Raw genomic sequence first — 72089 nt, forward strand, 5'->3', positions numbered from 1 at the left:
GCTACTAATATGTGCTATGTTGTTTATGCTATTCTTTTCGTTCTTTTTCTTTTTAAAAACAATTATTGTCATGATAAACGGCTTTACTTTTTCTGATGGTTTTTTCTTCTTCTGAATTTTACTTACATCTGCCCACGGGATAACGTAGCAATCTTAGACTTAAGTCAAAATATCAATTCACTTTATAAATGTTATTTCTTACGTAACAAGGTCAAAATATTGCTTGACGGCATAAATTCTGGGTAAGTTATTGTACAACAAATTTCAGCCAAAATTACAGAAAGAGAGATACCGAATTGAATGATTGAAATTTTGACTTGAGCCTAAGGTTGCTTCGTGATCCCGGCGCCAGGACTGTTATTTAAAATAATTGTTTAGCACGATAATGGTAGAAAACATGAAGCAGAAAAATGTATAACGCATGTTGAATTTGAAGATGAATTTTTCATTGCATTCTTTATAGCGTTCAGAACCTGTTGATTCTTTTCCAGTCTGCGGTATGCAAGTGTGTACCTAAATGTGTTATTAAATCTCATTTATTCCCATGTTGGTCTGGTACTAAACTGTTATTTTTCTTTTGTATAAAATTGCAAACCACAACTTCAATTTACTGACACAGTTCATCACCATAAGACTTGGGTTACACGATTGTCTGTTAAACATTACGCACCGCTGCATTAAGTACATCTGTACTCCATGTAGAAGTCCTAATTCTGCAAAAACAATGACAGTGTTTAGAGATAACAGTCACCAACGTTCAGTCCTCCGGTGGACCCAACCTGTATCTGTAATCCGCATTCATAAACAGACGCGCGTCAAAAAATGTCAAAGGGTATTAATATCCCGCAGGTAACCGTGGATGCACACGTAGGCAGGAAGTGCGTGAGGTAGATCCTACTAGGATTTGCGCAGTTCAAAGCCAGTACCCACGAACGTCACATGATTGGCATTGTCTCACATGCATAATGAGTGCACATAGCCATATAGCAGGTAAACAGCCTATTCTATATTTTTAGGAAGTGTTTAGGAATTTTCCGTTCCTTGAATATCCGGGTCCATATAGATACACAATATTATACCACAGCTGGAAAACCTGTACAACATAAAAAATAGAGACAATTATGATAAACAATAGAGAACTGCATATGACAACTGACACGTGCGCCGGATTTTATTAAGTCCCCAAACACTACTGTCATTGTGCACTGAAGGACTGTTTCAAAGGCAGACTTTACAAATCAGGTCATTTATTTGTTTGTTCACAAGTACTTTATTGGGGCTAAATAAATGAGGATATGTTGACAGGGCACATGCCTGCCTTTGTCCAAATAGTATGACGCAAACATTAAGTAACACGCACCTAATGCACCTTGAATTTGAAGATGGCTGATTTACCCTATACTGTACAGCTTCAACATACTTGTACCTCGTGCCTGTTCTCCAGTGCTACACGATGGCCTGATAAACATTAAGCAGCGCTGGTCTATTCAACCATTACAGCTATGAAGCTAAAATTTGGTGTCGCTATAACCAATGTGTGGTCTTACTTTTAGCGGAAAAAAACTGGTGATAAACTGAAAAGACACGGTATTTCAACAACAGCAAATTAGGTGATATCGCATGTACTTTTAATCTGTGCTTAATAGTTCGGACGCTTTTCCAGGAAGCTGCAAATTACAACTGCTATTCATTACCAAATCACATTTGTTACACAGTGAAATATAAAACTTTTACTCACCGCTGACATATTTAGCTTCCATGTTGGAGATGTAAGGGGAATTCTTCTTCGATTATTCTCCATTATCTGCTATAATTCCGGGTGGAGCACATTCTACCTGTCACACATAAGAAAACATGTAGACGTCCCATTACAAGGCAACAAATGGAAAGCCACTCAGACTTGAGAAGACTTGTATCAAAAATGCCTCTTTCATTATAGCGCTGTCTGGTGGTCGTCAGGTAACGCGATATAATACGAGGTTTTCTTGTATTTTATCATCAACACTAAGAATAACGACATCGACTACGACTATCCCTTCTTCCCCTAAATCTAGCTGTACGTGGCAGCTAAAACATCGTACCAGTTGCCAGCTATCATACCCTCGTCGCTGTTTTGGTTTTACTCCCTATGTTGTAAGTCTTTCACTGTCCTCTAAAGGTGGTCACTGACAAGATGTTCTGCTGAGAAAATATTTATTTATCTATTGGATTGTTACTTAACCAACAAAAAAAATTTACCCAGTCGATAGCGGTCATTTTGATGGGTGAAGGAAACCGCAGTGGCTGGCGTAAACCTCCGGTCTTGGTGGGTTGTCTCCCCTTGTAGTCACCATGCAAGGCTCCACAAAAAGTAAGATTTATTTATTTCTTTATATATTTGATTGCTTTACACCGTACTCAAGAACATATCACTTATTCGACGGCGGCCAGCATTATGGTGGGAGGAAATCGGGCTGAGCCCGGGAGAAACCCATGACCATCCGCAAGCCAGCATAAGCTGAACTTGAACTCACGGCGACCGCGTTGGTGAGAGGTTCCTGTGTCATCGCGCCGCTCTAGCGTGCTAGCCCCCTCGGCTTCACCCCCCCCCCCCCACCCCCAACACACACACACAATGAGAGTGGGGAAATCCACAAAAAACAAAAAATGGTCAATTTACATATACATATAAGGTCTGTTTCATTCCCCACAGTTCAGCTTTAAGAAATACTGATGTGCACCCATTCATTCACTAACGTGGAACTCAGTTTCTTCTCGTGTGCTGTTCTCAACATGTCAAAGCTGTACGCTACAGAAACATATTTCATTCAGTCCTTTGATTTCATATGAGGTGGTTATATTCGTGAATAATAAAGACTATAATGTCACCATTACAGATTAGTGAAAGTAACCATTCCAAGTGGCTCGTGTGAAAGCTGAGCTGGCAACATGGATAACGACTTTCAGAGCTACTTTACATATCGTTAATGCGTTTTGTTTACTTTCATGAGTTTTAAATGCACAACTAAACTCAGGTTGCAATTATACCTCAGTTGCAAAATTACTAAAAACTACTTCGGCCACACCACGGATTGCCTGTGTGTATTTGTGGGTCACGTGACTATAGTAACCATGCCACGTGAACATGGGAATGCCGGCATAATCACTTTCGGTGCGTCGAGTTTCTTGACACATACACGCATGCTTGAAAACTACTGCTAAGGATGTGAAAATGTTTTTGACGACAAAACCACAGGTGTGGCAATTTGCCGCCTAATGGAGGACCAGCAAACTGACTCTGTCGCAATTCGCAGCCTGATGGATAATCACATAACGGACACAGTTTACACAATGTTGTTCCCGGGTGGTATTCGTAAACAAGGGTTAGAACATAAATGGATAATAATGAATGTACAAGTTATAGAGGGGATGGAATAGCTTGGGAAAAGTATTCCTCACGTTAAACCGACGAAAATCCGCAGATTGCTGACAGATTCTCGGTCATTGCTCCGCCCTGGCACACTAACAACCTCCGCCACGGAAGCCCCAGCACAATTATTCTTCTCGTGAATAATAGCTTAGCACACGTATCCATAAACCTCTCATGAACAGAAGATTTGCTCAAGTATTCCTGTCGTTGATAGTAACTTAGCACAATTATTCCTCACGCGAATAGTAGCTATGCACACATATTCTTCCTGTGAACAGTAGCTGAGCACGTATACACGGACCTTGTAGCTTAGCTGGATAGTAGCTTAGCTCAAGCATTCCTCTCGTGAATAGTAGTTTAGCCCAATTTTTCATTTCGTGAATAGAACATATATTTCTCTCGTGAATAGTGGCTTAGCACACATAATCCTCTCGTGAATAGTAGCTTAGCACATACATTCCTCTCGTGAGCATTAGTATAGCACAATAATGACAATAGAAATAATAATATGATATGATTATGAAACAAAGTATAAAAAAACAAGTAAAATATAAGAACCTGCTATGATATCCAGCGCGGTATCAAGTGTCATAAATAGTGCAAAAGAGAATCTGGCTGCAAGCTTTCTGAAGTGCACAAAAACCTCCCTGGTATAAGATCGGTAAGCCGACCTAGATCTCTAAAATGACCGCTCAGTCTCACGTGCAACAGCAACAAGCACAACAGTGTAGTGTTGAGATTGACTGATTGATTGATGTTGAATCGTTAGACCTCATAACTGCAGCCAACTCCTCTGACGCCCCTACACTGTCGAGAATTTAAAACGCTCTTTTCTCACCATTCATATTGCCGACGACATATCGTGACCAGAAAAAATGAAAGCGATTGTTTCTTTCCCTGTGGCAGTCCTACATAAATGTAGTAGTTCATTTAACACATGAAAACTTAATAATTTCTAAAGTTGAATGTCCCAATGGCAACTTTTCTGAGCGACTTTTATTTTGATAAAGTTATAAGCTACTCTAGCTATGCACTCTAGTCTAGCTAGTGCAGGGAAAACACAGATGAAAATGTGTATGTGGAAATATACAAGCGGGTCGACACGCAACACGAGAAAGATCAAATCACTTGTGTGGACAAGACTTTGCTGTGCTTTACGCAAATACATAGAAAGATACATATAAAAAAGATGTAAAACTGACATTGCCATATTCTGAAACCGAATAGGTGCCCACAAAACCGACATTGCCATAACCTAGGTCCCAATGGTAGACCACGAAACCGACATAAAGGCCTACGTGGGCCACACATGGGTTGCTGGCAGACCTTCTCACACATGACCGTATAGGAAGACAACATGGATTGGACTTCACAGCGACAACACTGATGAAAGGCATTTGATAAATATGCTGTAAGCAGGTTCAGAGATATGGCTGTCATACGAATGGGGACAGACAGACAGACTGACGGACGGAAGGACAGACAGACAGACAGCCGGACAAGGCCATGACAATATTCCATAGCCTGATTTCAGCACACCCACTAGCGGATGATGCTCACCGACTGTCTCCGTGTGTCTTACAACGGTTTCTTCTCACGCCAACTTTAATTCAAAAGGGACAGCTTCAATTTTGAAAATGTAAACTAACGTTACTTGGGTAGCAATATACCTAAAAATCCCGAACAAGACGTGCACATATCTCGCCCTTTAACACTTGTTACATCCCTTTGTATTCGTCGTTATTACTACAATAAGCTAGTGTGTTAAGCGCATTCAGCAAATGGCTTATACACAAAGTGCCTTATTTTAAGCTTCAAAATAAGTGCAAATCTCTTGTGTACGCATGCTTCTTGTAATGCACTTGGCGTCCCGAATCTCAATCCCTCAACATCTTAACGGTGTCTATCTCCGCTAGACCCTGGGATAGGGATAACATATGCATTGTGTTGAATTTGTCATAAATTGTCTTATTTTTCCTAAGCTTAGATTTGTATTTAAACACCAGTTTTGTCACGAGCGTCTAAGACAACTCTATGCATCAAACTAAAACTTCCTAAAGTAAGAATCATGTGGTCCAGGCTGTGTTTAAATCCAAACGGTGTTCACTGTAAATGGGGAAAAACCTCCCATCAACTTAGTACAGTTGGTGTTTAAAGTTTTGCTTAACAACCTGGCGGTTATTATAATCGCCGGAATAGCTGTCAGAGTGTTATTTTTAATGCGAAAATGGAATAACTGAGCGGCCCGCATGGTAAGGAACTCGTACATTTCTGTTTCGGTCATGTTACAGACAAACGTATCTGAGAATCGACCGTGATTACTTGTATCTAGTACACGATCGAGGCGTTAACCTCAAAATATTGCGTCATTGACGTTACTTGTTCATGTTAAGACGTTCAGACTAAAAGTTTGTGTTCATTGAAACATCAGTTAAAATAGCCAGCTGGAAAGCCTATGCGTAGTACAAGACTGAGGTGGCCTAGAAAATAAGCCCAGTACTAGACTAAGTTGGTTCAGTCGATTGTGTGGACAGGCATCGGGTAACACGCACACAAAAGATGTTATTCTTCAGATATCTGCCACTTGATATTAGTTTATACATGGATGTAAGCAACTGTATTGGTGGCCTGTCTGAGGTAATACAGTGTTGCAAATCTGTGTGTAAGCTGTTTAACTGGTCTGGTGAGTACGGAGGTGCAAAGGTTGTCTGCTGGCACCGTTTCGATGAATAAACCAGTTACAGTTGGATCAGGTCTTTTCTCCATTGAGCCTGGTTCGTGTTACACTCACATTTAAGCTAGGTTAAAATGTGACTTAAGCATATTACAGTTTCGTGATCCTGGGACTTATTTATTTATTGTCTCGAGATTATAAGAAAAATTCAAACACATCTGCAATTAATATGTTTTGCTTAAAATATCTGCACTGAATCTCTTCTACCGAAGTACTGACTACAATTCAAGTTCTTTACTGTTCTGAGTTTGGCTTTTTAAGTACATGCCATTAATGACTTCAGTTTCGTGATAAATACGAGCTCTGCAGGTTATTGAGTGAGAGCTTTATTAATCCTCATATCGCATCCGGGCCCAGTATGAAGGTCACTGACACCATATATTTCCGTAACCTATCACTGAGTAACCATGTAACGAATTTATCCTGCAAAACCCCATCAATTCATTGCAGAAGACCTATGTACAGGTGAATCGATTCAGCGATGTGACAACAACGATGTGAGATAACGTACTCAGCTGACACAAATGGCGTCGTCTACAGGATTCGAAAATATTCACGTCCCACACGTGCCCCGTTGCTTTCCAATGAAAAGCGGAGTATTTTGTCTGATGCGGGATTTTGTCTGACAGCCATCTTGTAAGTATGATTGAGATCATCCCGTTAACGTTTACTAAAACTTGTTTGCCTGTGTGACAGGTCAGGTAACATTTTTGTGATTGTATGTACATGTAAATAGCATTTTGTTAATGCAAGGGGGAGCACTCCGCATATGTGCTCTAATGTTCTCAAGTTGTCCCCCTTTTCTCGTGGTTCTGTCCAACTGAACTGTAGTTCTATCCAACTGAACGATTGTTTGACACTGAATTCCCAAAGCAAACATTTAACTATTTGTGGACATACCAACTGGCTCACATGTCCATCATTTGATACATCGGCCACTTTTATTTCTTCACTGAGTGGTAAATGTTATTCTGTTAATCCCTACGTTAACTTAAGTTGTATTGCGTCCAATTGTATTTACTTGGTAACATGCAAGAAGTGTGGTCAGCAGTATGTTGGGAAGACCGCCCAGAAACTACATCTACGGGTGAACTGGCATCGTAAGTCCGTGCCCCAAAAACCATTGCTAATAGGCAAGCATTTCTCTGCCTCCGACCACGACTGGGACCATTTCAGCATTCAAATAATAGAATCGGTTAATCGATCAGCAAATGAGACAGATGTCGCATTTTAACGTAAAATCCGTGACCGGCAGCTTTTCTGGATGCTAGATATTGGTTGAATCTTCCTGCATGGGTTGAATGATAACGATATGGGAATCGGCAATGTAACATCCAGCCAACCACATGACTCCATCATAACAAATTTATTCAAATACCATAAATGTAGGCCTCGCAGTCATGGTAGGAGGAAGATCAATAAAAACATGATATATTGTACCGCCCTGTAACTACAATTCAAACTCAACACGACTGACTCTTTCTGATGATAAAGTATTTAGACAGAGGCTTTGATTTAATTAACCTACCACGCATCTTTAATGAACCTGATGGTCGTAGTGCTGTGCCTGACTTATTTTAATATCCAAGAGCCACTTTGCATATCCTATGAGTATACAAAGCCTATCGCTTCAAAAATTTTCATTTTAATTCAGGCCATCAAGAAATTCGATTTGGCGACGTATACTTCTGGCGGCTATAACTGTTGTTGTGAATCATCAGTTTTTACCTTCAACAAATGTAAACATGTCCTGACTGGTGACCTTAATATTATTAAGAATCATGAGCTATGGAGTCTCTTCTTGAGAGGTCCTTAGTATAGAGAAAAGAGAAATGTCAACATTCGATCTAACAAAAAAATATCACCTCAGCGCTTGAGGAATATGTTCAAAAAGGGTCAAAACGGAAGAAAGTGGATTCTTCGGTACTTAAGGATTGGCTTGACATTGCCAAAAAGAAGGTTAGATTATCTATACACCGTATGCTCCGCATAAAATTAAACAGGTTCTGAATTATCACGCTATGCAAGAAACACTCGCTGACCTTCATAGTAAATTTGTCATCACTGTAGCAGACAAGGCTCCTAATAATGTCATTTTATTTGCAAGAATTACTATTATCAAATTCTTGTTCAAGAGCTATGTACATCTACAAAAACATCCACCTATTCTTCTACTACATCTGGAGGAACTACGTAATAAACACAAAACCTTTCTTAAACAAAAGGCGCCTAAATATACCTACCCGTCATACAGAAATACCTCAACTTTACTGGATTCCTAAGATGCATAAATCCCTATGTAAGGCTCGACTTATTGCGGGTTCACGAAGTTCTACCACCAAACTCATTTTAACCCTTCTTAAGACAGCGTTACAAGAAGTAAAGTCATTTTGGAATAAGTATTGTTGTGCCATAACAAAAAATTCAGGTGTCAACTGCATGTGGATTCTTAACAACTCCAAACGTCTTACAGAAGAACTTGATGCTCATTATGCCTTTACCGTACAAAGACGTATCCACCTGGCATTTCTGTACTCTCTGTACTAAAATTCCTCACAAAGATCTTATTGAAAGAATATCGTCGTTAATTGTCTCGGTATTTACAGGTTACTGTTACATTAACGTCAGAAGCTATAAGGCTTTCTTTAGTTCTGCTAATTATAAAGGTTACCACTCATGGGATGTTACATTATTTAATGAATTACTTGAATTTCTTATTAATAACATCTACGTGAAATTCGGGGATACCATTTACCAACAGTGAATAGGTATTCCAATGGGTACCAATTGTGCGCCTCTTTAGGCAGACCTATACCTGTTTTCATACGAATATGACTATATGCAGAAATTACTTAAAAGTAATATCTTTAAAGCTCGATCATTTTCATTTACCAAACGGTATATTGATGATCTACTTGCGTTAAATAACCCCAGTATTGCTGAAGCGGTGTAGGAAATCTATCCGCCTTCACTGGATTTAAAAGAGACAACAGATAGTCCTTATGGTACATTTTATTTGGATCTATTTTTGTACAAAGATGAACAAGGTCTCCTTTCACGCCGCCTTTACGAGAAAAGGGATAATTTCAGTTTTGATATTGTAAATTATCCTTATTTGGATAGCAATATACCAAGGGTCGTGCATATGGCGTATACATATCTCGCCTTGTAGCATGTCAGATCTTGCGTTAATTATGATGACTTTAATCTGCGTCACAAGTTGTTAGTTCAAAAACTAGTTTGTCAAGGATACTCCATCAAACGCCTTCACTGTAAGTTTCTCAAATTTCTCAAATGCAAGTGCCCCCCCCCCCTGCATTAATTACATCTGTATGATGCCTTTATGAACAGTTGCAATCAAAGCGCGACTGAGATACCTTGTTTAATTGTCATTTGACCTGAAACTCATTCATGGACTAGGAATTTGAACTTTGATATGGAATTCATGCCTTGAATATCCACTATCTGCCCGGCATCATTGAAAACTGATGACCGCTTCTCTCTTGTGTGTTACCGGTTTATTTTCCTATTTGTATAATTTCTTACATATCTTTGTCTTTGGGAGTTAGTGTTAAACGTTGTTTTGGAAATGGATCTTGCGATTATCGACTTGGAACGCCCTTTACGGACTACGAATGGTATACGAATGTCGGATATGACGCTTATATGTTTCGGTGATCGGAGTTTCGGTGATCTTTTGTATTGGAGATAATTTTCTCTGAGGCGAAACAAACAGCGTCTGTCTGGAAAGTTGCAGATTCAGGTAACAGAAATTTCTGGTATTTTCATATGCAATTAGTGTTTTGTCTCTAGAACTTTCATGATAGTTAGTTGAATGAATATGGAAGAACCAGTATGGACAGTTAAGACGATGGATGTTTGTATTTTTTTTTCAAGTTTTGGCTGAAAGTTAATCAAACCTTGCTGACGAAATATTGTCATGTGATCATGATTTCCCGCCTTTTTTTGCTCAATGTTTTATAATGGACAGTGCAGTGGGTTGCCAATAATGTCCTGCGTTCTATTTTTGTTGCATATTCTCTGTCAGAAAGGTTGAGGATAAGAGTAATTGAAAGTTCGGATAGAATAACCGTTAGCGTTAGACCTGTTCTTGTGTAACTTTCCAAGTACTTTTCGAGTATGTCCTCTATGAGTACAAGTACAACCAGGATGGAACAGTGTAATGGAGTTAAACAGTTGAAACAAGATTCTTATACTGTTATGCTGCTCATCTTGTGAAACAGCTTCGTTGACATGTGAATGCGTCAGCAATTAGGATTGTATCTGTATTGCTCCCAGGTTATAGAATGTGACCCGTTAACACATGTTATATCATTGGTAGCATACTTATTTGAAATTTGTTCATTTTAAGGTTGTATTGTAATTTAGCGTATGCAGGGTAATTATGACCAGAGGCATATGTAAAACTTGTATGTTAAGTCTAGCGATGTTACGCTTATCTCTATGCTGTAATATCAAGGTGACTCATGCATGTAGTATAAGGGTACATTAGGTTGTATTGCTGATAAATGTTCAAATTTGGACTAAGTAAGGAACAAGAGTAATGTATCAATAACCGCTGCATGTTTGGATTTTCATATTTTTCTAGTTTTTGTATTTGTACTGAGGAAGGCTTATGCAGCTTATCTTACCATGTCACCACATGACCATTAAAGTGTGGAGCATGTTGTAGCAGCAATTATTAAGCAGATAAAGTTGTTCTAGTCGACTAGGGTATTTTGACTAGCCAGGATAGGTTACTATGTGTGGTTTTAAAGCCCTGCATTAATCCTAGTATTGTACTATATGTGTTCATGGCCAAGATATAAGAGTGCTAATGGTTACCGTTAGTGTAGGAGGTATTTATAGCCATTACAATATTGTATTGAAATTATAACAGGGATGCCACTCTCTACATACCATATCTGAATGCATTTGGAAGGACTTGTTGTAACAACATTATACGAATGTTTGAATGCTGTCAAAACTACACGTACATCAACCTATGGTTTCGTCTTAGCTCAGCTCGGTTTTCCCCACCATAATGCTTCCTGCCGTCGTAGAAATGAACTGTTCTAGAGTACAGTCTAAGTCGTTAAACTTAAATAAGGATTCTTACCATTCTAAATGAATCCTGCTCAGATACACATGTACACTTCATTGCTTAAACATGCCTGTACATTCAGAGACTGTACATAGCAGGAAAGCAATGTGCATTTAACCGAACAGAAATGAAGGTATGCGTGTTGTTAAGGAAGTTTATCTCTTGTTTGAAGCGTGACCTATTTCCTGTCCATCATTTTTCGTGGGGTCAGTGGACGATAACATAATTATTATACGTTTTTTTATTTAATTAATTGTTGTTTTACGTGGTACTCCAGAACATTTCACTTACACGATTGCTTTCATGGTAGTGACGTAATCATACGCATTCATCGTTTGAAAGTTCCAAAACTGTGAAACACAGTACATTTTCCTTTCTCTTTGTCATTACACTTTTTAGGTACAATAAAACATATAGCGCATGCCCTGAGTTGGGGTCTCACAAAAGGCCATCTTGCGAGTGGTACTGACATTACGCTCTGTGCTCGCTGAACAGCACTTGCCTGGAGCGTATACAATTCCTGATATCCCACGGTATACACTATCAAGGGAATACTATTTCCTGTAGAAGCATTAAGCGTAATATAACCCTTTCAGCAAATTTCTGCAAAACGCGAAAGGATATCATTGTAGACTATAGTTAAATATATTTTAAATGTGTTAAATTGTTGCAATCATTTATGATTTGATGAAATTCCTAGATCACACGATGTGCGTGCTCAAATTCGACCTTAAATAGGAATTTGTGCACTTACCTGGCCTGACCGTGTGTGATGCCTCACTGATTATAAACCTCTCGCTCAGTCTGACGGCCGTCAAAGGTAACTTACCTGTCGCCAATGTCCACTTTCTTCTCGACCAATGATGTTCAACTCGTGTTCTGTAGTCATTGAAGATCACGTGTCCAGATATAACAATTTTATTTTTTATTTTCATTACACCATAGTCCATGATGGGTGAAAACCACCAAGCTGAGGCAAGTTGCTGACGAACTTTCCACCTGTGACATACACTTTTATGCCTTAACAGTGATCTAACGGTACATGATACCTGCTGAATACAATGTTGAATCGTCTTCTCTATTCCTCCTGATTTTTACTTTAGTTGCAGTTACAACGTACTGTGCTTGAGATATTTTATCTTGAATAAATGGGAAAAAAGACCTTGTAATGTATTGTTTTACCGGTATGGCGTATATCTTGGCTGCTTTCGTTCATGTCTACATTCCTTTGATACATTCCATACTTAACTGAAGAGCCATACAAATTCTGTTGAATTCTAGTGAAAAAAGACTTCAAACATCGTCATTTTCCACAAAAACCACCAACCCGAGGCACATTAAAATTCCCTCCATGTTGTAGGCTTGTCCAATAAAAACCTCCCTTCCTCTTCTCGAATATTGAATATTATCACTGTGCTTATGGTTTTACTCCTACAATATGATTAACGTGCATTTCCAGTCTGAGGTAAATACGTATGTCTTCGTGATCGTCAACGTTGAGGTCTGTGAAAGCCACCTCTGAAAAGAAAAAGTTTGGAACGAGGGCCATGTCACGGCTACATGTAGGCTGCCCAAATGTGTTTGGAATGCCATGCCCTGAATAGTTACTTGACAAAGCTAAGTACGATGAAGTCTGTAATCTATTAAAATGACGACCCAAATGAGACTTCTAAACCTTCGATGTTTAACTATTAAATACTCAAATAACAAGCACTGCTTGCAGAATCTGTATTTTATTTAACCTTAACTATAGCTCTTTCATTTAAGGTATATGTTGAATAAATGTGTCCCATTCTTTTAAGTTAAACACCTTATGCAGCCTCCTTATACAGCCACTTCACTATCTCTTTTGGGTCAAATACCACAATATATAACCGGTAAACTGTAGTTCACATTTCTTTTGGAGTGGACAAAAACAAATTGTATAAATCAATATATTCTAGAAACTTAAAGTAATACCAAGAAGAGTGATGAGAAAGCTTTCCTACTTTATGGCAGGGTTAGATACTGAGTCCCGGGTAGTATCAGGAACTGAATATAAAGATGACACTCAGAAGCACAACAGTGGGAGGGCTGGATACGTTCTGCTCTATACACGGTTATATACTGAGTCCCGGGTAACATCAGGAACTGAATATGGTTCTCAGAAGCACAGCGGTGAGAAGGCCGGGCATGTTCTGCCGTATGGCACGATTATATACTGAGTCCCGGGTAACATCAGGAACTGAATATGGTTCTCAGAAGCACAGCGGTGAGAAGACTGGGTATGTTCTGCCTTATGGCACGGTTATATACTGAGACCCGGGTAGCATCAGGTACGGAATGTAAAGATGACGCTCAGAAGCACAACAGTGAGAAGGCCGGGTATGTTCTGCTCTGTACACGGTTATATACTGAGTCCCGGGTAACATCAGGTACGGAATATGAAGATTACGCTCAGAAGCACAGCGGTGAGAAGGCCGGGTATGTTCTGCTCTGTACACGGTTATATACTGAGTCCCGGGTAGTATCAGGTACGGAATATAAAGATGACACTCAGAAGCACAACAGTGAGAAGGCCGGGTATGTTCTGCTCTGTACACGGTTATATACTGAGCCCCGGGTAACATCAGGAACTGAATATGAAGATGACGCTCAGAAACACAGCGGTGAGAAGGCCGGTATGTTCTGCTCTGTACACGGTTATATACTGAGTCCCGGGTAATATCAGGAACTGAATATGAAGATGACGCTCAGAAGCACAACAGTGAGAAGGCCGGGTATGTTCTGCTCTGTACACGGTTATATACTGAGTCCCGGGTAACATCAGGAACTGAATATGAAGATGACGCTCAGAAACACAGCGGTGAGAAGGCCGGTATGTTCTGCTCTGTACACGGTTATATACTGAGTCCCGGGTAGTATCAGGTACGGAATATAAAGATGACACTCAGAAGCACAACAGTGAGAAGGCTGGGTATGTTCTGCTCTGTACACGGTTATATACTGAGTCCCGGGTAACATCAGGAACTGAATATGAAGATGACGCTCAGAAACACAGCGGTGAGAAGGCCGGTATGTTCTGCTCTGTACACGGTTATATACTGAGTCCCGGGTAATATCAGGAACTGAATATGAAGATGACGCTCAGAAGCACAACAGTGAGAAGGCCGGGTATGTTCTGCTCTGTACACGGTTATATACTGAGTCCCGGGTAACATCAGGAACTGAATATGAAGATGACGCTCAGAAACACAGCGGTGAGAAGGCCGGTATGTTCTGCTCTGTACACGGTTATATACTGAGTCCCGGGTAACATCAGGAACTGAATATGAAGATGACGCTCAGAAGCACAGCAGTGAGAAGGCCGGGTATGTTCTGCTCTGTACACGGTTATATACTGAGTCCCGGGTAACATCAGGAACTGAATATGGTTCTCAGAAGCACAGCGGTGAGAAGGCTGGGTATGTTCTGCTCTGTACACGGTTATATACTGAGTCCCGGGTAGTATCAGGCACGGAATATAAAGATGACACTCAGAAGCACAACAGTGAGAAGGCCGGGTATGTTCTGCTCTGTACACGGTTATATACTGAGTCCCGGGTAACATCAGGAACTGAATATGGTTCTCAGAAGCACAGCGGTGAGAAGGCCGGGTATGTTCTGCTCTGTACACGGTTATATACTGAGTCCCGGGTAGTATCAGGCACGGAATATAAAGATGACACTCAGAAGCACAACAGTGAGAAGGCCGGGTATGTTCTGCTCTGTACACGGTTATATACTGAGTCCCGGGTAACATCAGGAGCTGAATATGGTTCTCAGAAGCACAGCGGTGAGAAGGCTGGGTATGTTCTGCTCTGTACACGGTTATATACTGAGTCCCGGGTAACATCAGGAACTGAATATGGTTCTCAGAAGCACAGCGGTGAGAAGGCCGGGTATGTTCTGCTCTGTACACGGTTATATACTGAGTCCCGGGTAACATCAGGAACTGAATATGGTTCTCAGAAGCACAGCGGTGAGAAGGCTGGGTATGTTCTGCCGTATGGCACGGTTATATACTGAGACCCGGGTAGCATCAGGTACGGAATATAAAGATGACGTTTAGAAGCACAACAGTGAGAAGGCCGGGTATGTTCTGCCGTATGGCACGATTGTACACTGGATCCCGGATTATATCAGGTACGGAATATAAAGATAACGCTCAGAAGCACAACAGTGAGAAGGCTGGATACGTTCTGCTCTATACACGGTTATATACTGAGTCCCGGGTAACATCAGGAACTGAATATGGTTCTCAGAAGCACAGCGGTGAGAAGACTGGGTATGTTCTGCCTTATGGCAAGGTTATATACTGAGTCCCGGGTAACATCAGGTACGGAATATGAAGATTACGCTCAGAAACACAGCGGTGAGAAGGCTGGGTATGTTCTGCTCTGTACACGGTTATATACTGAGTCCCGGGTAACATCAGGAACTCAATATGGTTCTCAGAAGCACAGCGGTGAGAAGGCTGGGTATGTTCTGCCTTATGGCACGGTTATATACTGAGTCCCGGGTAGCATCAGGTACGGAATATGAAGATGACGCTCAGAAGCACAGCGGTGAGAAGGCTGGGTATGTTCTGCTCTGTACACGGTTATATACTGAGTCCCGGGTAACATCAGGAACTGAATATGGTTCTCAGAAGCACAGCGGTGAGAAGGCTGGGTATGTTCTGCCTTATGGCACGGTTATATACTGAGTCCCGGGTAGCATCAGGTACGGAATATGAAGATGACGCTCAGAAGCACAGCGGTGAGAAGGCTGGGTATGTTCTGCCTTATGGCACGGTTATATACTGAGTCCCGGGTAGCATCAGGTACGGAATATAAAGATGACGTTCAGAAGCACAGCTGTGATAAAGCTGAATAGACTTTGTTGTATGGTCACCGTTCCACACACCGGTGTTACAGTAGCGTTTTGAATGGCATCAAATATTTCCCCAATGGTGTTCCCACAATACTGTGTGTATGGATGTTGGCACCTTTTTAGTTCATCCGGGTAGGTACAGAGAGCTACCTGCACCTCTTCTTCTAGCCATTTTTGTCCTCTAGTGTTAGCTTGTTGCCCAAGTATGGACAGCTGGCATTTATATTTGCTGTGGTGAGAGACTGAACAGTCATACACGCCTGTCTGTTGTTCACCGATACAAGTCTTCTTTGCTATAAGCTGGGCTATATTCTTAGGTTCACATTCAACACTTATAGCTCCGTGCATCCCGTTAGGGTTCACAAACATGTCCAGGTGTTCTCTTATCTCCGGGCGTCGTTCTCCTACAATTATCCAGAACTCTATCCACGCACTCAACTTCTTTCAGCACTTGTAGAACAGTAATCTTTAATCGCGTCTAGGCTTTAGGAGGGTTCAGAAGCGTCCGTTACACGATTGAATTTTGGTATACACGCCTGTACCTGCCGAACACCCTGGTCAGTGGTCGATGGACAGGTGGCTCTACTCAGGTGACACACCGCCAGCGAGAGAACAATCACGACCAAAGCGAAAGGTCTTTGGTATTTCATGCTGAAATTCGTTTCAATATAGAACGTACTGAGCTTAGTTCAGCGTGTATATGGCCTATCCTAAACTGTATCAGGCACTTATGAAGGCGACCTTTACTGCCGAGATAAGGAAGGCAACGTGACATTGTAACGAGATTCGAACGAGACCCCTTCGACATTCAGTCAAGAATCTCGTGTCAATCTCGCGCATGTACCTGATTCTTGCATTACTGACTAAATCTCGGGCCCTCGTTCATATATGGCTTTTTCCTTCACTTCTCGCCTGAATCTCGATCAAATCTCCACTAAATCTCGCACAATGTTTTGACTCTCGACTTAATCTCGTCAGCATATCGCCTGTATTCTTAATCTGGAATGGTCTTGACGCCACTATGAGCCCGAGAGGGGCAACTTTGTTTTGGCATTGAACACTTTCGACGAGTACAGTAGTCACAACTGTTGCAGTATTATTTCACTTCACACTGCCAACCTATTAATTACGGAGTAATAATACTGTGAATATTACTGAGAGTCTTTTCTTGGCCAAGATGACTGGCTGTTGGGTTGTTATGAGCAGCTAAAAACACTTCAGGGACAAGACTTCTTGGAACTACTATCTGTAAGTCTCTCTTCAACTGGGAGGATTCAGTGCAGCACTTCATCCTGCACCCGCACAATATTAAGACATTTCCAATACGTTTTCAAGTCCGAAGGTGCCATTTCTATGTGAGAGACGGGAATTTTCTGCCACTAATAACCCAGACGAGGACAGTTCGGTGATAGGATTTTTTTATTGGGCCACTTCCGCAACGACATGGCTCAACGGAGCTACAAAGACAGAACTTTCTCCGGCTGACTGGCTGACGGCATAGATAACTTTCTCAGGGCAACTTGTTTCTGTAGGTGAAGGATAAGGAATTCGGGACAGAGAATCTGCGCTATTGCTGGCTTTCCCGCGGCGATATCAAATAGTGCACTGGAATTCTTCCATTTGTAGGCTCTATCTGGTAAGACGTGAGTTAAGATTTTTCTGGCTTCTAAGTTACACTAACGGTTTGTGATCCGTCAGAAAGGTAAAAGCCCAAACAATAGCCAAACCTAAGCTATATTGAAAGGTAGGGTAATTTTGTTCCGCCGAATTCAGCGCTCTGGATACGTGAGCGTTAACTTTTTCCGTCCCGTTTTAAGGTTGGGGGAGAACACTGCCCATCCCTTTCACACTGGTGTCGGTATGAAGGAAAAACCAAGATCGGCTCACTTGTCAGTGTCTCTTTTGAGCTATTGAATCCGGTATCGCAGTTGGTGGTCCACACATTTATACTTGTGCCTTTTCCGTCAACTTACACGACGGTCTGAAAATTTTGGCGAAATTTCTGATGAAGCGACGGTAGTATCCTACTAGACCTAGAGAAACTATGAACCTCACTGACGTTGCGATACTGCGATATAGCTTCTGTCTTCTTTGGGTTTGGTATGACTCCATCTTTTGATATACGATGCCTTACCTAAAGAACTTCCGAGTTGCCTTAGTAACATTTTCATGGTTTTACGCGGAGGCAGACGATTATTAAACACTTCGGACGTCTTCCAGATGGGTATCATAGTTATCGGAAAAGACAACAATGGCGTCAAGGTAGAGTAAGCATATCTCCCACTGGAAACCACGTAGAAATTCCATGTGGCGCATGAAGGTCGCTGGTGCACTTACAAGGCCAAATGGCATCTTCCGGAAGTGGTATAGTCTTCCATCAGGTGCAGCAAACGTAGTCTCCGGCTTTCAGGATTCATCTAAGGGTATTTGCCAGTATCCACTGGCTAAGTCCAGGGTAGAGAAGATGGACGATCCCGAGAGAGCATCAAGTGTTTCGTCCACTCGTCGTCATATGACTGAAAAATTGTTGAGTACGACGTTAAACCCCAAGCACTCACGCACCCCCACTGGGTATGGGGTAGCTGTCTCGTCGAGTTATTTATTTTCTCAAAGTGAATTCAGAAGCGTATCTGACCATTATTTTTCTTCACCAGTGCAATATGGAATTTCAGTGGGTTGTCGCTAGGTTCGACCACCCCTGGGTTTTCCATGCTGGAAATATGCTCTCGGACAGGGTGAGAGCTCACGGTATTCGACAGGTACTTTCTCTAATGGGATGACAATCGCCAGTGTCGATTGTGTGATAAATTAGACCTGTGCTTCCTAGATTGTGTGAGTATGAGGATAAAATGTTCGAGTACTGGTGGACGAGTTTTTCAAGTCGTTTTCGTTGTTCTGGCATTAGATCTGGAGAGCCTGTATCAGGTAAGTCACTGTTGTCGACCTTACTCTGGGTAGTTGAAGGGTTCCTATCTGATTTACGTGATATGCCTATCTAGTTTACCTTGTTCGACGTTTTGTTGCTCCATGAAGTCGACTGAGGCGTAGTTGTGACATTGTGACATCCACTCAGAGACATAGTTTATTTTCTCTGTCCGGGCGCCTTGTGTGCCTATGGGAAGGGTTACTGGCTGCTTACCAGTATTCAAGATGATCAGCTGTGCATGGTTTTTCTCTAGCCTTGTTAAGAAATGGCCAATAATAGTGTCGGTCTTTTCAGAGACCACAAATGGGATCCATGACCAATGGCATAGGAGGGATTGCGTGCTGTACTATCAAATTTCACTGGTAATAAGCTGTTCGACTGGTGCAAAGGTTAGATCCTGTTTGACTGGATACTCGGCGAACCTCAGATGCTTGAGCGTCTTTGAAAATAGAAATAGCAGATCGGCAATCACCATCACATCACTATAGTTAATGCTGATCTCATTCTTCTCTAAAAAATCCAATCGAAGAATGCACTTTTCTGCTAGGCGCCTAACAACATACATGGCATGTGTTCCTTGAGCTGGGTCAAATTTGATGTCTAAGACAGTTGCACCACACGTTTTGAACTTTGTATTGTTGACTGTGACGTAGGAAGTGCCGATGAGTTTGAACCCCCACTTTCTGGACTCAGCAAGTCTGCGATAAAATTTTTCGTCTACAATGGAAAATCCGTCATCAAGCAAACAGTTCACCCGTTGTCCACTAATGATGGAACTGACCTTAATGGGTAGAGTAGACCGTTGTTGATGTCTGACAAACTCTAGATGCTTATCAGCAGACCAGCATAGTACACTATAAGAATGTCTGCTTGGATTGCCGAGCAGTCAACAGTCCGATGCTCTGTTTGGTGACAGATGGACCAGCCTCCAAATGTGACGGTGTTTGGGGAATCAACGTACCGTCATACTTCTTTTTGGTGAATAAGACCGTCTTGGGACGTGACCATGTCGACGATCTGCAGGTGGGTCATCTGCCTGTGGGGAACTGTACGATGTTTGATTATAGCCTACCTGGGTTGACTTGGTGACACCCGTGTTAGGACGGCCCTCGAACTACCGACACGGTTTGATCAGCATCCGGTTTGATCAGCATCCGGTATTAGACTGGGAGAAGTAAGAAGCCGATCTAGTGCTGTTTTAGTGCGAGCCGTTTCCACAAGTCCTTTTACTGATACACTTTGGTGGTCTGGCGATAAGGAAGAGCCACAGCATTATGGAATTTATCCTTGACGGTCAATCTGGTTTTTTTCTGAGGGTGGTATAGTGATCAGCAGCAAGCATGTGAAGACGAGCCGAGTAAGTGATGAATGTCTCTGATGGGTCTTTCACTGCACTGTTGAACAGGATCAATCTCGTATGCTTGTGCAGGGGACCTGCATGTGAAGCTGGATTTCAGCATGGCAATAATTTCATCATAATCATTTTTTTAGCCTATGGCTTGCCAACGTGTCCGTGTCCGGGCATACAGTAACAGGAACAGTGCTTTTCCCTTACTGACTGCATAAAGGAGTGTATTCAGTACTTGTTTCACTTTGTTAAGAAACGTGGTGAGTTCCTGATTTAAATCAGGCGAGTGTTCCCCTGAAAATGTACCAGTATAGTCTTTAACTTTCAGTAAATATACATGGGGTCCTGGTGGATGGTTGGCCCTTCCTGTCTGGTTGTTAGTTTCGCCTGTGAACGTTGTACTGATTCCTGAATGACAACATTCCTGTCTAGCCCCATTTGTGCGCTCATCAAATCTTGCCTGAAGGGCGTAAAATGTCTCCTGACTGACAGCCATGATGCTTAAACGGAAAACAATAAGGTGTAAATGGTTACGAGAAAAAAATAAGACAGAGGTGAACTCATAATACGTACCAGGTGGAAAAGCACTAAAACCTGAAAATCCACTCAATAAGATATGTGCAAGTCCCTAACGTTCCCTAAAATCAAATGAGATTTATGCAAACAATTGGCTGACAGTAGAACCGGTCAATATACGATAAACAAATTAATCAAGATGTCAAGTATTCACTTGATGTAGACGTTTACCATGCAATGATAGAAACACAGACAAATTATCGAACAGTTATTCAACGGCTGAATGATATCGTGTCACCTCACTGGGATAGAAGGGTAATGTTACATATAATATACAATAGTAAACGCTTTCTACCATAAACAGAAATGATTCCTTGTAAGACAGAGAACTAATACGCAGATTCTAATTTGATGTAATATTCATTCATGAGTTTGGTGGGGATAGAAGTGACGAAATAAAAACAATGCCTATAAACCTGAAATAATGAATGGCATATATGAGGTTATTGAACTGTGTTGCAATATGGAACAGTGATTTTCCGGTAGAATGCCTGACTGAGTGGGTTAATGAGTTATACTTAATATTGACAATGTTATGTATGACTATTTAACGTTTTCATGTACTGTTAGTCTGCGGACCTTTGTGTTATATGTTATAAGCATAACAGGCCCTGTTATATATGTACAGTGCGGACCGGATGGAAACCACCGTGTTCAATGCTTTGTTTATTTCACTGGCTGTTCATTGGCTGTTAATTCTGTGTTTAAAAATAGTTGAATCCACCTGGAACGTATATAAGCCGTGTTTTCTGTGCAGAGTGGAGGTATTTTTGCTGCATCCACTAGGAGCCAGGAGAGTGTGCGACGCTCTCGTATCGAGTCCATTATATTTATATGAGCTGGTGATGCCAGTTTCGTTTGGGAGGACAGATTTTTTATGCCGGCACCGTTTGTGTACCACAGTTGTACTGATGTCTGGTTTATGTGAATTTCTGCGGAAGTCACGTTTATTGGTGTTCGGATCTTTATTATGATTATACAGTGTTGACTGTGTAATTTGTTTAACACGCTGACCTCACCTGACCGACAAGGTCGTCAAGAACTCTAAACTGAAGTTCAGTTTTGCAAAGGACGTTCGTTCTGCCACAAGGTGACTCTGAACGGCTCGTTTGTGAGTTTCTGCGGGAGCTGTGACTGTTCTAAAGTGGATTATACCTCCATGCCTGGATTTACCCTGTGTTGTGCTCTGCGGGTGTGACGTCATTCAAAGGCTTGACTATTCCAGTTCTGTGTAACCTGTGTACTGTGTTCGCGTTCGCTAACCTAGCGAAGTACCTGAGTGGGACAATTTGTGACTTGTGTGAATTGTGTGTTTATCCCATGGTCTTTACGTTGGATCTCCTGGAATACGTTCCTTGGGATGCAAAGGTGAACTGGAAACTTTTAAAGACCGGTAATACTGATGTGTATGTTTTTTTTATGTTGTTGTTGTTGAACTGTCTGTAAAACTGTACGTCTCATTTTATGTATAAAGCATTGTTTACATTGTAATATTGAGTCACTGAGTCTGTTTTCTGTTGCTGTTTCAATACCGTAACAACAAGTTTATGGAATTTCTTGAAGGTGTTGTTCACGCCTGGTCGGGTCATTGAGCACACGCCAAGTAATGTAAACAGGCTATCGCGACATATAATGCATGTCAGCATTGTATCCCGCAAGATGTAAACAAAAATCAGCTGATCGCAACACTGTTCTGTTCGCGCGTTCACTACGCGATCAAAGTTCTATGACGTCACATCTTGGCACTCGCTTGCTACTAACGCGCTCGAGTGAACCACGCTATTGAATTCAAAACAGAGCAGAATCATGAAAATCTGTTCATCAAAGAAATAAATCAGTACCTGATGCCTCAAAGTAGTGGAATTATACAGTTATCTCACAAGTTCTGAGCAGATAATCAACTTGTTAATGAATTATAACACCAACTGGTGGTTTCCAACTTATGGAACAGGATACGCGTCTGTCACCCAATGATAGCTGAAACAGGTCCGTATCGCGAAAGACTTCTTCAAACGCCCAAATTTCCCTTGAAGTGAAGAGAAATGTCCGCTGATCTCCGATCGTCACAAAGCCTCCAACAAATCACAAATTCCCTCTAAGAAAATCCGATTCCTCAGGCTCAATCACTTCCAGATTTACCTCGAAGATAAATCCCATGTAACAGGTCTACTAGCCACAGCAAAATGTCATTTCGTTAGAGGGATGAATACTTGGGCAAAGATGCTACATACTCTCACACAAATTATTTCACCCGGTGTAAATTATTCTGTTTTTATTCCACAATGTTCACGATATATATGTAATATACTTTTGCTCAGCTCTAAAGATTTAAATTACGAAGATAATAAACTTGTTTTTCAATGTGTGCATAAATTTATTAATGATACAGAAAGATTTTATGACCATGGTAATGGTAATAACGATGTTAACATTGTAAATAATAATTAATTTATTTCAACTATATCTGAAATATGTATTCTCATATATATATATATATATATATATATATATATATATATATATATATATATATATATATATATATATGTATGTACTTCGTTAGTTATTATGTTGTTAATTGTTGCTTTGAAGAGATCTCCGTAGTAGCCATTAGGCTGTGATAAATCCTCGTTAAATAAACAAGGAACTAAATTAAAATTAAAGATTACAGACTCCAGATGTACAGTCACACACTTCGCCCCGGACAGCCCTGCAGACACTTTTGTCGTGCAATCCGTACCTTTTCTTCCTGGGGGCCTCCGTGGCTCAGTTGGTTAGCGCGCTAGCGCAGCGTAATGACCCAGGAGTCTCTCACCAATGCGGTCGCTGTGAGTTCAAGTCCAGCTCATGCTGGCTTTCTCTCCGGCCGTATGTGGGAAGGTCTTTCAGCTACCTGCGGATGGTCGTGGGTTTCCCCAGGGTTCTGCCCAGTTTCCACCCACCATAATGCTGGCCGCCGTCGTATAAGTGAAATATTCTTGAGTACGGCGTAAAACACCAATCAGAAAAAAAAAAATCTTCTTCCTGCTATAACAAGTCGCTTGCAGCGCCAAATGTGACAGCCGACAACAGGTTCTCATGTCATAGCACATATGAAAGTATGGAGACAAGACATCCTAAAGTTTCCGGAACCAGTCCTGTATTGTGACAGATATACAATAAGAGTACATGTAAGGTTCCTCACACATATATGTGTAACCAGCTCACTCCGAGTCTCCCGCTCGACTTCTTTATGTCACTGCACATTGGAGTCTCTTGCCATCGTTGGATCGAGCTAGATCGAGCTATCACACCCCTGACGCCAGGTGGTGATCATAATATCGAAATATCAGTCCGTATACTTACGCTACACATTGCTATAACATATATGATCACAATTCAGAGAAATTTTTATGTCCTGTGATTGGTCAATCCGCTTCTGACAAACTACCATATTCGCTGAGTATATATTTTGGATATTGGATAATTTTTCTGCATACATACATAGTCGAGACGGCACGTGCCAGCCGGGAAAAAACATTCGTGAAAACACAGTGAGCATTGGCTGAAGTACCAATACTAATTCAAGAAAAAATGTCCGTAATGTTCTTCCTTGTGATAAATTCGAAGAATTACATTCGTAATTCCCGAAAAGCGGAATTGGCAATAGGGCCCTGATTCCAGCTGTCACAATGCTATAATCTATTTCTTTTAGAAAGTCACCTATGTAATATCAGTCATACTAGCTACCAACATTACGTCCAGTCAGTGACACGTAACAACACAAGCTCTGCACATAGATAAGTTCATATGCTTGCTGGGAAAATGAAGTTAGAACACTTTTTCTAATTCATAATCTCAAAGCCCATAAACTCAGTTTCGACCACAAGAACCAATTGCCTCGGGTGACGTCATAATTATTAAAAAAAAAAAAAAACAATGGTATTCTGGGTATTGGACCGAGTTCAAGATGTTTTGAAGGAGGGTGACACCAGTTACCTGAACTGCTGTCGACTCTACTGTAAACCCTGTTTCTGACACTGCCATGTTTGAAACCGTTCGTACGTTTTAATATAATAAATGAACCTCAATAAACGAATTTTACATCATCTCTTGTAGTATATGAGCTCACGGCAGTATAATTTTAGAGGTGGATATTAGGAAATTAAAGCAATCTAGTTATTCCCAGAGACAGTAGTGTAGGCTGTGTCATTGCATGGAGTTTGTTCTAACCGCTTGCTGGTACAGCCATTGTAAAACACATTACTCTCCACGCCTTGTCCAGCATGCTACTTGTTTTTGAATAGTTATGACGTCACCCGAGGCAATGAGTTCTTCGTGTCGAAACCAAGCTTATGAAGTTTAACATTATGAATAGGACAAAGTATTTTAACTGCAATTTCTTTGTAATAAAATGGACATTCAACGTATCAATGTGTAGAGCTTGTGCTGTTACTTGCCACTGGCTAAGAAGAAAAGAAACGGACTGTAGTACGAATACTATAAGTTATACCAGCCTGCTGCGTGAGTATACGGCCTGATATTTCGTCTCGAAGATAAATATTGATCATCTCGACGAAATATTAGGCCGTATACCTACCCAACACGCTGGTATAACTTATAGTATCCTGATAACTGGAATCAGGTACCTATTACCACTTGCCCTTTTCTGAAATTACGAACGTAATGCAGTGTATATTAGTTCGGACTGTTAGGTGTTTTACTGATGAATGTTCCAAATTCTCCGTCTAATTTGTTCGTCATCAAGTTCTTCCACTGAGAAGAATGTGAAATCAGAAAATACGTGCAGAACTAGATTCCCAACCGGTTTATCTCCATATCTTACGTCCACAAATTCTTATCAGACGAATGAATGGGCCTTGACTTATTATACTTTTGCTCTGACTTCTTCACATCTGGGCGTCATCAGCCAGTAGATAATACCGAGGTGGATGAAGTGTTATGCCAGTCGTATACCCACGTGGGTCATGTGACGGCAGAGGGTGTTCTGCGCAGGGTCGGAAGTTGAATTGTTGGAGAAGCGTTGTAATGAAGAGGAAGACACGTGACCTTCCAAAGTATTCCCCTGGACAGGCTCGTCTTCCGGTACCAAACACCAGCCAACTGCAAAAAACATCACATCATGGAGTTGTGAAACAAACGGCAATTATTTATATTATTTATATTTATAAACAGCAATTTATTTATTTTGTCGGGGTAAATCAAGAATATTTACACGGCAACGGCCAATTTATAGGTAGAGGAAACCACACAGAGCCTGGAGGAAACCACACAGAGCCTGGAAGAGATCAGACATACCTCTGCGGAAACCACCGCTGTCTACATACATGCACCTGGCATACCTCGTAACTTATAGGGTACACGAAAAGGTACTATAAAACGAGGAGTATGGTTTTAAGGGAAGTGAGGATAGGTATGCCAAAAAAATAGGGAAAAATAGTTTTTAAGACATATTTTATATTTCTTAATAGCCTCATTAGGAAATGACGTCATCAAAGAACATATTGGGAACGCAGTAACAACTTAGCGTCCCTAAATCGAGTTCTCACCATAACAAAGTTGTTTTGAAAGCTATTACCGTTGACGTCACCACAACAGTCTACTTAATTTCCGGGTTGATCGCTGGGGACTTACGAAAACTGAAGTTTAAAACCATTTTACGCCCAAGGGAGCTACGCTACAGCGGAATCATCAAGTCAGGGAGTCTAATATTACTGTGTGCTTTGTCGGGTCATAACAAAGACTTTAAAAATGGTGCCTGTTGCTGTCTCGCTTGGCACTCAGCACTGACAGGTCAGAACAAGGAAACAGGATTGGTTGGCACGGTGTCGGTATGATGTGACTGGTTGAGGTGTCACGTCTGGCACCCGTTCTGCGAAGCATTCGCAAACTGCGCCTGATGTAGTTTTCATGACAACATACAGTTAAGAGATACGTCACCATGGTAAACGTACGTGAGGCAGCGTTGCGACAGCTTTGTAGGAAGGGCCGCTGATGTCATCGGCATGATACTTCAGTGGCGGCGGTATTTTGGCGTCGTGGACTCGCCGTGCCACAAGAAGACACAACATATGTACACATACCGTAATGACTTCTTATATATGTCATATGAGTCATATGACTGAAAATATGGTTAAGTACGACGTTAAACCTCAAGCATTCACTCATTCATTAAAGGAAGCTAGGAAACAGAGACACAAAGAAACATTGTCAAAAGACAGTCAAACATGTTATACACCTGTAGCTTGACTTGAATCTGTGTTCTGTTTCGATGCATGTGTGCTGATGCGCATTCGGATCTGTTATTTCGCTTATCCTCTTACTACTACACGTGACTAAAGAACTCACTTGCGTCTGTTCTTGTGTTCCGGTGGAACTACGTTACCCTCCTCATCTAGGAATCTTTCCGGTAGAAACTCCCAGGGTTCTTCCCATATCCGGTCATCGTGGTGGACCGCCCATAGATTCGTCAACACCTATGGGAGAGGGGAAGTGAAAAATGTGGGACCTAAGGTGTCGTGATCAGAATTATATTATTTTAATTCCTAAACTTTTTCGCGTATGATAGAGCATCTTTCAGTGCAATCTGATTTTAGAACTATAACTACATTGGACGGATTGTCAAGTTTCAGGGCTTCACAAAAAGTATAATATAATTAGTCAACACAGTATAATGCCTCCGGAGTATGCTTGAATAAAAACCATGCAAACATGCCAAAAAGGCTGAAGAATGTGTATGCACAAAATAGTAGTTAATGTATACATATTTATATTGTAGAAGTAGCTCATTTTTTTCTCTCTAGTAATGTGTATAACACAGAAAAGGTAATTGAAATCATTGTTTATACCACAGGTCATCACTGTTTATACCACAGGTCATCACTGTTTATACCACAGGTTATCACTGTTTGTACCACAGGCTATCTTTGTTACTACCACATGTAAACTTTTCTGAATGTATTTAAGGAAAATTAACGCATGTCCACCAAAAATATTAATGTATATATAAGGAGAAATATTACGTCTCTGTGTATTTTATTATATAAATTTTGCCGATTTTAAATATTCGAAATATTTAGCATTTGCAGTCTAAACATTCTGGCGTGTAAGCTGTGTATTCTATATCATTCTTATCAAAGGGACATACCACCGACGGCGAAAAAAATGTGCTGTTATTTTACATGTCCTCCAGATAACTGAGACTTTCAGATGTCTGCTGACAATCGAATGTTTTATCCGGGTTTTCCCTTTGACCGTCAACTCACTCAAGTCACTGTATTTAAAAAGACTAATTTTTTAGTCAGTTACCCACCCCCACCCTCCATTGTTGTTTAGAGGACGGCAGATAATCAGCAAACTTGAAATGTCAGACACGGTATTCGTGTTGTAATTATGCGGTCCACCAAATAACTTAACTTCTGCCGTACAGATCACTGGGAATTACCAATACTTATAGAACATTATCGATAAAAAGGGAGATCGCGTTGGTTTCACTAGACTTTCGTAATAATTCGTTTAAATGTGCGAACCACTAGCAAATGTTGCATTGTTGAAATCTTTGCTCTGCCTCGTGTGCATGTCATCTCGTCGGGCGGATGTATAAAAATTCTATTTATTTATGGAATGGCATACCGTGGTTTTGGCGGGAATGACATAGCCGCGGAACGTGACGTCATCCACGGTGCTGTGCGGGGCTCCCATTGGCACGTGAGAGATGTATCTCAGCAACTCCATGACGACAGCCTCGGTGTACGGCATCTTCACTCGGTCGGCCACACACGGCGCTCTGCATCGACCAATCACAGAGGAGATCTCGCTCTGTATTTTTGACATCACTACCGGTTTGTGAAGGATAACGAGGAAAAAAGCTAAAATCGTGCCCCGAGTCGTTCCAATTCCTGCTCCAAGAGATTAACATTTTGTTTAGAATAAAATAAACACTTACTCCTATACCGATAAATACATTTGTGACTGGGATTTTATCTTTTCTTCAACAATATACAAGACTAAAGCACGGAGAAGAAACTCAGTGTGATAACTAGTAAATAGCTAGTCAGTTTTCATCTGCTAGGGTTTTATTCTAGCTGTTCATGCAAATCCTATTTACACGCCTGTTATTTTAGGGCGTTTCGGTTTTGGGAGAAATTCAGCCTACCTGCACCAACACAGTCACGCAATGCTCCTTTTATCTTGTCATCTGTGATCCATGGGTATTCAGATTGTAGTCGAAAAAGATCAGCCACTAGCCCACGCGAGGTCGCGGGGTCAAACGCCTCCTAAAAGGAATGTACATGTTGTGTGAATATACACTGTGTCAAGAAAGTTGACGAAAGTTTCTCTCGGAAAGTCAATTTGTCGAAAGCTTTCTTGTAAATCATCTTGTCATCTTGTCACGTCGTAACTTAGAACAGTTCTTGTGAGAAAAAAGTTTAAAAAATTGAACCTTGTGAAATTAATATTCTGCATTGTTCTTTAATTAATTTATCTGATTGGCGTTTAGGCAAGAACATTTAACTTTACCACTGGCAGCCAGCATAATGGTGGAGGGGAAGCTGGGTGGAGCTTGGGGGAAACCAGCATTATGATGGGAGGAAACCGAACAGAGCCTTGGGGAAACCAGCAGTTTGTTAGGAAACCGGGCAGAGCAAACATGACAGCTTTAAAATTTAATTTGTACGGGGATGAGGCTGATATTACAATTTATACCTAGATTAACTCCGAATACACCTTCGAACAACTGAGCCTGGACATTAAACGTTTGACCACTTCATTAACATATACACGTACATGCGCGCCATGTACATGCCCATGTATATATAACCTTTTGCATGTATAAGAATTATGCATAGGCCTATATATGCCATATTTTTGCATATGCATCGTGATTTTGTGAGTATGATCAATCTTTACACGTATGTATATAATACTTATAAAACAATCCTGGCTGTATGAGCACCATACGCATTTAAGCACTGCTTTGTTATATGTTTGTATGAGAAATATTTTTGTTTAGGCATCTTGTTCAGTTACGCTCTTTGTGTGTCTAACCATACAGGTTAATATAAAACTTTTTTCTGTTTTTTTTTTAACATTTATGTTTCCATGTTTACAAACTTCATATCGGTATGCCTAACCTAATCAGATGAGACTTACTTTGGCTAAAGTCACAAAATAATAAACGAGTGTATCGTAGCTTCGCCGATGTCCCTTGAAAAGTTTGCCGTATCCCAGCGGAATGTGCCTGAGAAAGGGGAACGCCGACATGATTGTGGCGATGTGACCAGTTAACATTTGGACATTGTACAGCTCAAACTCCAAGGTGGCCAGCAACGCAGGATCGTCATATTCAAAACTTTTGCCACTCATCTGAAGAATAAAAAACAATAGAGCCAAAACATTTTAAATTGCCATTTGAAATAAAGAGATGGATATACAATAAACTTATGAATAAATTCGAACTCGATTGACAATCAATAATTCTTTTCTCTGTGGCCCAAAACGTCAGCGATATACCACTGATGGTTTTCACCCGATCTTTCCGGTTTTTCTCCAGCTAGCCTGGTAATTATCCTGTAACAGTTACCAGATCTTTCCGATTTTCCTCCAGTCAGCCTGGTCGTTATCATATAACAATTTAACAGATCTTTCCGGTTTTCCTCCCACCAGCTTGGCCGTTATCGTATGACACTTTACCAGATCTTTCCGGTTTTCCTCCAGCCAGAATGGTTCTTATCTTGTAACAGTTCACCAGATCTTTCCGGTTTTTCTTCAGCCAGCCTGGTCGTTATCGTGTAGCACTTTACCAGATCTTCCCGGTTTCCTCCAACTAGCCTGATTTTTTATCGTGTAACACTTTACCAGATCTTTCCGGTTTTCCTCCAATCAGCCTGCTCGTTATCGTATAACACTTAACCAGATCATTCCGGTTTTTCTCCAGCCAGCCTGGTCGTTATCCTATAACACTTTACCAGATCTTTCTGGTTTCCCCCAGCCAGCCTGGTCGTTATCGTATAACACTTAACCAGATCATTCTGGTTTTTCTCCAGCCAGCCTGGTCATTATCCTATAACACTTTACCAGATCTTTCCGGTTTCCTCCAGCCAGCCTGGTCGTTATCGTGTAACAATTCACCAGATCTTTCCGGTTTTTCTACAGTCCGCCTTATCGTGTAACAATTCACCAGATCTTTCCGGTTTTCCTTCAACCAGCCTGCTCGTTATCGTATAACACTTTACCAGATCTTTTCCATTTTCCTCCAACCAGCCTGGTCGTTATCGTACATGTATAACAATTTACCAGATCTTTCCGCTTTTCCTCTACCTAGTCTGGTCGTTATCGTAAAACACTTTACCAGATCTTTCCGCTTTTCCTCCAACCAGCCTCTTTGTTATCGAATAACACTTTACCAGATCTTTCCGGTTTTTCTCCAGCCAGCATCGTCATTATTATATAACGCTTTACCAGATCTTCCCAGCTTTCCTCTAGCCATTCTGGTCGATTTTTGTAGCCAATATACACAAATAGAATAACTGGCCACGATATAGTAACAACAGTGTCCAGGCCATAACCTGTCATTCCAGTAGAATTTATTAAAAAATTGACTTTTAAAAGCAGAACCGTGCATTTCACTGTGATGAGTATTTTCTTTATTGGAGTATTACGCCGTTGTGAGGAATATTTTACTCATACGACGGCTATGACGGAAATTGAGTATAGTGGACAGTGGTACCAAGACTTTATAACGCCAAGTACCTGAGAAACAGCCTGACTTAAAGCCGCATCTGACACAGACAGATTAAGTGGATTCGCACAAACCGTCTCATTGTTCAAAGAGCATTTGTTCTGCTTTTGTCCACAGCCTCTTCGTTAATTACAATACAACTCAAAGATTACAGCCATAGGAAAAAGCCATGAGAAAAAGCCATTAAAAAACCATTAACCATTAAAACACCAATCAAATCAAGTCAAATCCAATGGCCTACTGTGCCCTTTACCATACTTGGTTGAATATTTTTCTCTGTTATCTTTTGTTTCATCTGATATTTATACATCTGATACACCATCATATTTATCCTTAAACAAGAATAATTGCTCTTCTCTATTTATTAACTTTACTTTCGCAGTCTACTGTCACATTCTCAAATTTTGCTTACTTACGATTGGATATGCTTCACTGACTTACCACAGTAAGTATAATGTTGGCCAAGGCGGGTATCACCAATGCGCCGATGTCTATTGGCTGTCCTCTACGCTCTCTGATCTTCTTCACGACGATTTGAATTTCATCCCTAATTATATTCTCCAGTACCATACCTTCCTCCCCGTACATCTTCAGCGTCTTCATGTAAATCTTCCTCTGTTGCATCATTTCTTTACAGAATCCCGTGAACAAAAGTGATGGCCCCCGATCGGAATACTTGGCGTAAAAACTTCTAGGACGTCCTGCAAAGACGTCTCTGGTGGTGGTGCTGAAGAAGGCTTCTCTGATGGCGTCTGCGCTGTTCAGCACTACCACCGGATTTCCGGCCATGTTCACAGCGATAACGTCGCCGTATTGTTCCGATAGTTTGAGGAAATCCTTGTGGGAGTCCGTTGCTGAAATCTGGAAGATGCTGCCGAAGAGAGGCCAGCCCTTTGGCCCAGGTGGGAGATTGTGGCTCTTGGATCTACCAATCAAGGCCCAGTAGAGAGTGATCAACACCAAAAGCAGACAGAGCAGGGCACTCAGTGCGTCCATGGTGTCCGGAGACTGTAAAAAAACAAACCGATGGTGACTACCTATAAGCCAGTTGACGAGTCAACCTGACCTAGTCTGTTAGACAAACTAAAATGCCAAAATCCACTGAAGTGGAACGCGCCACAAAACCACAACGCTAAACTGACTGTACTTGGAAGCATTCGTTACACATCTATGGACATCATCAGATATAGTCTATGCGTGGAAAATGACATTCATATACCGGTTGTCAACCAAAATAGACGTTCAGGGTCAATAATGGCAAAGCCCATCTCCAAAACGACGTTTAACACAAACCAGCAAAGAACTAAGAAAGTAAGGCAAGTATCAAGTACTGAAGTTTCTATCTTCCCTTGTCTAGACCATTTTTTTGCAAGTTTTTCAAGTGCTGTTCTCTATACTTCGGGCCCCTCGCAAGCAGGCTTCGTGATCTAATTTACACTATTGCAACCGATGGGCTAATATTTGTGGGAAATTAGTGTTATTGTAAGGTAAATGTGATGACAGCATTGTGAGTATTTCTTGACTTTTGATATCTAATGAATTGCAGTTAACATCATTGCATTTTTTTACTAATTCTCTTAAACCCATGGTGTTGGCGGGGGGGGGGGGCATGCATTTTGCTACTATTTAATCATTTACATGGATAGTTAGAATATGACTTGACATATACAGATTACATGGGGTGGTACAGAAAGCGCACATGTAGTGGTACAGAAAGCGCACATATAGTGGTACAGAAAGCGCACGTTGTGGCACAGAAAGCGCACATGGAGTGGTACAGGAAGCGTACATGTGCACATGTAGTGGTACAGAAAGTGCACATGTAGATGCTACTTCCACTTTACTAAATACTTTAGCTGGAAGTGCCTGTAAGACTGCGTACACCACAGTGGAGAGTTACAGTGTATTTAGTGTTGAGTGTATACCACCTTTTGGCTTGTACACACTGGTACACAGCGGAAATTTGACCGTGTCGCTGCATCCGTCAAATGGAGATTGCGCATAGTGGAAAGTTACTTTTCTTTTCAGTACGATGTGTCCCATCTAACCATGTCGTTGTATACCGTTCCATGAACTAAGGTCGCAGTTTTCTTTTCTTTTGGTGTTTTTAATGTCAACAGGCGTAGACCATTAACTCACGCCCATAACAATACTTTTGCCACAGAGTGAGAGCAGACTACCCGTCATTTTTGCCTAAAGCCGGCGACACACTAGGCAGATTTTGCGCTTGTAGGAACGAACTTAATCGCAGGTGAAACACGCTGACAATATTCGCTGTATAGCTGCAGACACACTTGGAGGATTTTTCCGTTGATAGTAGTCAATAGGTTATGTCATGTCACCTTGTAAACCATGTGACACAGACAAAATGTCACAGACAGAAAATACTACTTTGTTCAGTTTTAACACAGTTTACTTTGTTAACCCATCTTTTAGCAAACTATTTGTTAAAACTAACAAACTACTCTGTTACTGACCGTATTCTGGGAGTAGGTAACAAAGCCACTTTGTTAACCTTGAACCAGCAGCGCCCTCTACAATGGCACGCCGTGATTCTGTAGCAATTAAGCCACTGTCTGGAGAGGTGGAAAAGAGAACATTCTGCTCTTCAGCCCTGGAATGTATACCTAATACCTAAAGGTCAATAAGCTGTTGGAAACTATCGTTAACAAGACTTTACAAATGTCGAAGCGAAACAACAACAACGCCTGCAGGAGGACTTATAGTCCTAGCTAGACTAATCCACGGAGCGACTAAGCTTACTTCTGCAAATGAATTTGCTGGCATTTTAAACAGTTCAGAGGCTAGGTGTATTTTTGCGAATACTGATGAATTCATTTATTTCAATTGTTTTTGTTAATGTATGGTATACATGTAACAGTTAGGCCAACTGAAAACTGAAATGAACAGTGACTGAACGTTGAAATGTACAGCCTTAGGCCCAGATAAATTCTGCTACTTGTACCTTCCAATAGGCTTGTATGTTGGTGGTATCAGACCTGTCTACCCTCTTATAAATGACTGAGTAGGACAAATCATTTTTTGGAGTATTTTCTGATTATTATGTGGATTTTCGTTTTTTATTTTGTGGATTTTCTAACTGTTATGTGGATTTTCTTATCAATAGGTGTATTATATTGAACTATTAACAAGGGACAGATTTGAACCCATAGGGTGACATTTCGTCTTCAGGTTATCAGATTGTCTCCATAGCACAAAAATTTCCACAGCTATTTGATATGTTTAACCAGGTGCTGCCTCAACGATGAGCTTGCCCAATACCTCCTACTGATTAAGTCTGTCATCACGGCTTGAACCCGCTCTAGTCATGGCAAAATGAAGATGAGATCATTGTCCCAATAAAAATCAAGTACTAAACAAATAAGAACTGTTGCCCCAACAATTTATTCCAACACATTACGCACAGAAATCTCTGAATCCAACACATCATCAGAATTGAGAGAATGTATGGAACAGATGCCGTAACAACGTGTGCAATCCGTTTTCAGAAAAAAAAGGTTAAATGAAGACAGACTTTGAAATAAAGACATTGCTTTAGCATTCAACATGTGAGAAGTCCTCCTTTAAATGGCTTTCATTTAGTAACAGTAGATGAAGTACAGGGTTTTAACTGTTCATAGTATGCAGATTTTAGTTGTTTAAGCTGTTCATCTGAATACTGTCTTTCTTGGACCTGTGTTCTCTTCGATTTCAACACCATTAGTGCTTCTAATGTATCAGCCCCCATCGATATTCTCTGGTCAGTCTTGTTTTTCCTGACGCAGGAAAAAATACGCTCATATTGGGCATTGCTGTGCGGTATGGACAGAATTGCCAACATAACCCGGTGCAGGTTTGGGAAGAGTGCCACTCCAGCTGCATCCTTCAAGGGTGATATGGCTACCCAGGCCTCATCGTCATCCCGACCAACAATGCCACAGTGTTCAGAGAAGTCTTCAGCCTGGAATTGACCTGGTCCTTGGTTGTATCTGTGTAATAAACAATTTGTTGAAAAAAAAATAGTTTCTACATTTATTCTCAGAATGCATGCAAATTATAAGTAAATAGACAATCTTTATTTAAAAAAAAGAAGTGCTGAACAACAATATGGATTCCAAATTGAAATATATATATATGTACAATAAATTTAATCAATGAGTGTATTACAGTTGCAATATATTTTAATTACAGTACTGAACACGGAGTTGCATTCATTACATACTTGTACATGTAAGTACAGTACTTTTTCTATCTATGTAAAGCCCTGTAAAAGGTCATGTAACAAACACACAAACAACTGCATCAAAAACATAAGCATTTAGTACAGTTGGAGACAACATGCCATGGTGGTGTCAGATTGAAAGACACTCATTATTAGACAAACATCAAGAAAATTCATTTCTTGAGGACAATTAGAAGGCTTGAAACCAAAAGACAAATATAACACCTACCAGGTGGCATCAAACTGGGGAATCTGTCCAAGAAGTACTGTAGATCACCACTGCAGTTGTGCACCCTAAGCTCTACATCAGCTACCTCAGCCTTTTTGAGCAGCTCATCATTTAATGGTAGTTTCTTACAGATGTAGTCACAAGCCTTAATGTAGAACTGTTTGGCATTCTCAAAAAATTCCTCTACTCTGCTTCCCCTTAGCCTGTTAGTTTCAGCATTAGCTAGGAAGTTTCTTGCTTCTTCCCCTATGATGATATCATCATTTTTCTTATGGTTTGCAATATCATTAAACTGGACTTTAGTCATTGGCTTCCCGTGCAGTGCTTTTGGCACTACAAATCTAACCAAGAGGTCTCTCATTAATTTGTTTAGCAGTCTTCTCAGTTTATGAATTAAAGGCTTTTCTGTCTGCAGGGTGGTATTGAGCTTGTCAAAAGCCAGGAGGGCAAACTTCAGGAAGATACAATAGAGTCTATTGGTTGGAGATCTATAAAATGTTTCAAGGTTGTTAACTTTGGCCTGTTTATAGGTGGTCGACTGTCCAGCAAGATTTGTCTTCTCAGTAACAAAATAAACCTTTAATGCATCCCAATTCTCTAGAATCCGATCCAAGCATCCGGCAATAGAAAGCCAGCGGGTTGGAACATGTTTTATAATCTCACGATGATTCACCTCGTATAGTGTTTGCAAAGAATCCAATTCAGTTTGCCGCTTACTAGATTTGTCCAAATAATAGTAAGTATCAACCAAGATGTTGTCAATGGAAAACGGAAAACAGGAGGCAGCCTTCTCTGCTGCATGATGTAAGAGGTGGCATGGACATCCTGATAAGTATATCGATGGTTCCTGTCCCAAGATGAAGGCGTACACCCCCTTCCTACAACCCACCATAACATTGGCATTGTCTGTGCCAAAGGCAAGGCAGTTACTCCATGGAATGTTCCTACTTCTCAACACTGAGTCAAGCAGTTTAAATATGTTCTCTCCTAGAAATTATAAAAGAAAACATGACATGTACTTAATGATTTTCAAGCAGCCAACAAAATAAACATCACCAGGTTTACTGTGTTTTGTTATTTGATAACTTTAAACAAAGTTTAGCAAACGCATTGATATACAATCATTCAGCAGGCAAACGTATTAATGACTGTTTATTTAATGGTGTATATTGTTTAATATTGTCTCATTGACAAATTATTCCACCTATATGACTATGACCAGATTAATTCTGTTTAACAGCCGAACAGAATGCCGACAGCCCTTCTGTACATTATTAAAGGAACATTCAAAATTTAATTTTACTTACTTAAATTCAAATAGGCCTAAAGGCTATTAAAAAGCAACAAACACATCTGTAAATCAACATGAGGAATTTGTTAGAAAAACATTGAAACAGATAATGATAAGCATGATGTATAACAGCTTAAATACAACAGAACAGAGTTAATGTTGGGGGGGGGGGTGTTAAATACATGGAAAATTAACGGAATGAACAAGAACGTTTTTGTTCTTGTTATCAAAACTGAAAAGACATGAATTGTGGAAAAATATGAATTACCTGTAGCCGACATTTTGTTCAGGAGTGGAACGCCCAATAAATCGGTGTGGATTCCTTGTTCACTGCACGTTGTTACCACCATAGGGAACTGCTTGTCCTGCTGGTCATTACTTCCATCTGTTGCAAGTGAGAATGGCCCAGATCTCATTCGGCCAACGATATCAGTCTTTTGCATATACGACAGTTCTTTGACAATGGCAGTGCTTTTGCTACGACCACATTCATACTTTTTGGCAATCTTTGAGTCAGGGAAATCGTCTTCACTATTCGATTAAATACATCTGCAGACGACAGAGGAAGATTCATCTGCACAAAATATTCAGTCATCATAGCTTCGGATTTTATTACAGCCCTTTCCGTGTCATCGTGTAAGCTTCGAGATGGCATAAATGTGGTTATGGAATTGCTCGTCCTAGCCACTTGCTTGGAAGCCACATGGGCTTTACTCGCAACATGTCTCGCTACGTCGAACTTCCCGCCATGTCGAATAGATATATTAATCGAGCAATAAGAGCAATACGCAAAGTGCTCTCCTTTCTCTGACGGACCTATGCCTGGGATTGCCGCATACTTGGCCAGGTACTTCTGAGAGTAACAAACTACTTTGTTGTGTCCTGCCGGTGAAGTTCCTTCCTCATGGGCTTTTCTTTTCGTCGCCATTGTTGAAGTCAACTGATTAACCTCGTTTACGTCAACATATCGAAGAGGGTCTCGTGGGTACTCGAAATTATTTCTCGACCAGTGCTGGACAGTGAGTAGAAATTACGACTTTCGACAACCCCATTCTAGACTCTCTATACCAGGTCAGGCCACCTCAGGCCACACAGTTACTTCTCAGAGAGGATCGAGAGGGTACGGATGGTGACCCAAGCCACATGTACCTATTAAAGCCTGTGCTGTGCGGTCATTCAAATGACAATTATTTATTATATTATGAGCTGGAAAGGGGTCACCATTACCCTTCAATATACCCTTACAATAGCAGTGAGGCAGTTGCGTAGTTTAGATTTACTTTGGCGTAGGATTTCTACAGTTTGGCGTATTTGCGTATTGGGTAAAACATTTGTGTATAAAATACGCCAAAATACGCAGGGTAGGCAGGTCTGCGGTATGGACCGGCCCGCATAGCACAGTTGGTAGAGCGCCCGCTTCGGGACCGGTAGATCCAGGATCAATCCTTGATCGAGTCACACCTAAGACTTTAATAGAGGAAGTTGTAACTTCCTCGCTTGGCGTTCGGCATGAAGGGGATAGTGCAACGACTGGTTGACCCGTATCAGTATAATGGCTCGGGCGGGGCGGCTTACTTGCCTTCGGTAAGTCGTCTCAGTGATGCAACACTAAATAAAAGAGCGGTGGAAATCCGTCCTGCAACAAGGAGGCACATTTCACGTACATGCACCCTAAGGATTCCTTCGTCGTCATATGACTGGAAAATTGTTGAGTACGACGTTAAACCCCAAGCACTCACTCACTCACTCACTCTGTGGTATGTTCTCAAATTTTCTTCTGTGATGTACAGCTTTTCCAAGACTTCGAGTCTTCCAGTTGGTGTAAAATATCGTTTTTTGCTGTTCTGTCAGACTTCCAAAAACATCTATATGCAGTCCATGCATTTCATACCTTTTCATTGCATCAGTGAGATCTTGACCTTGGCTTGACCGCGGCTTGACCGTAGCACTGGGCAGACTACATCCATGAGCAGCACGTCCACCAGGAGAGCGGACATCCATGAGCAGACCGGAATATGTAACGTGTTCGTTTACAAATAACTGGGCAAGGTACGAGACTATATGCCTATATATTTATATACGCCTATATCCGAGCAGATAAATTCTCAAGATTTTAAACCCCTTAATATCAGATAACATACACATTACTATAACCCTGTAGACCTTCTCTAATGTGTCATAGCTAATTAATAACCTAATAATCCTGCATCACTAACTGGATAAAAGATATTAAAGATCCACGAGGAGAACCTTGCCTAGTTCACCTCCCCATAGGTATAAAGTATAACATCCACGAGGAGGACGGTGAATGAGTCACCTTGCTACAAGTATAAAGCGCAACATCCACGAGGAGGACGGTGGCTAATTTACCTCCCTATAGATATAAAGTACAACATCCATGAGGAGGACGGTGGCTAGTTTACCTTCCTATTGGTATAAAGTACAACACCCACGAGGAGGACGGTGGCTAATTTACCTTCCTGCAGGTATCATGTACAACATCCACGAGGAGGACGGTGGCTAATATACCTTCCTGCGGGTATAAGGCACAATATCCATGGGGAGGACGGTGGCTAAGATACCTGCCTACAGGTATAAAGTACTACATCCGCGAGGAGGACGGTGGCTAATTTACTTTCCTGAAGGTATAAGGTATAATATCCACGAGGAGGACGGTTGCTAATTTACCTTCCTACTGGTATAAAGTACAACATCCATGAGGAGGACGGTTCCATCATGCAGCATGCATTGGTGTTCGGGATATATTTGTTTGCCCAAGTTGCACGGTAAGTTCCACTAGAAAACATGTCATTGCTAAAACTGCTAAAAACCGTCTTGACATAATGTGAGGTGTGGACACTTACGTCTGGCATAAGATACACCATCTTTTAAAACAAGCCCCTAAAGGGCATGATTTCCTGCAAACAAATTACCTTTAGTTTGTCAAAGCCTTTATTCATGATTATTTTGTGTATTTATATATATGGTAAAAGTGAAATAAATTGGATATTAAAAAGCAAGGTGCATGACAACGTTCATTATGTATTATATTTTAATGACCATATCTATGTGTCTGTTTATAGAAACACCAATCCCCAGGAAAGCTTTGATTTGGGGAAAATGGACGACTATGTACCTGCAAGAAAGCATACAATGGAAGGTATGTGGTGTAAATTATGGGATATTCTTATAAATATTCCTAACTTTTTTACGGCTAGCCATTGTTGTTCGGCAACATTCCATTCTGAATGAATTTTATTACACTGATTACTGAGATATCAATTCTTTAAGCAAAACAGATATCGTTGGTGAAGTGAGAGGATATTCACAGTTATGGAGCTGATTATTGATGTTTGCTCTTCAGGACATATTGGCAATGTAAAGCCTGTGCAGAGTGTTTTCACCCAGACTATATGGACGACAATGAAGACGGCAACCCTACCGATTTCATCTGCGATACCTGTCTGGTAACTATACTTGCTTTATAAACTCATGCATGAATATAATTTATAAAAATTTTCTCCCCATCCGCCAATATCGCCAATGCCAAAAGAAACATTGCATTCCACTTTTCGTCATTTAAAGTTTCTACCTTTTCATCACAATCTACCTAAAAAACCAAGACAGACGAGGAAGATCGGTAAATCTGCAGTAGTACAAGTATGTATACATTCAATGGTTCACTTACTTTCCTGCGCATTACTGTATGGAACTCTAATTCAGTTTTCTCATATATTTCATAATTTTATTAGGGAACCTTCCTCCATACATGCGTTGACTGTAATTGAGACCTCCACAACACATGCAAAGCATTTCCAACTAATTCGTAGTGAGGAAAAATATGCACAATATAACAGATGACAAAGAACAAGGTTGCATATTGCAGGAATTTTTTGACATTTTTATGTTTGTTACACAGGTGCCCTGTAGAGCAGAAGATGACAAAATAGCATCATATGAGCTACACGAAGGGCTCCCACAGTAAGGATAACCTTATTACTACACGTAGCGCAGCGCAATGACCCAGAAGCCTCCCACCAATGCGGGGTCGCTGTGAGTTTAAGTCCAGCTCATGCTGGCTTCCTCTCCGGCAGTACGTGGGTCTGTCAGCAACGTGCGGATGGTCGTGGGTTTCCCCCGGGCTTTGCCCGGTTTCCTCCCACCATAATGCTGTCGTATAAGTTAAATATTATTGAATACGGCGTAAAACACCAATCAAATAAATAAATAAATATTACTACACGCGGATTGAGTCAGTGAGTGCTTGGGGTTTAACGTTGTACTGAACAATTTTTCAGTCATATGACGACGAGGCATATGGATGCTGTACCTGATACCTGCAGGAAGGTAAATTAGCCACCGTCCTCCTCGTGTATGTTGTGCCTTTTACCAGTAGGAAGTTAAATCAGCCACCGTCCCCCTCGTGGATGTTGTACTTTATACCAGTAGGAAGGTAAATTAGCCACCGTCGTCCTCATGGATGTTGTACCTTATACCTGCAGGAAGGAAAATTAGCCACCGTCCTCCTCATGGATGTTGTACCTTATACCTGCAGGAAGGTAAATTGGCCACCGTCCTCCTCATGGAAGTTGTACTTGATACCTGCAGGAAGGTAAACTAGCAACCGTCCTCCTCGTTGATGTTGTACCTTATACCTACAAGGAGGTAAATTAGCCATCGTCCTCCTCGTGGATGTTGTACCCTATTCCAGTAGGAAGGTAAATTAGCCACCGTCCTCCTCGTGGATGTTGTAGTGTTGTACCAAGTACCTGTATATTGTATAGTCCTATAGGCCTATGAACCCCATTTCGGGAAAACGGGTCTGGAGGATCCCCATGATATAGAATACCTTGTCTTATTCATCATCTGTCGGCGATAGTTCGATAATTTATACCGATAATTTATACGATACCTTGTCTTATTCATCATCTGTCGGCGATAGTTTGATAATTTGGAGAAGCGCTGTAGTAAGTAAAACTGAAGTTAATGGTATGAGATATGCAGTGATATAATCCGTATGTCTTTTTAGTGAACACAAATGTGTAGCTATATCCCACTACTTTGCATTTCGCGCCATATGTGTGGTCATGCGCACTACACTGTCCTCCTGATGGATGTCCGTTCTCCTGGTGAATGTACTTTCGTTCCCCTCGTGGATGTAGGCTGACGAGTACTGTTGGATATAGGCCTATATAAATATCACCATGGCTTGACCGCAAATTGTTGGACTCAATCAGATCGTATCTTATAAACCTGGCTATTTCGTCCAATCACAGCAGTTCTTACGCAGGCGCTCGGGTCGATCAGTGGCTCATTTAACTTCAGTTCAATGGAACGTGTTGCTACCACAGCTGATGTAAGCTCACTTATTTTTACTATTTTTTAAGTAAAAATTTATACGCGCCATAGTTAATCCAAACAGTGCTCGCCAATCTGTGAATTACGCTTGCCATTCTGTGCCATTTGAGTTCAGCAGTGCACAATGTAGGCTAGTTACAACAGCGCAAACTGTCAAAGTTGTTGTTGTGCTCTTTATTTTAGCGATGTTAGTGCATCACGTAGGCCTAAGTCCAACTTAGTAGTTGCAAACGTAAGGTTGGTGGTAGCTCTATGTGGCTAAGTTTGTGCAGAAATATATGTAAGCATTTACTTTCCCCGAACTCTTTGGTTCTCATTGTGCTGTCCTCAACACACTGGTGTTGTCCACAGTTAACCCGAGACCTCGGTCTAAGAGTGGCTTATATATACTGGACCGCTGGCCATCCTTAGCCCGAGAGTTGTCTTCGCTCGATTTCAGAATATTGCTTACATAGAGCTACAACCATGTTCAATTCAAATGCATGCGTTTTAGATTTGTCCTGAATACACATAAAGCATGGCTATTCTGAAAGATAAAATATTTACGCACATCTTGCCACAGCTGCTACTCGCCTTTACATCCCCACTCTCCTGTAAATCTTAGCCGAAGTCGAAAATATGGTTATGTTCAACAGGTCGCCACGCGCTGGCATGTTTTTAAAATCTGGGTTAGTGAGGCACACATGTGCAGCAGTGGATAACCTTTCCGTGATATCATACCTTGAAATTGACACTGATACTAGAAGTCATCTATGCCTTCAATCAAACACGTGATAGAACATGGATAAAGAGTTAATGTAAGCTATTTATTCGAGGGTTTATCAGAAGTATGACATACCAGATGTTTTGAAAATACCACAGATGGATGGAATCACGGCGATACTTTCCAATACAAGTGTATTTTGCCTTCTCCCAACTGGGTTTGAGAAAAGTTACTGTTTCATCCTCCCACTTATTTTGGCCGAGGTAGGTATGATTTTATCCATATAATTTATGCACACCTGAATAGTGGATATCCCTCCTTACCAAGCGGTAATAAAAAATAAGGTGTTTTTTTTTTTTCGTTTTACATGCCATATCAACTTTCTTCTTTTCTGCATGTAGGGGCTGTTCCTGGCCTTGACAAAATACTGGTTGTCATTCTTTTTAATTCGGTGTATCCCCCACAATCCATCCTTCCGGAAATTGAAATTCTGACGACTTGCTAACTGTTGCTTTCAATAGCCAGTGGTAACAGTCAGGGTACGTGTTGTCTTTTCTGACGTACCTGCCACATCCTTTGGCAAAAAACTATCAAGGCCTTCACGCACTGTAATGCCCATGGTACCCAATTTTGAATGGAACGGATGTCGAAGGTAACCCCCGTTTTTCATTGCTAAAAAAAATGATTTTAATCTGGCAGTTTGCACAAACTGTGAGGTCCGTCATTTTGTGCCATAGCCTTCTGTCAAATTCGAATCTCCTCAGTCACATGGCTTTGTGCCTGTCAGAACTGACAGCCAGCTCAAAACATAGTGACGTAATGAAAGGTCAACCACGAATGCGCGTGGGCAGGTAGCAATAACACGGTTTAGTAGGTCAAAATGTCAACACGGCATGTGAGCGTAAGTCACAACTGTGAATTATCTTGGATTTACTGGCCGTAAAGGCTACAGAATATTGGAAACCTTGGCAGAGGAACAGAGGATGACTTGGTGAACATAATTCATTGGAGTTTTGCCCTGTTAATACATGTATTGGTACATTTTGCACGGATTTTTGTTGAGCGTAGTTTCTCCACGCTAGGCTATTTTTACATACCACTGTTTTAACCTGGATGACTCCTCGGCTGTGATCTATGCATAACCCTATATTAAAAGATCACAGCCGAGATCCTTGGCTAGTTCGCAGTAGGCCCAGTGTATGATGTGGTTGCTCGTAATGCCTATCCATTTCTGCGACCAATGTATGTCATTTATGTGATATGCTACGTCTTGGAAGCATGCACTGCACCCTTAATTCTATGTGTACATCACCTACTGGCATCACCTGCCATTCATGCACCATGTTTCAAATTTCAGTATAATCACTCGGAAGTACTTCTTTTCATGCATGTTAAATTTCTGTTTGTGCAACCCATCAAACCTACAGCCATTGCATATGTCACATATCCTTTTTTTAATACCATTGAAACAAGATTGGCCTTCTTGTCTGAGGGAGTTAGGGAGTTAGCACGCCAGTGCTCCCGTGTGACCCAGGCCCCTCTTGCCAATGCAGTCGCTAAGAGATCAAGTCTAGCTCATGCTAACTTCCTCTCTGGCCGCACATGGGAGGTCTTCCAGCAACTTGTGCATGGTTGTGGGTTTTCTCCTCACTCTGCTCAGTTTCCTCCCACCATAATGCTGTAAAAGTGGAATGTTCTTGAGCGTCAAACACCAATGAAATAAATAAAATAAATTTATCATTTATACAGTATGCCAACAACATGCACAATTTCCAGCATACACTTATTCCCTTCTTTAAATGTTGCGTGCATCAAGCTCCCATAACATTCCCCTAATGCATGTTTATGTTATGCCATTCCCGGCTTCACACTGTCTCAAAAATGCATTTGTGTAAAACCTCTAATTGTGTTTTTGTGTATGGTTAGCAAAAACAGAATACTGTGAAGTACTTAATTTTTGCATGGAACTAATTTTCGTATCAATAATTTACCTCAAAAAATAATTTCAGCGAAAAATATCCAATATTGAATGATGTGCTACAGGTCGTAGTAATAATGAAGTGAAATCTTTGCCAGGCAGATGGGAGTTGAGCTAAGAAAGCCGGTGGGCCAGCTAAATTTTTTTACAGTAGGGAAGGTAAATTATGGTTTAAATATGTACAAACTCTGATGCTAAGGCTTTGTTGGTATAAAACAAAGTGGGAGTTCATTCGTCTGTAGTTAGATCAGTCTTCACTGTGCCAGTAAAGTGAAAGAAAAGTACATTCTAGCATGATCTGGCTTCTAATGAATGTCGCTCTGATACGCGCTATGTCATTGGCTGTGTCTCTCCTGTGATCCAATGAGTTCTAACAAACTGTGAAGTGTGTACAACACAATGGCCGTTTGACAGCTACGGCAATGTTTGCGGTTTCTAACCTGCTACAGAGGACGATCAACACTGAAAAAAATGCAAAACTTACCATGTTGCTTGATAAAGAATGAGTGATTGGCGCCGATAATGGTGAATTCATATGTTTTGTGTTAAACTGCTCAAAATGTGACAGGTCACTTTGCCAGGTGTTTAAAAGTACTCATCAGTGAATCAAAAAGAAGTGACACCTGTTTGAGTACTGCTCACGGTAGGTGCGAAGGTAATCTTCTTACGTAGTGTTAAAGCATCCCCCATTGTTTTAATCTATGATCCAGATCACAAGGATTAGCGACACTGCAGGAAACAAAGGAGGATTAAAGCCACCCATGATGATTCATGTTTGACGTGCTTGAATAATTTGGGCCATATCTTACCTTGGAAAATTTAAGATTTTAAGATTTGTCTTTAGTATTCTCTTAAATACGCAAAAATTAATTCCAGCAGACATAGTTTTGGAGAAAACCCACGAAAATAAATTCCAGAGAATAATAAGTACTTTACAGTAATCCCTTGTATTCCAGGTTCAACTGCTTAAACATTCTGTCTGATGTATGACAGCAGACAAAATGATCTCCTTCACTCTATCTGCACTGGACTATTCTATCTAAAATATATAAGTAATCTGTTCCATAGTGTTTCTTCCCAGTATTTTGATCTCAGTTGTGTCTGTGTTTCCTTGACACTTGTATATTCCTTTAGATCATGTTATATGAATGTCTACTTTACGCCTGTGTCACTTTTGTGTTTAAGTTTCATACATGTAAACTATGTCCCGAAAATCTATGCTAAGCTTAACTCTCTTTGTACAGAAACTATATTATTCTGGTTCCCAAAACCATTAACTGGGTCATCATAAGGCTATAAACTTGTCATGTATTACCAATGCAGGTTCTAATCAACATACTGCTTCAGTTGTTGTTTCTCAGTTCTGTTAGTATTTGTGTATTATTTCAATCTCATGGCTGTATTAAAATCATACAAATTTCCAGGTTCTAAACATATTTTGTTTTTATGTTCACACATCTGTGGCTTGTGCATAGCTGTATATATGTACATCTTTTACATATTGAATTTTTGTTATTTTTTTTTTCCTAAAATGGCTTTTGTTGTTCTCTGGCATCATTATGCCCATGTATTGCAGCTTCTATTATCAGCAGCCTCTATGGTTATACTTTGTAGCTTATGTCATACCCTGGGCATCAGCATCTGCATCCAGTAATGGAGAAAACAATGTTAAACAAAATGTTAGGAGGTGGTACCTTAAAAAGTACTGCAGGTATTGAGCTCAAGGTTTGCACACTTGTAGAGCACAATATCAGGTGGGGGATATTGCATCATAGATTGGGTGTGCGCATATTAAATACTGTAAATTACTGAATACCTGACTTAGTGTATTGTATAATAGAATCACAGTTAAACAAGTGTTAGGGTTGGTATCTTACAAAGTATGTCATGTATTGACCTGAAGTTTTACATACATATAAATCTCCTTGAGCATATTAATTACTGTAAATTACCAAATTCACGATTTCAGTTTTTTATGCATTGGGCTGAAGTTTTGCCTTCATGTGTCTCATACAGGCGAGCCCTTTGGTAGCAGTTCTAAGTTTAGCATAACATATTGTTGTTCGTTTGTTTTTATTGCATTCTTACACCATTACACTTTTTCTGTAAGCCTCATACTGCTTGTGTTGCTCATACATGCTCTTGATTAAAGCCTTCTCTTGTAATATATCCATAGTGTTCCAATTGTTTTATAACCAGAGGCTTGGTCATTTTCCTAACTAATCTAAAGTATGCAACTAATCGTTGTATACTTCGTTGTTATCACATTTATTAAATAATATAAAGTTTATCTTAAATACAAATCTCTTATAACTTGAGGTTCCTTTTATCATACATGCAGTACGTGTTCGGTGAAAAAAAGCATAATTTACATGTACCTTTTTTTTAAATTTCAGGTTTACTTATCCTGAGCATTCTTGTCAATATGGGGTAGGCCAATCTTTTCACCTTTTATGCAACATTGGTAAGTACACATCATCTTTCAAGTTTATCAACAGCCACCTATTTTGCCTTTTCAACCTTAAACTCCTGTTACATTATCTGTTTATGTTCTTCGTTATGATGTTGCAAATCATTGTAAAATACATAGCAACATGTAAACATGGCCACAGTCAACAAGTGAGCTACAATGTCTGTATATGCTACTAGTTTTGCAAACAAAGGCACTTCCCAATTGCACTCAAAGTTGCAACAAGTGGTCTACACCACTCCTGGTGCTGAGGTAATACTTGAGGTTGGTTACAAAACATTTGCCTTCAAACAGTATATTGTAGGTTGCAGGCAGTGGCCCAATGATTAAGGTGCTTGCCTTCCAGTTGCTAGCATGCACAAGATACATATACCCACCCCAGTTTGGAAGGCAATTGTACATTTCCCACTCTTGGTTTTTATGGCTCCTTAAGCATGACAATAATCTGTCGACCATGCTTGTGTGGTCGTTATCAAGTTGGTTTCAGAAGTAACATTCACACAACACAGAATGCACTTGTCTAGCACTGCCAGTCAGAACCTGTGTGTTGCATGTGGCAAAGCTCACCAGCTGCTGGCCAAAGTTTCATCTCTGAAACTGTTGCACACCCAAACTAATCAAACTGTATTAAAACTAGCTGACATACTGAGCAAAAATATCACAGTTTACCAATAAAAAGCTTTTGTTTTCATACCAATTTCTTTCATTCGCACACTTCAAAACTCCCAAGCATCAATTTTAGTTGCATTTCATAAAATGTTACCTGTAAAGTTTTGCATCACAACCTTCTAGTTTTTTCTACACACGGCCTTCGGTATTGCTTCAAACCAAAATCAAGTAAGGTCACTTTCATATGTATATCATTGTTTCACTGTTCATCATATTGCCTCTCCATCAGTGCAACTTCGTCATGGTTCTTCTTATCAATCATAAAATTGCGTCAATTTGGTTAAATGTGTATATGTAGATCCAAGAAACTGTGCCAGTATTAGTAATCCATCTTGTTAACTTGTCTCTCTGCACTGGTTTCCTCCTCACAATTTTATGTTACTTGTTGCTACATGTACATGCACTGTATAGCTGCAGGCATTTCAGTTAATTAGTAACAATAGTTCTTGTTTACTGTCAATTCTCACACCAAACCAGTTAATTCAGATAAAATCCTTTCAAAATATGTGGTTAACTGTGCTTGTGGTTACATTTTTGTCACAGTAACACATTAAATATTATTCAAGGCACAACCATTTGCAGCATCAGCGGTCATTTCATGCCCTCCCTTAGCATAATGTATGTAAATCGTGTAGGCAAGACTTTTACAAAATATATGTGTAATCAAGCTAACAAATACATAAATACACCAAAGTGATCTTTTCACTTAAGGTTATCATGTCTTTTCTGATAAATATATATATCCACTACATAATATTATTCCATTTGCCCAAAAAATTGTTGTACATAGTTTTCTTACCTCCAGCTTTATTATATTACAGATTCATTCAAAGGCATCTTCAAGATCCTTGTCAACCATGATGTAAGCCAAGTGCTGACATTCACCTTTCGTAAAACACAAGTACATGTGAGTGAGTTATGTAAATAAATTCTCCCACCACCGGTACTTCCAAATGTCATTCTTGTAATAAAAGTGTGACACAGTTGCTTTAATCTGTTACAGTTTAGCATTTAACCCATTATTGCAAGCCATAGAGTATAAAGTGTAATGGTTGCCAATACATTTACAGTATAGACAGTAAAACCACAGCAGCCATCAATGTTATTGTTTGCAGATGCGAACAAAATTGGTGTCACTAAATTTCACTTGCAGATGGTGCGTATATTTGGTCTGTGAAACAGTTTGTTCATCTGTGTGTCTATTCAGTCAAAGCATGTCATCAAATAATTGGCTTATATTTGTGAACTTAGTTCCCTTGTACTCTCACCGGTTTCCACCATAATGCTTGCTGCTTTTAAATACGTAAAATATTCCTCAGTCCATTGTAAAACACCAATCAAATAAGTAAATAAACTAGCAGCATCATAATACTCACCCATCTCAATCTCCTCTCAGCTGTAGTTTTAACAGAGTTCATGTATGGCCCTAGTCAGCTGCCTGTATTCAAAGCTATTCGCTTGTCACCAATGCAGTTGCGGTCAGTTCATGTCCTCTGCAGTCCTAGGTGGCAAGGTTTGATAACAACTGGCAGATAATGGTGGGTTTCGAGCCCAGTTTCCTTCCACCATAATGCTGACCGCTGTCGTATAAGTGAAATATTCTTCAGTATGGCGTAAAACACCAAATAAATAAATTGTGGTTTTCCATGGGCACTCCCATTTCATTAACCCATAATACTCATGAACATTATATGAGTTCACAAGTCTTCGGTACAGCATTAAAAAACTATCAGATAAATAAATTAGGAGCATTCGGCCAAATTCAACAAAACATGCAATTTACTTGCAAATCCTAAAAGCCAAATTAAATTATGCACTGCACAACTGACTCTTCAACTCCTGGGTCAGTGCTCATGATTGCCTCATTAGCTTCAGTTAGGTGCATTCCTCCAGAGCTAGTTGTTATTATGTAGTGCACACACTACCCACATTATGTGTTCTTAGTTATTTTTGACACCTGTTCACATCAGCCCAGTGCCAGATGGTTTTAGATATAAATGCTGTTCATGCAACAAATTCTGCTTGGGTATTATGCTTTAAAACACCATATATTCTTCTTTTCAGATCCTCTCCATTCCTCCCCGGAGTACAACAGAAGTCAACATTTTGGGGTGACTAGAGACAGATAAATCCATCATCTGCAATTAATCCTGCCATCTTTCATGAACACTTCACACTTCATTTTATATTTTCACCATTTGTGACGCAAACCTTGTTTCTGCACAGGTAGTCTAAATCACCTCTGTTGAAGCTTGCTGTTTCATTTGGTTTTAATCTCGGTGCATGTGTTATATGAACAACTGCCGTCAGCGTCTAAATTTAGCTTGCCACTGTTTACATATGCTGAGTTCAGGGCCTGCTGTCTGCCTCTGCCTTAGAATGTTCCAGAATACGCTCAGTTCAGGGCCTGTTTGTTTACAAGTGTTCAAGAATTTTCTTATTCTAGAAAATTCCACCAGTCTATATAAGACCTATGAAAGCAGGTCAAAGGAGGAGAATGGAGAATTGAGAGTTTTGGATGCTTTCGCTGTGTGTTACTTTAGTAGGCCTTTTGTGCTGAATTTTGGTGTCTTTATAGCCTCTGGTTTTGTTATAACCTATCTCCACCGAGCACTTGTTCAGTCTGAACTTGTATATTTAATTTGTGCTCTTGTGTACACAGTGGTTATTAGTACACGGACACTGTCTGTGGAATTTTGTGTATATTTCGTCATACACTCAGTTATACTGTGGATTTTCCCTCTTGTGAATATTGCCTCTGTGCATTTTTAAGCATTATGGAGTATATGCGTGCGTTTGGACTCGACACCGTTGTACATGTAAGTACTTTAGTATTTGTATAGATACTGCTATCCTTTCTTGTTAAACTTAAGTACTTTAGTATTTGTGTAAGTCTTGTTATCTGTTCTTGTTAAACCTAATAAATTTGTTGAAAAATAAAATCTGCTGGTTTTGGTTACTTTTTTGTGCGGCTAAACTGTCGTGTATTTCGAACAAGCCATTTCTTTGTAATACAGACAGTTTGGGTCGTAACACATGTAATACAATCCATCAGTTTTCTTGTAAATCATCACTTCATTCGAATAAAGTTTGTCATTTTATTTAAAATAATAATTGAATATAATATTCAATTTTGTCATCTTGGCTTGAGTGAACAAATCATTACTCAGTTCTTCATCAGGTTGCATGGTCATTAACTTACTGGTATTCTTTTATATTATCAAATTAGAATTACAACAGGTAACTATTTCTGCCGTCTGTTTCTCCTGTACATCTTTAGAGCAACTTGGAGGCCTCTGAACCGTATCCAGATGTACAATACTTTTGAGTCTTTATGCCTCATCAATTTTTTCTGTTTTACAGGCAAAATCTTCTTTTTTTTTCTAATGTTTTAGGGCAGTGCAAATATAAAACTCAAAAATCATCTAATTTGTGGCACATGTGGATTGTTCCAGTAATTGTTTAAGACATATTTATGTTATCCAAAAGCCTTCAAAAACAGGAAAATCACAAAATAAAATGGTTAATTTTCAAGTTTATTTTTATTCCTTCTTTCAACTTTTATTGTTGGCTCACCTGTAATGCATAAATATAATTGCTGTATCCTTACATTACAGGTACATATACTAGTATACTTAATCAGGTACTCTTCATTTCCGTCGTCAACACATACCATTCAGTCATCATCCTTCATACATATGGCAAGCATCAATGGGGACAGTTGTGGGTGGTGCAACTACAACATACCCGTAGATGGATACCTCAAGTTGTCTTGTAATAGCACACAGCTACATGAAGCATGGTTAGCAGCTTGACTCTAACTCACAGACAAACAAAGTGTAGGTTCAATCCCGGTGCTTGCAGGCAATCTCAGCTTTCCCAAACATCATAGGCACTTGGTATAGGTCACGGTATGCAGTATCTCAGGGTGCTGTTGAGCAGTCTTGCGTTCATTCAATACCCTGTGCCTTGCATTCTAACATAATATAAACATGCCCAAGACTGGTGGTTTACTCCAGACAGTTTCCTCGAACTACAAAACTTGGTGCCATTGCGTAAGCAAATCAATTTATTAGTCAACATGCAGGCATATGTACGGTGTGTACTGAGCTCAGGTTTTGCACACATGGGGAACAGAACACAAAGACATGTTCCATAGCTCATGCTCTGTTAACATTTTAGTTACCCAAATTCTTCTAATTTTTGGGACATTTATTAGAAGTGCTGAAAGCATAATATTAAATTTCTTTCCTGGCTTTTTGGAAAAGTAAAGATATGTTGTTCGTTAGATGGTATAGCCATGTGAGTGAGTGAGGGCTTGGGGCTTAAAGTCGTGTTTAACAATTTTACAGTCGTATGACGATGAGGGAATCCTTAGAGTGTAGGTAATGTGCCTCCTTGTTGCAGGACGGAATTCCACCGCTCTTTTATCTACTGCTACTTCACTCAGTCGCTTTACCGAAGGGAAGTAAGGCGCCCCGCCTGAGCTATCATACTGATAGGGGTCAATCAATAGTTGCACTATCCCCTTCAGGCTAAAAGTTACAATTTCCTCTTTTAAGGTGACACTTGTTTAAGTTCATATCATTTATGCTTTGTAAGTGTGTTAAGTACCGTAAATTACCAATACTTTATGTATTGAGCTCAAGTTCAACAGGCAGGAAACTCTTTCATAGTTTCAAGTCCCAAACAAACAATTGTCACCAAATGTAGGATACCCGTGGGGAGCATTCTCTCTGACCCGAGCTTGGTACTTGTTGTAGAACAGCGCTACATGACTATGTTTCCAGACAGTCCTCAGGTATCATTCTCTCAATATTTTTATTAAAAAGCTTTTATTTTCTATTAATATATAAAAGAGTAAAATATTAAACATTTGTATCCAGTACTGCTAAAACAAATTAACACAACTATAATTTTATGCCTTATTATAATTAGTATTAAATATGTGTGCATATAAACAATGGCATTGTCATGTATGTGACCAAGTGTAGTTTGTCATGTAATACTGTGCAATTGTGCAAGTCAGTTAGTGTAGAGCACTATGACGCTGTATACCAACTGTAAGTACACACTAATCATTACATATGTTTATTGTGAAGCCATAGTCCCATTCAAAGTGTCCCACTGCACTACAGTCTTGCTTACAATGGCTTTAGTCTGTGCCATCCTTACTAACAATATTTACAGGATACAAGAAGTAGTGTATTGTTCTATTTTATAGAAACTGTTTACCCCAAACAACTGGACCAATTTGATGGAGCCATTGAGCTTGAGTGGAATGTTGAGAAGATGCTGAAGCAGTCTGGTGTGTTTTCTCATCAAAACACAGCTCTCCTCTCTATGGAGAATCATCTGCTGCCATCACATGCCATTTTACACACCGTCTACTCGCATCAATATTCTCTCTCTATAATGCACACACTAGACCAGAACTTTCAAATCCTACACAGTACAATCAACACACATCACATATTAAACCCACCTTCCATAGCCCACCAAAAGTCTCTCTACTTACCTGTACATTACATAACACCTTTTATAGCTCATCCAAATATTTGCACAATGCACACTCTTTAGCCCACCCAGGTCACTCTACACACCTACTTCCATATCCCATTCAACAGTGTACAGACACTACAACCCACCATAACCCACCCTGGTCCCTCTACACACACTCCAACCCACCTTTCAGAGCCCACCCAGGTCTGTATAATAAACACTCTACAACCCACCTTCCACAGCCCACCTGGGTCTGTATAATAAACACACTACAACCCACCTTCCACAGCCCACTCAGGTCAGTATAATAAACACACTACAACCCACCTTCCACAGCCCACCCAGGTCTGTATAATAAACACTCTACAACCCACCTTCCACAGCCCACCCAGGTCTGTGTAATAAACACTCTACAACTGCCCCTCCACAGCCCACTCAGGTCAGTATAATAAACACACTACAACCCACCTTCCACAGCCCACCCAGGTCTGTATAATAAACACTCTACAGCTGCCCCTCCACAGCCCACTCAGGTCAGTATAATAAACACTCTACAACCCACCTTCCACAGCCCACCCAGTTGTGTATAATAAACACTCGACAACCTATCTTCCACAGTCCATCTGGGTCTGTACCATAAACACACTACAACCCACCTTTCATAGCCCACCCAGGTCTGTGTAATAAACACTCGACAACCTACCTTCCACAGCCCACCCAGGTCTGTATAATAAACACACTACAGCCCACCTTCCACAGCCCATCCAGGTCTGTATAATAAACACACTACAACCCACCTTCCACAGCCCACCCAGGTCTGTTTAATAAACACTCTACAACTGCCCCTCCACAGCCCACTCAGGTCAGCATAATAAACACACTACAATCCATCTTCCACAGCCCACCCAGGTCTGTATAATAAACACTCTACGACTGCCCCTCCACAGCCCACTCAGGTCAATATAATAAACACACTACAACCCACCTTCCACAGCCCACCCAGTTGTGTATAATAAACACACTACAACCCACCTTCCACAGCCCACCCAGGTCTGTATAATAAACAGTCGACAACGTACCTTCCACGGTCCATCTGGGTCTGTACCATAAACACACTACAACCCACCTTTCATAGCCCACCCAAGTCTGTGTAATAAACACTCTACAACTGCCCCTCCACAGCCCACTCAGGTCAATATAATAAACACACTACAACCCACCTTTCATAGCACACCCAGGTCTGTATAATAAACACTCAACAACCTACCTTCCACAGTCCATCTGGGTCTGTACCATAAGCACACTACAACCCACCTTCCACAGCCCACCCAGTTGTGTATAATAAACACTCTACAACCCACCTTTCATAGCCCACCCAAGTCTGTGTAATAAACACTCTACAACTGCCCCTCCACAGCCCACTCAGGTCAGTATAATAAACACACTACAACCCACCTTCCACAGCCCATCCAGGTCTGTGTAATAAACGCTTGACAACCTACCTTCCACAGTCCATCTGGGTCTGTACCATAAACACTCTACAACCCACCTTTCATAGCCCACCCAGATCTGTGTAATAAACACTCTACGACTGCCCCTCCACAGCCCACTCAGGTCAGTATAATAAACACACTACAACCCACCTTCCACAGCCCACCCAGGTCTGTATAATAAACACTCTACAACTGCCCCTCCACAGCCCACCCAGGTCAGTATAATAAACACTCTACAACCCACCTTCCACAGCCCACCCAGGTCTGTATAATAAACACTCTACAACCCACCTTCCACAGCCCATTCAGGTCAGTATAATAAACACTCTACAACCCACCTTCCACAGCCCACCCAGGTCTGTATAATAAACACTCTACAACTGCCCCTCCACAGCCCACTCAGGTCAGTATAATAAACACACTACAACCCACCTTCCACAGCCCACCCAGGGTCTGTTTAATAAACACTCTACAACTGCCCTCCACAGCCCACTCAGGTCAATATAATAAACACACTACAACCCACCTTCCACAGCCACCCAGGTCTGTATAATAAACACTTTACAACTGCCCCTCCACAGCCCACTCAGGTCAGTATAATAAACACACTACAACCCACCTTCCACAGCCCACCCAGATCTGTGTAATAAACACTGTACAACTGCCCCTCCACAGCCCACTCAGGTCAGTATAATAAACACACTACAACCCACCTTCCACAGCCCCACCCAGGTCCTGTATAATAAACACTCTACAACTGCCCCTCCACAGCCCACTCAGGTCAGTATAATAAACACACTACAACCCACCTTCCACAGCCCACCCAGATCTGTGTAATAAACACTCTACAACTGCCCCTCCACAGCCCACTCAGGTCAGTATAATAAACACACTACAACTCACCTTCCACAGCCCACTCAGGTCTGTATAATAAACACTCTACAACTGCCCCTCCACAGCCCACTCAGGTCAGTATAATAAAACACACTACAACCCACCTTCCACAGCCCACCCAGGTCTGTATAATAAATACACTACAACCCACCTTCCACAGCCCACCCAGGTCTGTATAATAAACACTCTACAACTGCCCCTCCACAGCCCACTCAGGTCAGCATAATAAAACACACTACAATCCATCTTCCACAGCCCACCCAGGTCTGTATAATAAACACTCTACGACTGCCCCTCCACAGCCCACTCAGGTCAATATAATAAACACACTACAACCCACCCTTCCACAGCCCACCCAGTTGTGTATAATAAACACACTACAACCCACCTTCCACAGCCCACCCAGGTCTGTATAATAAACACTCTACAACTGCCCCTCCACAGCCCACTCAGGTCAGTATAATAAACACACTACAACCCACCTTCCACAGCCCACTCAGGTCTGTATAATAAACACTCTACAACTGCCCCTCCACAGCCGACTCAGGGTCAGTATAATAAACACACTACAACCCACCTTCCACAGCCCACCCAGGTCTGTATAATAAACACTCTACAACTGCCCCTCCACAGCCGACTCAGGTCAGTATAATAAACACACTACAACCCACCTTCCACAGCCCACCCAGGTCTGTGTAATAAACACTTGACAACCCACCTTCCACAGCCCACCCAGGGTCTGTATAATAAATACACTACAACCCACCTTCCACAGCCCATCCAGTGTCTGTGTAATAAACACTTGATAACCCACCTTCCACAGCCCACCCAGGTCTGTGTAATAAACACTCTACAACCCACCTTCCACAGCCCACCCAGGCCTGTATAATAAACCTACAATGCTGAAAATGGAGTGGCGTATTATTTCAGCACACATGGAAATCGTGCACGACAGCTGCCATCCTACACCATTGGCATGAAGCAAAACTATGACTTTTCCATCGGATGAACAGAAGTCTGAGAAAGCGCTGTACCAAGGTCCTCTTGGGTAGGAAGGTCCCACTTTTTCCTATGGTTTTAGTCCTGTGGTCATGATCTCTTTCATGGATTTTCTCACAAATTAGGAAACAATTACAGATCATCTCACATAACCACATTGCAAGGGGTAAATACTGAGATATGTGAACAGTTTCAACTCCTTTCTCCAATGCATAAAATAGATAAGAGCTCACCTCAGCCAGTCGCATTTCTGCTTTTTCTGCAACTCATGATTTATATCTGAAATGAAAGGAAGACAAATATTTTTACTTGTAGAGTCAATGTAGCCCTCATTGGTGCCGACAGTGTATAGGTCCAAATTGTCTTATCCCACAATATCACAATCCACATCATGATCATGTATGCTCAGTGACTCCCTGTCTGTGCCCATAAACTGTGTACCAGTGGACAGCAACAGAGAGATATATGCCTCAGTGACTCCCTGCCTGTGCGTATAAACTGTGTACCAGTGGACAGCAACAGAGAGATATATGCTCAGTGACTCCCTGTCTGTGCGTATAAACTGTGTACCAGTGGATAGGAACAGAGAGATATATGCTCAGTGACTCCCTGTCCGTGCTTACCTATTCTTTGAATCAAGAAAACTTACACTATGGCTACAATTTTTGGAGCACTGACCTACCAAGAACGATATTGACAGCCATGATTCCCTGGCTTTTTTCTGTTTTGTGGACTGTAAACAAATATTTCTATAAACCATCCAAGTGTGGTTACAGTTTCTCAGACAAACACAAAACCAGAGAAGCTTACTGTCTCTCTAGCAATTTTACCACATTTGTGGAGTGCCAAAGCTGTCCACACCTGTATTAGTGCTAGGAGCCTGTTACACTGGCCCATACCTATACCTCGACGGAATATTTAAACCATTCACACAGTCAGTGACTGTTGTCATGTACAGCTAATCATAGGCTTATGGCCACCCATAGGACACGGATAGCCAATCATGCGTAGAGATTTGCATATTATAAATTACCCCTGCGAGTCGGCGTTGGAACTCCTTACAAGGAATGTTTTTACTATCATAGCTCAACATATGCATATCAAAGACCATTACCAACTTCCCACATTGATGTCTTTTGCCACCTCAACGGATTATAACATACAAAGTGGCTGCTCTGCCATCTTTAAGCATACCATAAACAGTTATATTTATGATAGTATTATAATTTTGCCGCTTTTTTGTTGAATCAATGACAAATTCTTGCAGCACTATCTAATGAGAGAATGATATCTGTGTATGATGATGTCATTCTCTTTAATTTTCGTTTAGACAGTATTTGATTGTATCACCTGACTTAAACATCATGCGTTTTACGAACTGTTCAATCACGCTTGCAGTCGGTGTTCTCTGAATGCCTTGTTAAACTTTGTTATGTGTGTAACTTATGCGGCTCACAACTGAGTCGTATCCCAGACTGCATCTGAGTTATAAAAGGTGAAAAAGTTATGTTTTAGCTTTTGTACACTTTTATGCTGTGTATAAATGTAGACGCAAAAACCTTCATATCCAATATCTTCATATTGTTTGATAAATGTTTAATAAAGGAACATGTTTGTATCATCATGAAGGCTGTACTGGATTTATGCAGATTACTTAGAAATCTATGTTGCTTACATCTCACGGTGCATATTACTGTGGATTATTCATTGTGGCAAGACCCACACTAGCTGTGACATACTTGATATACACTATATTATTCTGTTGTACTTTTATCAGCATACTGAGACTGACTATATGGTAAGATTGCAAGCTCTCAGTGAAATGGGACAAGAATGTTTATAAAATTTATCATGGACTTTGTATTCCTTGTTTACATATTTATTTCAGAGCTTTTTGTACAACGTGGTTAGATTAATGTTATTGATGTGTAATAAACATGCAATTACTAACTGCTCTGGTGCTTTGAAATGTCTGGTTTTGTTTAATATGTCATAGCAATGGATATTATAAACGAAAACACGGCGCACTGAATATCGGGGCCTCCTTGGCTCAGTTGGATAGCGCGCTAGCGCAGCGTAATGACCCAGGAGCCTCTTATGTGTGAGTTCAAGCCCAGCTCATGCTGGCTTTCTCTCCGGACGTACATGGGAATGTCTCCCACCAACATGCAGATGGTCGTGGGTTTCCCCCTGGCTTTGCCCGGTTTCCTCCCATCATAATGCTGGCCGCCGTCGTATAAGTGAAATCTTGAGCACGGCGTAAAACACCAATCAAATAAATAAATAAGAAACATAAATGATTGAATATCTGATAAACATTGGTTGATGTTAATTTAGGGGTGTTATGGCAGGACATGCTGTAGTAAGCCCCTTTATTAATTGATTGCTATTTTAACGTAAGTTTTGCCACGTTACAAACGTTGCTTGGTGGTCTTTTTCCTTCCCGAACATCCAGAAAGGAGAATCAACACTTTACCCATCTAAAGATGATAGTGAACGCAGTTAGTTTGAATAGTGACATATATATGCCTAAAACGTTAGAGTATGTAACATTGATCTGCACATTTCAAAACAAGAGGTATTAAATATAGATACTGATTCTTTACAAGTTGAAGTCGTAAATATTTGCGTCAAATTGCATATATAATATCTGTCATCAATTATTTTCTGAGGAAAACACCACGTACAACGTTCATGTGTTATAGCACTTCGTTGGCAAATTTAGTTATTTATCTAAACAATTGTGAAGTACGACGTTAAACCGCTAGCATAGATGCATACATAGCCATTTATCTCTTTGGAAGTTTACATCGTACTCAAGAATATTTCACTTATACCACCGTGGCCAGAATTATGATGAGAGGCAACCCGACAGAGCCCGGGAGAAACCTACGACAGTCCGCAGGGTGATCCCAGGTCTTCCGAGTTAAGGTTGGAGAGAAAGCCAGCATAAGCTAGACTCGAACTCACAGCTATCAACACTGGTAAGAGGACTCTTGGATAATAACGCTGCACTAGCTAACTTCTCCAGGGCATTCCGAGAGTTGAGCTAGCGGTCCTCAGTGGTTCTAAGCCACGTGCTGCTCTATATGGATTGTTTATCCAATCAATATATTGCATATGCCGTGTATTTCTTTACTTTCACCGGTATGTCGAATTTCAAATATAATAGGCTAACAATGACCCAACCCTAACCCATATATACGCACTGCGAACTGAGTTATAAGCTGCCACTGCTGACTCGGGCTAGTGCTGCTGAATTTATACTTGATGTAAGTAATGTGGACACAGTATGTCACACCTTTTCTTAATTTGAATAAAACATCGCATTTCAATAGGAAAAAAGGTAGCATTCACCTAACCCTAGTCTAACCCTGGACAGAGACACCTGCTATCTGAGTGATGAACTGGCACTGCGGGCTCCTAATCCAGTTGTTACTGAGTCCATTCTTTACATACGTAGGCAGAATAAGTTGTGTATTGTCTTGATTTTATATGAATATAGTTTTGGAAACAGGAGAAGGTAGATTTATCTAACCTAGACATATGCGCACTGCTATCTGAGTGAAAACCAGTGTATAAATATCAGCCCTACCTCATATTATAAGCAGGGCTCAAATTAAACAAATTCTGTATCACACGTACTTTTATCCATTTTCTTGCTGTAGATAACATACTATATATTCCTTTGGAAGGTCTGCAGCAACCTTCGGATGGTCGTGGGTTTCGACTGGGGTATGTCCAGTGTCCTCCCACCATAACACTTGCCGCCGCCCTACAAACGAAATATTCTTGAGTGCAATTCAAATAAATAAATATATAATCACGAACAGCGTCTGAGAAATAGCGCATATTGACAAATCAATTTCGATTTGGTTATGTCTTAGTGTGAAGTGAATTTGGACTCGCAACATCACCACTTCACAGAACGGTCAAAGACGAAGGAACATTAACATGAAGAATATATCAGGTAAAAGACCCATTAAACACTGTATATAAACACATGGATGGAGTTACACTGTGTGACGGATACTCTCTGGGTCGCTACATCCAACTTTAGAACTTAATGTTTAAAACCCATAAAATGGTTGGAAAGAAATTTAAAAAAATCCACGGACCTATTTTGCTGCACAGCGTTTCTTGTAAATGACTTCAGCCTATACTTTGACATGAAAACATTTCTTCATTGAAAACACGAACATAAGCCAACAGAGTGAGCGCAGAAAATTGTATGAAACTTGACGTATTTCTTCTTGATATTCTTTATTTGTTTCGATTTCACACGGTCAAAGGTTGCATAAAACTTAGAGATAAAAGCCTGGTTTATGGTATGCACAAATAATGGGGATATAGTTCTCTTTTTGCCAGATTAAAACTTTGAATTCGAAACTTTTAACAGTATTAGTTATTAATTAATGATACAATAATTATTTATTACACTGGAATGGTGTTGTTACACATTGGATGTACCTGATGTAAATTTTAAAAGTTACATGTTTGTGATTCAGGTGGCAGCTTTTCTGCTAAACAGTTTCTTCACTGGGGTGACCGGCCTTTGAACACCAAATAATAGAGAAATAGTGAATACATCAGCCTTACAATTCTTTTAAATTATTTCCAAGTTTTTTTGATTGTTACAGCTTGTTACAACCATACTGAAATACAATTAGTTTTAATGACTACTTTTGCCAAAGTATATGTATGGCGTAACATTAAACACCGAAAATACAGGGAGTGGTAGGCCTTTATTCAAACAGCTTCCCTTGTCTTGTTTCCATTGGTCCCATTTCCACTGACCAAGTTGAAATATTGTGACGGCATTGAACTACAGATAAAATGACATGCATTTAATATGCTAAGTTTCAGTATATATTTGGCTGAAGTATAGACCACACATAACACCAAACAGGATACAGTAGTCACTGGGAAGAAGTGCCTGAATGAGCACAATCCTCATAATTTTTCATCAGGCAAATCAAATACCAGTACTTTAGAAGGAAAATGATACACCCATATATGTTTCATACACACTGAATACAAATCCTTGTTTACGCAAACCAGAATGCCAGTTTGAAAACATGCTGTGCACTTGGTGTTGAAAGTGTCCACAGTATGTCTACTGACAGCAGGTTATGCCTCTCAATGAATTAATACCCATAATCAGGAGAAATGAAGAAAACATGACTGCTTTGGTTCACAAAAGTATACTTTTTGGTAACATTTATGGCATTTACAACTGGAATGTGGTACTCCTTTTAAAGTAAGAGAAGGTTGTGGTTTCCTTCAGTCCGGTTTCCTCCCATCATAACACTGACTGCCATCATATAAGTGAAACATTTTTGAGCATGGCATAAAACACCAATCAAATAAAATAAAAAACTCAGTCATGTGGCGTCCAAAATAACCTGTACACAGTTAGATTGAAGTTTTGCCTGATGAACTTAAATATCGTTCCATTTTTTTCTGCGATGCCCAGAGAATAGCAGATAACACTCAAAAACTGCTGTTTTTCTCATTCTTAAAAGTCACACAACCAGGATCCATTGCTACGGTGAGGCTAAAAAGTGGTAAGCATGTAGATGAACTACCACTCTTTATTTTAGTGTGTTGTAACTATTTTGTCACACTGGACAGTTTTGCCTTTTGTGAAGCCTTTGTGCCATAGTTTCTTCACTGTCTGATTTAGTTCTGGCACTTTGTATAAAACTGAAAGTGACATCCTAACAGCTGAAGGTGGGTACATCTCCTAAACAAATGATGGCCCAGCATAATGCCAATGCAAAGACACAAATTTTACCTTTGCAAACCAAAAGTAGGACATGGAAAAAAAACAAACAACTTGCACTTTCTGCAAAACAATTGTACGTGTAGCAGTTTTGGACGATAATTGTAAATATACAAACACATAACCTGAAGTGACATCCTTGAAACCAGAAGTGGGTATACCTCCTTATACTCGTATATTTAGCACATGTAACATCCCATCAGTTGATGCTACTTGGAAAGAAAAAAAATGCAATATGTCCATGAGCAAACTGGGTAATGTGACTTGGTGACCATGTTGAATTTAGTGCAAAACCTTTAATAGCATGCTAGTCTATATAAGTCACTAAAATTTGGAAAATGTGAAATCTTTTTTATGTTTTTTGCAACCAGTTATTAGATAACATTACATAAAAACTATGCTATCTGATGAACTTTGAGATGCTGATTGCAAGTCACCCGAAGTTAGCAATTTTATTTCCCTACAAGTGGAAAATATGCAATGAAAATAACTGAAAATGGATCTTTTGAAACTAAGGAAATGAAGGGTTGATACACTGGTAGCTTACAGACTGGAGCAAAGAAAGTATAATAAACCTTCAAATTTGTCTGTAAACTACAATTGTAAGTATGGTAGATCGAAGAAAAACAAAAGAAGAATACAATGTGGGAATAGGGAAAAAAAGATAAACTTGTCCCCTAAATAAATAAAGATTTCAATAAAATTGCAGATCAAAGTAATTAGTGTGCATGAAATGTGGAACACTGAAGTATTTACTTACACTCACTGAGCTTTGTTGAGTAAGCTTAGATGGGTGAGGTATATGTACGATAAATGTACCCTTTAGAGGCAAATTATATGAATGGAATTAATAAACAAACCTGCTAGGACAGTGGCCAAATATGATGAAATTCACGAATATTTGTCATTCAACCAGACAGCTACTACAAAAAAAGAAAAACGAAAAATGAATGTAAAAATGAACATGCTTTGTTATTATTTGTGTATTCTGTAGCTTTTATTATGTAACTTTCTTTTTTAACCTTGTGTATTTATTTCTTTACTAACGTAACTGTTGTTTAATGACATACTAATGTGATGGCAGTAACTTTTATGGGTGGAGGAAGTTGGAGAAAACCCACATGTTGTCAAATGCTTACTGTTACCAATGTGCCCCAAGCTGTGAGAGAGGGAAAAACCTTTTTAAAAAAGCAAGTTGGCGTGACTTTAAAAACTATTTATAACATTACCATTATTTATTTATATAACTGGAGCTTTATACAGTACTCAAAAATATTTGACTTACATGATGACAGCCAGTATTAAACCGGGCAAAGCTTGGGGAAAACTCACGACCATCTACAGCTTGCTGGCAGACCTTCAAGGATACGAATATAACATTAAGAATAAAGTTAACAGAATCAATGATATGCATGAAGTTGAAAAGTAAAGCACCCTTCAAGGTCATAATTATGGCAAATTAAGATTAATACGACACACTAAATATGCAACAATTATTCATGGAGTAAGCTGGATTTTAAACTTGATGTGAGGTTACACAAAATGAACACATGCACATAAAATTTTATGAGAATGAGACAATAAGACCTGTGTGACAGATAGGTGGACAGAGTACGGGGTGGGCAGACAGAATGACAAATCAAAATTAATGTCTGTTGTTGATTTTGAAGAAGTGATTAATGGCAAACAAGGCAGTCAGTGAACACCTATAGCTCTCCTGACTGAGCAGTTCATAAAACTGTATAATGTTCAGTGAGATATGTTCAAATCCTGTCCTCTAAACCAAAATACAGCAGAATGACACAGTCACATACAGATATTATTCATACATTAGATAGTACTAAGATGTCGCACTTAAATCAAACAGAAAGGCCAAAATTATTACATACTGTCAGAAATATGACTGTTTATTATATACATAGCAGATATAGATTTCAGAGCAGCTTCGTGATCAGGTCATCAAAGTACATAAAGTAGAATACAGAAAATATTTAAATTCAGAAAATATTGATTCCGTGACAAATTTAGTGATCAGCGCATTTCCACTGTTTTTAAGATAAATAACTCATTTCTGAACCCTTCATTTGTTCGAACATGCTCTATCTGCATTTTAAATTTCAGCTTAATCGCATTAAACCTTCTCAAGAAAATGACATATAAACGCTTTCTGTCAACCGTAATATTGCAGAAACAGTACATTAATTGAATGGTGTCTATGCATTGATAGAAAGCACATATTCTTCGTAACCATCAATGTACTGTACGTACACTTCATAATATGTACATATAAATGTGTCAAATGTAGTCAATCAACATGTGGGCAATTTTTAAAGGCGTGTATGTCCTTTTTTTCCACACAGCTCAAGGATTTTCAGCATACTTACAGAACATACATAGCCCTTATTACACAGTCATTTTCAGCTTACAACTATAGCAGTTTTCTGTCTAGTGTCCAGCAAATACTGGGATAATTGCGATTTTTCACAGCTTAATCACAATTTAGGACAAAAGTATACACATCAAGAAAAAAATAAGACCGGGTTCGAGATAAGAACGTCAAACTATGTCGGGTGGCATACTTACAGTATTTCTACATTCATTCTAGACACAAACAGATTGTATTTGCATTATGTAACATGTCTTGTAAATGTGCCAAAAAGTCGTAAATCAGCCTTTTATCAAATTTTGAAGCCCTATATATCCTGTCTTAAGACAGCCCAAACATTTTCAGCATACATACAGTACATATATAGTCCCTTTCACTCAGCAATCTTGAACTCTATAGGTGTATCAGTTTTCTGTCACGAGACCTACAAAAATGAGGAAATTTCTGATCACAATTTGCGACATAACTACATCTTACAAGGAAAAAATAAGAACAAATTCGTGATCTGGACATCAAATTATGTCAGATAGCATATTTAGAATAGTGAAATTCCAAAAAACATACACACACACACACACACACAAACGTGATATCACTTCCTCTGTATCATATAAAACCTAATTTGCATAAACATTGCATTCTTTCTTCTAAACAGTCTCCAGGGAACGCTTGTTATGTGTGCTAAATTTCAAGACAATCAGACAGGGTTCTGGAGAAAATGACTCTCAAACATTTTCATATCAACCGTATATCAAGCCACGTCACATAACTTGAGGACACCTAAATCTGTACTCGTAAGAGCACATCTCCAGGTCTGTCACCTATCTAAGTTTCACGCATTTCTGTCGAGCCTCTTTCGCTTAGAAGTTTTTTTAATTTTGAGAATGAAAAAACTGCAAATTTTTTGTCATGTACTACTTTCGGATTGTTGACGTCACTTCCGGTCATGTAAAATTTGTCTGCTTGCCTTGGGATGATGTTAGGCCTTAAGATTGCATCTCTAGCTTCACTGGTTAAGGAGATATACCCACTTCTGGTTTTGATAATGTCACTTCCAGTTTTGCAAAAATTGCATTTTCGGAATCAGTGTCAAAAACTGCATCTGACAGGACTATTTGCAGCACATCACCTGAACAAGTGTAGAAATTATTAGCAAAAAACGAAATTTGGGGTTGCATGACAATTAAAACCCAATAGCAAGCTTATACAATTTTCAACCAAGAAAGTTCTCGTTCTCAAACTTAACAACCCTAGGCTTTGTACACTTTCAGTTGAAATTTCTGCTCAGTCACATCAGCCGTTCTGGACAAGAAGATTTTTTTCAGGTTTTCATCAAAATCCAAGATGGCCGCCAAGTCATGTGACAAAATCTACCTAAAAGTTACGATGCACAACTTCAAGTCCTACAGTCCCCACAATATGGCTGAAATATTGCCGATGCAGCTTTATGAAATAATCATTCATTCGTTCAAGTCCTACAGATAAACATGTTAATATTTCATAAACTTCGGAATAACCATTTTCACCAGAAACGCGGCACAATTTTGGTGAGAATAATAATAAAGACAAATAATCTTAACGAATACAAGAGGGAATCAAGCCTGAATGGCTTGGACACCTAATTAAGATCTTGTCATGAAATAAACAAAAAAGGCATAAAATATTACATTGTCTTAAATATGACTGTTCATAACATGCATAAAGAATGCAGAGCAGTGACTTCATATGTTATAGATTTGTAAATCGTTGTGGTTGTAAAAGATGCCATTGTGGACTGTGGTATTTGTATACACATGGTGAACTGCATTTGGCAATCCGTGTAGTTTGTGGCAATTGCAATCCTGTGATTGGTCAATTCCATGTGACAGGCGCTACATTCAGACTGGTTTTTTTTTATTCATTTTTTCAGTGGGAACATATGAAAAGAGCCAATGATATTAAGAGACAATGACTAATCATAATAGAGGCTAGTTGTATAGTGTGACGGGTGCTACAGACAACAGTGACTACTGACGCGTCACTTTGAAATCTTCCCAGATTCCTGTGATTTGTTGTAAGACTGAACCTTAATTTTGTGGTTGAACTGACTGACTTGACTGAAACTTATGCTGCTTTAGCACAAGGAAGCACCAATCAAATAAAACTGTCAAAAAGGAAAACTTGAGGTTTTAAATTGTAAATGTTTAACTGTCAAGTGGTGCATAAGTGATAGGTTCTGAAGGTGTCACTGGATGTCGGGGATACATAACAGGTAAGTGCTTTTGGTGGATATAAACTCTGAAACTGGATATGCCTGGCAGAATAAAATTATTCAGTGAAGCTCACATTAGACATGAGATTTTGTACTTTTTGAGAAACACAGTGTTTGCCATGGCCAAAGGACAGAGAAAGAGACAGGTGTCAAGCTTTAGGAAAGGAAAAAAAAACTATTCAATCAGAGGCAATAAAGCAACACTCAGGCTGGTAGGAATATGCCAAAAACATATGTAGGACTCAGAGCAACAGCAGCTATGTAAGATTGCATGGATTGAACAAAAATTGAATGTGTGAACTTGTTGGACTGTGATCTACTGCACTATGATGTTGGTGTACCTCTTCCTGGCCCATTCGCTCCCACTGTCATGGACTCTTGCCAGCTGGCTGAACGCCAGAGATTAAAAGCTGAGCAGAACACCTACAAGACTGCTGCACCTGGGAAAGACCGCCGAGCTGTAGAATATTGCATTTGCTTACCACTGGACCACAACATCAAACTGTCCTGAAGGGCTGAACTGAGATTTGAACAACGAGATGCCTCGGGGTGTGTGCGTCACAGAGAGGCTTGCCTGTGCTGAGTGCGGCTTCTCTTCTAAAAGTAGAAAGAAGTACCATCAGGCAAAAAATTATTTATTTAATTTATTTGATTGGTGTTTTACGCCGTACTCAAGAATACATCACTCACAGGACGAAGGCCAGCATTATGGTGGGTGGAAACTGGGCAGAACCTGGGGGAAGACAGACAGACCTTCCCACTTACGGCCAAAGAGGAAGCCAGCATGAGCTGGACTTGAACTCACAGCGACACCAAGCAAGCAAAGACAATGAAAATGTCTGCTAGTTTGACGTCATACCTAACTTTTCAGACATATGATGACAAGGAGTATTTAGTGTGCTCACAGAGTATCTGTTCTTGCGGAAGGGTGAGTACATGCTGCCACTTAAGTGTAATGCCACAAAACATCTCATGCAGTGACATTGTACTGACACTGGGCCCAACCACTTATGTTTGCTTTCTGTAACCTGTCAGTGCTGAGCATCAAACAAGGCAGCAACAAGTACCATGTATAAAATGTTTGGTATGACTTGACCTGGGTTTGTCCCCAGGACTGGTGTCCTGACATCGAGGAGGATGCTGTAGCTACTAGGAAAGCGAAGCGGTTGCACAATGTGGAAATATATGCTACAGACTGAAATTGATATATGTGAAACAGTTGTTATTTATTTATTTATATAAAAAGGTTTCTTGAAGGACTCATTATGGTGGGTTGAAAACAGACAGAGCTAAAACCCTCTGCCACAAAGGCCATTGTGAAATGCTTAGGCCTGAACAACATACACTGTTATGGAGACTTGAGGATGAGCTACACACAAGCTCTCAATGACACTAAATGCGCTGTTTCTTCTGTCCCTGACAACTGTGGTTTAATAATGGAAAGAACAAAAAATAAAGGAGTTCACATTTGGGAATGTTTTCATTCAGGCGTGAACGAGTTCCCCACTGATGCAGATAAGAAAATTTTAAGGGAGTGTATGAACAGAAAATTACATTAGCAAAAAAACATTTAAATGGATTATAATACCCCAAAGAAATGTGAAGATACTAAGTATGACCCAGTTATTAATATGTATGCTGAACGCAAATACATTAAATGGCACACCTGTATGACAAATACTGATAGCCAAAATTTTTAAAATGAAGCACAAACCATATGGATGAATAGGTGAAAAACAATTAAGTGACTACCCCTTGTATCAGTCGATGCTGAATTCTTCAAGGACAAGTTTGCACAGTTCCACCACTTGTGAGCACTGAGTAGTTAGACACATCAGCTTAGAGAAATGGTGGGCTCCATATGAAGGGGATCACCTGTAACAAGAGTTATTATTTTGTCACCCAAGAATTTGAAACACTGTTTAAACATTAAAATGATATTGGCAGCTGAATTACACGTGCATATAAAACAAATTATGAAATGGTAGAAAAGAAAATATGTGTTTAATAAACTGATTATTAGCATAAGTAGTATGTAAAGTAAAACTCTAGGTTATATTTATTTCTTTATTTTATTTGTTTGGTGTTTTATGCCATACTCAAGAATATTTCACTTATACGACGGCGGTCAGCATTATGGTGGGTGAAAACTGGGCCGAGCCCGGGGGAAATCCATGGCAATCCGCAGGTTGCGGACAGACCTTCCCACTTACGGCTGAAGAGGAACTCTAGGGTATAGGCAGGAAAGAAAACAGCGATGGAATACACAGTATATAAATGCTTAGCATAACTAGACATAGTTCAACTACTACGTTTAAATTATACACACAAAAAAAATAAAGAGAACAAACAAGCCTGAATTCTTTACAATGTGCATCGATGTGACTTTAGAGTTGACAGTCTGAACTTCACAGCACATTTGATGAGAGTGCACATTGTATGGTCTTACTTCATGCACACTGAAACCGAGAACAATTATGAATATCAGAGAAAGCTTGATATAAAGGAACTTGAGGGTAAATTTTAATGTTTGTGAGTGAAATTTACGGCAGATAACTGCCCATTCACATAACGAAATGAGAAATGAGAAGTGATTATTGCAAAATGGCTGTCATTTCCCCTTTGACCTTTATGAAACTGAATTTCTAAGCGATGTGCAGTGGTAATTTTGTAACATAACTTAATACTTATTTGCAGAATGGTGAGGTTGTTTCCAGTGAATTGAGATATCTGACAGCACATTACAGGTACAGGTGTGAAATACACAGAAAGTTTTTGTTTGACCAGGATAAAATATGGTAGCCTGGATGCAATGTATGATAACAATACATCAAGTTAAGAATTACCAACTTGGAATGAGTGTACACTTTGCTTACATGTACCTGTGTAATCGCCGAAGGATTTCCCTACATGGGTGACACAAGGATTCGAACTTGCCAACGTCCAGCGCTCTACCAACGGAGCTAAAGGGAAAATTCCACTAGCTACTGCTAGTATAAGCACTGGAAAGCTGCTCCTGTTACACTCCTCCCCACTTAAATCCTCCCCTCTCTCCCAAAACACACCCACGTTCCCTGGCCCAGAGCTCCACTCTTCTTGGAACCTGTTAGGTCAAGGTACCAGTGGAATGGTTGAAAGATTTCACTACGTTGGTCACATTCGAACTTGGGTTTCTGCAGCTGATGTCCAGCGCTCTACCAACTGAGCTAACGGGCAATTCCTGCTAACTACTGCTAGTATAAGCACTGGAAAGCTGCTCCAGTTACACATATACACTGCCGTGGAACCCAGTTGTCAATGAAACACATGTTTGTTTACACAGCCACTCAGGACAACACCCGGTGACCTAAAGCCCTGACTAATGCACCTTACCTACAAGATTTGTAAGTTACCGTGCCAAATTACATGTACGTAAACATGTGTTGATTACATTATTCATTTGATTCGTGTTACATTTTGTAAACAAGTATTGAAAGCAAAAATTAAAACTGAAGTTAAAGTATAGCTGTGAAAGGGCAGTGATTCTACACTAATCCTGTTGTGACACCGGGATAAATTTCTCCAGGCACCGACGTCCATTAAAAAAAAAATGTCGGACAGTCCGCTTTTTTTTCGTGATCGATCAAACAGGGGTCAAATAGGTCAAAATGGAAGAGGTCATTTTCAATAATACTACAAGTGTCACGGGTAGATTAGAGTGAGTGAGTGAGTGCTTCGTTACTTAACACTTTTTCAATCGTGACAACGAAGGAATCCTTGGAGTGCATGTAATGCGCCTCCATGTTGCAGGACGGATTTCCACCCCTCTTTTATCTATTGCTACTTCACTGAGACGATTTCCCGATGGCAAGCAACCCGCGCCGCCCGAGCCATTACACTGATACGGAACAACCAGTCGTTGCATTGTCCCCGTCACGCTGAACGCCAAGCGAGGGAGTCAAAACTTCCTCTGTTAAAGTCGTAAGTGCAACTCGACCCAGGATTGACCCTGGATCTACCGCTCCCGAAGCGGACGCTCTACCAACTCTGCTATCGGGGCCGGTAGCGTAGCTTAGAAGAGTGGGAGACAACTGGACAAACCTACACAAAGCAGTCTTTAACAGCAAATCATTTTCTATTATATCTTTT

The 72089-nt window shown here is 40.2% G+C and overlaps 2 protein-coding genes and 1 long non-coding RNA gene across 4 annotated transcripts; 1 reads left to right on the plus strand and 2 right to left on the minus strand.

Moving 5' to 3' along the window:
- Nucleotides 1-25636: 25636 nt before the first annotated feature.
- Nucleotides 25637-39440, minus strand: LOC135476667 (cytochrome P450 2D4-like). 2 transcript variants are annotated; one of them, XM_064756770.1, is made up of 7 exons: nucleotides 39225-39440; nucleotides 32173-32739; nucleotides 30144-30356; nucleotides 29146-29266; nucleotides 28623-28888; nucleotides 27339-27466; nucleotides 25637-26093 (listed from the first exon to the last, which is right to left on the minus strand). In XM_064756770.1, exons 2-7 carry the CDS (start codon nucleotides 32725-32727, stop codon nucleotides 25880-25882), a joined length of 1497 nt encoding a protein of 498 aa, XP_064612840.1. In that variant the 5' UTR covers nucleotides 32728-32739; nucleotides 39225-39440; the 3' UTR covers nucleotides 25637-25879. The 2 variants fall into 2 exon arrangements, with proteins under 2 accessions (XP_064612840.1, XP_064612841.1); XM_064756771.1 differs by having other exon boundaries at nucleotides 39365-39439.
- Nucleotides 35131-38536, minus strand: LOC135476774 (uncharacterized). The gene is made up of 3 exons (XM_064756904.1): nucleotides 37742-38536; nucleotides 36183-37169; nucleotides 35131-35720 (listed from the first exon to the last, which is right to left on the minus strand). Exons 1-3 carry the CDS (start codon nucleotides 37914-37916, stop codon nucleotides 35632-35634), a joined length of 1251 nt encoding a protein of 416 aa, XP_064612974.1. The 5' UTR covers nucleotides 37917-38536; the 3' UTR covers nucleotides 35131-35631.
- Nucleotides 39441-46307: 6867 nt separating the features above from the next.
- Nucleotides 46308-51508, plus strand: LOC135476765 (uncharacterized). Its single transcript, XR_010445130.1, has 3 exons — nucleotides 46308-47976; nucleotides 49473-49558; nucleotides 50716-51508. It is a non-coding gene; the product is annotated as an uncharacterized LOC135476765 (long non-coding RNA).
- The last annotated feature ends 20581 nt before the right edge of the window (nucleotides 51509-72089 follow it).

Source organism: Liolophura sinensis, chromosome 10, assembly GCF_032854445.1.
Source record: "Liolophura sinensis isolate JHLJ2023 chromosome 10, CUHK_Ljap_v2, whole genome shotgun sequence".
NCBI lineage: Eukaryota > Metazoa > Mollusca > Polyplacophora > Chitonida > Chitonidae > Liolophura > Liolophura sinensis.

What these genes read in the sequence shown, in the direction of transcription:
- LOC135476774 (XM_064756904.1), bottom strand. Translation starts at nt 37,916, where the DNA reads ATGCAAAAGACTGATATCGTTGGCCGAATGAGATCTGGGCCATTCTCA. An exon ending in GAACAAAATGTCGGCTACAG is followed by an intron (nt 37,170 to 37,741) that starts GTAATTCATATT and finishes TATAATTTCTAG; the next exon opens with GAGAGAACATATTTAAACTG. An exon ending in CCCCAGTTTGATGCCACCTG is followed by an intron (nt 35,721 to 36,182) that starts GTAGGTGTTATA and finishes TTTATTACACAG; the next exon opens with ATACAACCAAGGACCAGGTC.
- LOC135476667 (XM_064756770.1), bottom strand. Translation starts at nt 32,727, where the DNA reads ATGGACGCACTGAGTGCCCTGCTCTGTCTGCTTTTGGTGTTGATCACT. An exon ending in ATTTTGTGACTTTAGCCAAA is followed by an intron (nt 29,267 to 30,143) that starts GTAAGTCTCATC and finishes CATTCCTTTTAG; the next exon opens with GAGGCGTTTGACCCCGCGAC. An exon ending in GAACACAAGAACAGACGCAA is followed by an intron (nt 26,094 to 27,338) that starts GTGAGTTCTTTA and finishes TGTTTTTTGCAG; the next exon opens with TTGGCTGGTGTTTGGTACCG.